Genomic DNA, 72,089 nt, shown 5'->3' with positions numbered 1-72,089 from the left:
GCATTCGGCTACCTGGCTGGGACCCGCTGATGAAGCATGACACCAACCAGGTTGGTGTGTGAGGGTTTTACTAACAAACCTGTAAGGTGCCGACACTTCTTACACGTCAGACAGCAAAAGCTCCTGGCCGTCTTCTTTTGGTTATAAGTACTTGTTATAGGTGTCAGACCCTGAAGCAGAGGTCAGACCCGGGACCAGGGTTCAATTCCCGACGCGGCAGAGTCTTGAGCCCAAATGTCCACGGACTCGATAATTCTCGCTTCGGTGCCTACTCGAATCACGGGTTCACACTCTGCAACTCTGGGCAATAGCTTGCTTAATCTCCACTACGGCCCCCCCGCGGCGGGATGCCTGGCTTTCACCTTGGGGATGCCCAGTACGGGTATCTCAGAGGGAAAAAGCCAGGACGGGTTCCCAAAGCAAGCGCCTTGAGACCTTGCGGTGATAAGGCGCTATATAAGAACCTTTGACATTTTGACATAACTGGGGGCCCTGTTGCACTCAACATAGTAACAATGGATATTTGGGAAAGGTATTTCAATGCTCTTAACCAGTTTAATGCGGAGATCGAGATGTTCACGTCCTCTGCATTACCTTCCAGTGCGGTTGATGTGAGCGCATTGTCCTGGGCACTAACCGAGAAAATCCTTTTGGTACAAGCTAATGGTTCCACCACCAATGCATACAGCAAGGGAGACAAGGGGAAACCCTGATTGGTGGCTATAGGAGCAGACACAGCACCATTAACCGGTATTCGGGCAGTTGGCAAAGTATAGAGCATCATTACCAGATGCAGAAACACCTCCCCTACCCCAAAGCGGCGCAGCACAACTAGCATAAATCCCCACTCATTGAAGTCAAATGCTCCGCAGCAAGAAAATCAGAGGCAGCCCCAACCTCCAGATCAATGCGCTGGATAGTGCCAAACACTGTTCTAAGATTGAAGGCGAGACTGCATCCTGGAACAAAATCAGACTGTCTGGGCCCCACTACCCCAAGAAGTAACAGAGCCAATCTATTGGCCAATTCCTTGGCGTATAGTTTAGTGTCTACATTCAATAGGGACAGCGGTCTATAGGACGAGCAGTGATCTGACGGTTTGCCAGGTTTCAGGAGTGTAACTATTAATGCCTTGTGGGGGCGCTAGAGGGCGCACTGCGGGATGGCTGCTCTCTGAGACAGCTTCGCCGGGCAGGTGATAATTATCTGTAAATCATCGTCTAGCGGACATGTGAACATCAACTAACAATGGATATGGCAATCGGAAGGTGTTAGGCACAGGGTGAGAGCATCAGAACTGTGAAAGAACGCATAGATTGCTGTTGAACGGGGAAAAATTCACAAGCCAGGTGGTGCTCAGGGTTGCGACAAGATGGCGGCGCCCTAACGGGATACAGCCTAACATGTGTTCGGGGAGGAAGCAGGACTGTGATCAGACACAGGACGCGAGGCTGTGAATACCCGGGATATATCCTGTCTTTTTAAACAAAAAATCCGGTAATCCCCGCATGACCAAACAGACCTTGGTGCACGGACTGGGAGGCACGAGTGTAGTGTGGTCAGTTGCAGCATAACGCATGGAGCTTGTAATGGCGGGCGGACAAACAACAAGAAACTGAGGTGCACTGCATGGTGTGTTTCCGGAATACGCTACTGCCGGCTGCTGTAACACTGCTTAGCAGCTTGGCATATGGGCATAAGGATCTGACAAAATTGTGCCACAAACGCGTGGATGTTTAGTGACAGGCAAAACTGAGGTCCAGAAAATGCTAATAAGCGCAACCAAGATTGCGGCGCCCTTACTGGGGGAAGTTTACATCGCGCCTTATAAGAAGAGCACGGAGTGTCGTTCAGACATAGAAAACAAGTCAGTAGCTGCTCGCAATGTTTCCTGTGTTTTGGAAGTTAGGAGGCTTTGTACATCACAGACCATTTCCCGATATCTCACCTGTGTGGCATACATATAGCGCGGACATTTGGGGCAAAGCACATGTAGCTCAAAATGGAGGGCGGACAAGAATAAATAAACTGTTGGGCACCTCATAGCTCGTCTACTAGACACAAAGCGGCTGCCTCTGACATCAATGCCTGGAAACTAAACTGATGGGCATACACAGCGCGATTTAACCCTGTAAAAGAAAGGCGCCCCGATGCAGTCATTGACATTATCATTGCCAGCCAAGAGGAATTTAAAGTGTCGATGCCCTGGCGCTAACGCTAAACAACTGCATATATATTGTTCATTAAGCGGAAAGTGTGGAAGCTGCAGGGGAAACAAGAAGGAGGACCTTGTGTGTTCAGGCCACGCTGCAGAGCGAACATATATGTTTGGAATCAGACCCTGAACTACGTCAATGCATCTGATGGGCTACCTTATGGGCGATTGGGCGAGACTATACACCCAAGATTTTAATGCACCCTATATTTGATGCGCTCGTCGCAACGGAGGAGTCTGGTGTGTAGCTGTGCTTCCCCTCCTCTGATCGTGCTGAAGCTGTGGAGCGTAACAGAGTGTTGATGCCCACTGTGTTGTTATAATAACGTGCGAGGTACTCTTCAGGGAACCACCTGAGGAGTTCTGTCATTGTGCTTTTCCGAAACACGATGTACATTGATGGCCTAGCAGAGCGATTGGGCGCAAGACGGAGTGCAGAGCCGGGTTGTCAGCAGCCTTAACAGTGAAGAATTTGTGCTGAAAATCATCAACGCCAAGTGCCAGGGCGGTGTCCTCACTCTCTCTCTTCAGAATAGTGATAAGCCACCATGGGTAAACCAGACAAGCAGCAATCTAAATTGACCTTTGAATCTAAAAAATCAGCGAAAACCTCAACAGCTGCATCAGACGCAGAGCTGGATGCTGATGAGGGATCCAATGCTGGCATGGAAGGAGTGCTACAAGCTATCCAGCGAAGTCTACAAGACATTAACGGTAAGCTGGACACCATCACTTTACGGGTTGATAATATGGCTGCGAAGCTGGACAAACATGGAGTGTGATTAGTTGAAGCTAAAACGCGCATATCTGCAGTAGAGGAGGAATCACATGGCACGGCCACGAAATGCAAAGAAATGGAAAAAGTGTTGGAAACTATAAAGAACAAGGCGGAAGATTTAGAAGCGCGCTCTCGCAGAAATAACGTTCGGATAGCGGGAATTCCGGAGTCCACCAACACGGGCAAAATGGAAACATATATAGAGGAAATGATTCGCAGCGTGTTTGGCACGGAACAACTCTCGTCTGTTTTCCTAATTGAACGTGCGCACAGATCCCTGGCCCCACGGCACAAGCCAGGTGCAATTCCACGACCTATAATAGCTCGAGTTCTTAACTATAGAGATCGGGTTGCAATACTCAGAATGGCTCGTGAAAAACAGAAGATAAACTATCAAGGTAATAATTTAGAGTTTTATCTCGACTTCACAATGATGGTCCAGCTGGCGAGAAAGGAGTTCAACCCCAGTGAAAAGAAACTGCGAGACATGGGAATAGAATATGCCATGCTATACCCGGCCAAACTGAGGGTTACCCATGATGGTCGAGCCACAATTTTACAAACACCAAGGGCCATGCAGGACTATCTTAAGAAACTGAGCACCAGGCGGAAAGAATGGCACAGAGAAGAACAACATCAAGATTCAGAGTAAACAGATTGTATGCTGTCAGAACTATTTTGACATGGACGGGTCTATAATTGTGTACGCCAAGGCTGCACAAGAGCAACGATCTCTGCTAAGGATCCTCCTGTACGCCACTGTTGCTCTGTGGAGCAGGGGCGTAACACAGGCCCCCGCAGCCCACGCGGTGCGGGGGGGGCCCGAAGGTCCAGAGGGCCCCCTCGGCACTGCACTCTGTCCGGAGAGCTCCTAATTGAGCCCGGAGGGGGGCACTCTACATACCTTGCAGGGAGGCCCCCTCAATTTTCGTTACGCCAGTGCTGTGGAGGCTAGCGACACATAGAATGTCTGCGGAGATAACACCGACTGCAGGGCATCGCTGCCTGGCCGCCACATGCCGGGATCACAGAAATGTAGTCGCACCGGAGGGTTATTTATACCTTCCAAACTGAGGATTTGGTGGCGTCTACATTTCAAGGACGGCTAAGTGACTGTTTGCTGAACTTTCATATGGCTGTGCGATTTCAGTTCTTTCCATGTTGTATATCGGATGCCTACACTGGACGATATGACTGTGTTGTTACCACATATTTGGGTTGTGTAATAGGGCAATCTCCGCAGTTATATAGTATACCTGGCCACATCCATTAAGTTGGATGGAGTTGTGTGACCTCGGTGGACCCCCCAGGCGGGTGTACCCCACCTAAAGTTAAGTTATGTTACCAATGTTCAGGGGATCGCGACTTTGGCATAGTTGGGTTGCTGAAGTGGGCGGGGGGTGCGGGGTGGGGTGTTGGGCGAGTTTTTTTTAGACCAAAGCACTTGAGAGGCATCGCTGTGTTACAGACTTATGCTATGCAATGCTATATCAATAGATTTACTCTGGAGATTGTATATTTAGTGTACTATATACGTCATGCTCGGTCATGTATAATTGAAAGGTGTGTAAGTGTCTACTGAATCACTACGTTCAAAGAAATTGTCTTTGTAAATTGGAATGTAAGGGGACTGAACAATCCGAAAAGATACGTCAAATATTTGCATATCTAGACCGTCATCAGATAGATATTGCTCTCCTACAGGAGACACATCTGATGCCAACAGGTACCAGCAATGTGGGACGACGCTGGGCGGAATCAATACACATGTCATCATATTCCTCTTATGCTAGGGGGGGTATCATATTGGTGAAAAAAAGGTATACAATTCCATATAGATAATACTGATTCTGATGCAATGGGGCGCTACGTAATAATAACGGGCACATTAAGAGGCCATAAACTAGCTATAATTAATACGCATGGACCGAACATTGATGATCCTGATTTCTATAGTGCTCTAGAGAGAAAAATATGTGCCTTACCTGACATTCCGCTAATTTGGGGAGGTGACTTTAACATTGCATTGCAGGATGCCACAGACCGCTCAGGGACGACGACTGAACCACATAGGCGAATTGAAAGATATTATGTCTATAAACCAACTATCTGATATCTGGAGATCTCGTCATCCTGAGGCACAAGAAGCCACGCATGTATCGGTGGCAAATAATAGTTGGTCGCGTATTGACTATTGGTTGGTTTCTGATGATGTCATGTTGTGGGCAAACGCTGTGCAACACTTAGCTCGGACATTGTCTGATCCCAATCCGGTCATGTTGAACATCACAATACCACACTATACGCCGCCACCATACAGTTGGCGGTTTAACGCGAAGGCACTGCTAGACCCAGTATACACAGACACGATCAGTCAGGCTATAACAGACTATTTTGAATTCCATCAGCCAAGCACGGAGGACCCGGGGCTTTTATGGGAAGCATTTAAGGCCACAATTAGAGGTACATGTATAAGCACTGCTGCAGGTATACTAAGAGATATCAGGAGACAACTAGCACAACGAGAAGAAAAAACAGCATGCGTTGAAACTAGACTATGGGCGTACATGCTCCACTAAGATACTGGGAGACATAAGAGTTCTTCTGACGGAATACCAAACACATGCTGCTGACAAGCTTAAATATATAACTAAACGACAGATAGCACGATCCTATGGGGAAGGTTGGAGGCCAGGTAAAGCGCTGGCTGACAAAATCTGTTCTGGACATGCACCTCAGATAGTGAAATCGATCAGGGACGTGAACGGTAACCTAAAACAGTACACACAGGAAATACTGCAGGAATTTATGACTACATACGGCAACTTGTACACCACACAGCACTCCGTTACTACAGAGGAAATTTTAGCATATCTGGTGGATGTAACCATAGCGAGGTTATCTAACGCGCAGAGAGACTACTTGGCATTACCAATTACTGTAGAAGAAGTAACTGAAGTCATAAAGCAGTTGCCCAATGGTAAGGCGTCGGGCCCCGACGGATTCACATGTGAATTTTACAAAACATTTGCGGATAAATTGGCACCTCACTTAGTGGAACTATATGGGGATGCACATGAAAAGCAGTTATTACCCTTGACACTGAGGGAGGCTATGTTGATAACACTTTTAAAACCCAACAAAGATCCGTAATATTGTGATTCGTATAGACCACTGTCATTAATCAATGTGGATACTAACATTTTAGCCAAAATATTAGCCACCAGACTTCAGCTCCTGTTGACTGGCCTAATTCTGCCAGACCAATCCAGATTTATCCCCGCCCGCTCTACAGCCCATAACACTAGAATGCTGTTCGCACTGTCCTACTATCTGCGCCCGTCTACTAAAGCAGCAGCAATTCTTTTAGATGCTGCTAAAGCATTTGATTCAATAGAATGGGGTTATCTACATGCGGTATTGATCAGGATGGGCTTCCCCCCAATATTCCTACAATGGGTGAAATTGCTGTACACAGCTCCGTTAGCTCGTATTAAAGTCAACAAATATATATCAGATCCCATATCAATCACTAGAGGGACAAGGCAAAGATGTCCACTATCACCCTTATTATTCGCAATAGTGCTCGAGCCGCTAGCTTGCAAAATCAGACAAAATCGCCACTACTCAGCATTACAGTTCCCGCAGAGACCCCTGCATATTTCACTTTATGCTGACGACATGATATTGTATGTCCGGTATCCGGATATCCATTTAAACCCTGTTTTCCGAGAATATATCAGATTTGGACAGTATTCAGGTCTGAAAATAAATTGGGCTAAGTCAGTAATTATACCCTTAACGGATACCACATCCCCACATGCCACAGATTATCCACTAGAATGGCAGGAGGAACCGGTTAGATATTTGGGGGTCTGGTTCCATCGAGACCCAGAGGTGGTGATCCGGACAAATTACGGTAGAGCTATTGATGCACTAGAGGGGAAAATAGAGAGATGGATTCAATTACCTTTGTCGTTGGCAGATAGATTAGCCATCATAAAAATGGTGCTCCTACCAAAACTGCTATATTTATTTAACAACGTCCCGATCAAGCCTCCAACAGAAGTCTTTCGTAGAATCTCATCAATGGTACTCAAACTTATATGGGCAGGTAAACAAGCCCGAATCAAATTGGGTAATATGACATTACCGTACTCACAAGGAGGATTTAGGGTGCCGGATTTTGTGCGCTATTATGTAGGTGTGTAAGCGCAGTATGCACATTTCTGGTATCATAGAACTCCCTATATAACACATGTCGCGATTGAGGAAGGTGATGCGGCACCAATCGCACTGGATGCCATAATAACGCATAAAAGACCTCCGTTACACCACAAGGACATAAACACAATAGATACCACGAATACAGCATGGCAAATAATAGGTCGTAAAGCAAACAAGTTACCCCTACACGCCCCATCTCTACCACTACATAATCATCCTGAACTGTCCGTCACTCAAGAAGAGGTGGGTATGAAAATATTGCACCAGCAGGTGGGCATAGATAAAATGGGTGATCTATATTGTGATGGTATGTTTAAAAAGATCGAGGATTTATCATAAATCAGTAATCAAACATTGCTGTTTAGGTTCACCTACTATCAATTACAGGGTGCGATTAAAAAGCTGTACCCCTCATACCCTGCAGAACCACCACAACTGGATACACTGCAGTTACTTATTACAACTCCAGTAGTCCATCACATGGTGTCTACACTTTACACTAAATTGCAGGAAAAACTAGTGGGTACTGTGTGTGAGGCGCTGGGTAGGTGGAATGAATGTTTGAATGTACCACTAACAGAGGGGGAATGGTTTATCACATGTTCAATGACAGGCCTGCTGACACCTAATAGGAACTTAAGAATGCTGCATTACAAATATTTGCACCAAACTTATTACACTCCGGTAAGACTATGCAGGTACGGGTTGAGAACTGAGTCCAAATGCCAGAGAAGTAGAGCAGACAATGCAGATTTCTTGCATTTAGCATGGTCATGCGCAGCTGTGGCCACTATTGGGCAGAAGTGACCCAAATACTGGGGGAAATGTTGGGTGCTGAAGTTGATTGCTCGGTACGTACCTGTTTGCTGGGTCTGGTTTCAAATGTACCCTCTGTAAAGAGAACATTTTGTGTAATAGCATTGTTGATGGCCAAATGCCAAGTATCGCTCTGTTGGGGTAGTAAACAGACCCCAAGGGTTAAACAGTGAGTAACAGGCCTGACATACTGTAAAGACACCTTGAAAACCTATGAAGAAGAGCTACCATCAGGGTCGAAACCCAAAGACTGCTGGAACTTCCTAGTTACATATTTGCAAACGCATCAAGTGGACTAATGATGACTAATAGCCTTGTTGTAGAATGTATATCTCAAAAAATTCAGATATGTAACAGTTTGGACACGGGATGTTGTTGTGCAACGGTCTATATGTTTGTACTTTCATATGTTAGACATTGTATGTCTTTGAAATGCCAATAAACAAAAAAAAACTATTAATGCCTTGGCATGGTGGCAAGCATTTTGCCCATTTCCACCATCTCCTCATGTGGTGTAACCAGGTGAGGGACCAGTAGATCTTAGAAGCTCTTATAAAAGGCTACAGTAAGCCCATGTGTGCCTGCCGCTTTATCCGACTGCATGCCCTTAAGTGCCTCGCATATCTTAGATGGTTGCACCGGTGCCATCCAATGTTACCTATGCTCTGTGAGCCAGGTTATAGCTATATGTGCTAAACAATCAGTGGCAGTGGCATTGTCATGTGGGAATCGCAACAGGTACAAGTCCATGTAATATTTGCAAAATCTGTCCGCAGTCTGGTCAGTATCATTCACGGGTAAGCCCTGCTCATCTTTTACCTGTAGGACAACATCAGATTCCATTTTGCAATGCAGCTAATGTGGCACCAGGACTGTCCCTATCCCCATAAGTGCGCACTATAGCATATTTCCCCAAGTGATGAACTTCATTCTGAGCTGTCGTGTGGAACTGTTCCATCTTTGCTTTGATATCGCCCGGGAGGCAGCCTTCCGCAGAGCTCTAATGTCCCCGCTCCAACTCCGCAATTTCCCCCTCAAGAAGCATCAATCGTCCCCACAGCGACTTAAGGACCCCTGTATGCTTAGATAGTGTGACCCCTCTAATATAGACATGGAAGGCCTCCAACACAGACTTATCGACCAACCCCACATTTTTGCAAAAAAAAATCCTCAATGGCTTGGGCTAGTTCAATCCTGAATACTGAATCCAATAAAGAGTGAGGGGGGAAGCGCCAAGTGAACACTGTAGTCCCCCAGGCCCGAATCTCCATTTCTAATAACACAGGCGAATAATCAGTTCGCAGCAACAGCTAATAGTGCTGGACCTAAGATACCAACCCTCTCGATATAAGACAAAAATCGATAAATGTGTGAATGTCATGGACTGTAGAGTAATGAGTTTATCCCATCCATGTGGGAGATACATAGTGCCAGACGTCTAGGAGGCCTCCCTATTCGCAATGTCTATGAGCGCTTGTGCTGCCACTGAGGATTTTCGAGGGTAACCCTTGGATCAATCACAGTGAGGATTCAAAACACAATTAAAATCCCCACCTCAAAGCTGTGGCAGATCTCCCCACTGGAGCAGGCACGCGAAAAGAGAGTAGTAAAACGATGGGTCATAATGATTGGGCCCATACACCCCAGATAGCAGGACCATCAAGTCCTGTTTGTAGCAACGGGATACAACAAACTGCCCCCCAGGGACAATGCACGTCTCTTTTAATCAAACCCCATAACCTCAACTCACACAGATTAGTACTTCCCGAGCATAGGTGGTAAAGCCTGCTGCATAGGATATGCCTTGCATTCTTCGCTGTATCAACACACTGCACCCCTGGGCTTAGTGAGTTCCGGCAATATCACTACCTCAATTCTATGCCTCTTAAGGTACACCACCACCTTATGTATCTTCCTGCATCATTGAGACCCCCGGTGTTCCATGTGAGAAATCAGAGTAGTGGAGACTGACTAGAAGGGTTGGTCTCCACGTGCCCTGTGTTAGCCATCGACCAGGTCAAGTCCCACGTCCCCTGCCAGGCCCGGCCATTCATCGAATGCGACGCTCTTCCACAAAGAACACCTAGAATACTGTTGCAATGAATACAATCCTACCCTCCCATGCTATGCTGATCCCCAACTTACACAGCAGGAGTGTATTCTACCCCAGCCCACCCTTGCACCCAAACAAGGAATTCAAGACAATACAGGTGTTATAGAAATGGGGTCAAATGTTGCCGGCCCCAATACCCTTGCCGTATACATTCACAAGGGGCCCCTGGTCAGATATCACGGGTGCCTAAAGAAGAGAAAAAATTAGTGCAACAGATTGCTCCAGTGTTAACAATTTCTTGCATATTGACAGGATGCCTGTATAATAAAATAGTTGGAGCAATGTCTATAGCATAAACCACAGTAAACCATCATAACTGTACTGTAATGCTCTTACCAACATTGAAGGTATGCAGAATTATCAAAATGTCTCAGATATGGGCACAGAGGCAGTGCAAGTGTCTCCAAGACAGGAGCGTACCGCCACTCCACTCACACCACCTCCTGGATGCCACATTCCAGTCACCAAATATCCGAAAGGGGCAAAATGGGCTCAGACTCCTATCTCTTGCGAATCCTCACTGTCATCAGCTGTTCGGCTCTGTGAGTCACGCTTACCCCAGTAGTATCTCTGTGCTTAAGAAGTTGCTGAAGTTGTTTAGGATCTGTGAAGAACAGTGCCTTGCTATCAGCCATGACTCTCAACTCTGTGGGGTAGGACATGCTATATTCCAGTTGGAGCTCGTGGCGCCTTCTCTTGGCAGGAAGGAAGAGCTGTCATGCCTCTTGTACTTGTTGGGTAAAATCGGGGTACAAAGAAATGTCGGACCCTCATGTCTTAAGGTCTACAATTCATGTGACTTTCTCAGGTCCGCATCGCAATCCCTGTTATTCAAGAGTCTTGCTATCACATGTTTAGGCCTGGCCCCCAGGACACGGGGCAAGGCAAGGATGGGCACATTCTACCACAAATATCTCAGAAAAGATATCATGTCTCAGTAATTCTATGTAGAGTTTCATGTTATCAATGTTCGTGGACTCAGCTATTCCCACAATACATGAATTGTTTCTCTGTGAGCAGGCCTCTAAATCTTCCATCTTTGCCTGTAGTGTGAGGAGCAGTGTATCCATCTTCTTATGTGCAGCCCAAACCATTGCTTGTTCATCCTCTGCTTCTGATACTTGACGCTCCACAGTATCCAAACATTTCACATTCTTCTTTGACGTTTCTGACATTCTATCTATTCTGAAAGAAAGTGCCCCAATTTTACCATCAATCTTCGTGAGGCTATGCTGCATGGCAGTTATTATATGCTTCAGATCTGCATCAACCTCCAGCTCCAATTCATCTGTCACATGCCCCCATCCAGCTGTGTCTCCATTGCAGGTCTTGGGGGTCCTGTGGAGATCAAATTGCAGTTTTGTATTGGATTTGTCCATCTTGCTCATCTTGACAGAACAAAAGGGTGTGGAGTTAGCCGGTTTAATACTCCTGGTGTGTCTATCTCCAGCAGTGTCCACATGCACAGTCAATTAGATGTGCTTCCAGCTAGCTGCTGCATGAGTTACTCCCAGTTTTTGCTGGTGAGTTGAGGAGAAAACCAAAGCAGGTAGACCTTTGGCGACACACAGGCGGGATTCCTGTCCCCAGCAAGGTATGGTGCACCACAATTAGCGTTCACTGTCCAGTCGTGGTAATGGCCAGAGCAGCTAGGTGTGCGCAGTGAGCGACACGTGTGTATCCAACATGGTGCACGCTAAGGGGTAAGGGTGCCTTGTCTCATCTAGATAATGTGTCTATGGTGATCAACCATGTATACCACGTCGAAACAACAGGCCTCTGCAGCCTGATGAGAAAGTAGGCTCCGTGAGGATAAAGAAGTCCAGCAAGTGTTACTCATACATTAAGGCACATTATAGGGCCAGATCAGTGACAGTCTATTTGAGGACTAATGTAAGCAAACTCTTATCTGTGCTGGAGGGAAGTCCCTTGTTAGTTACCGATGTCAGATGGCAATATTAGTCAGTGAAGCTGGTAAGCCTGTACCAGCCCAACTTTATTGTGTTCCAGGTCCGGCGAGGAGTCTCTGCAAATAGACCTCTCAGCCTCGGTGGGGGCAGGCCCATACATCCAATGCACTCTGGGTGCAATGTCACACAGGGGCTGGAAGTGCACCACAGGTGATCCGCTCGCCCCGGGGCTGGCCCAGTCACAGTCCCTGCAGAGTCGGCGTGTTTGCCGGCGTAAGCCCTCGCCCTCGGCTCCTCAGGCCCCGCAGGCGTCGGCCTCCCGAGGTCCCCTCTCACCTGACATGTGTCCGCAGCCTGCACGTCCCACCAGAGTCTCAGTTCAGTACCTCGTTTCGGCCTCAGTCAGGCAGCCCCCTCTCTGCCACAAGGAAGGGCGAGGGCCCCATGGATCTGCTCTGCCACTCGCCATGGCAGCTCCCACTGATCGGAGCTGGTCACGCCTCCACCCTGTTTAGGGCCGCAGGCCCAGCGCAGGCCGCTGCTTACCGCAGCTCTGCACCCAGCCATCTCCAGGACTCCTACACCAAATTGCAGTGAGGAAAGATATTAAGCGATCGGTGTGCAAATTAGGGTCAGACTGATTTTCATATGGCCATGTCTGAACTGGGGTGGCAGAGTGGGCTAAAGAACGGTGATGGATTAATCCCAGATCTGTTGACTGGGTGTGAGTGTTTGATTGGTTTGGATGCTCCGTCCATCACCACCCCCTTTTGTACCACTTTGTTTGCCATAAGTTGGCAGGGTATGCTCAGACGTGAGTCCCTTGCTCACTTTGCCACTGGATTCAAGCAAGCCTGGCTGAAGATGGCTGAAATGCCAGAAACCAGTCCTAGGAAGCTTGTTTCCGGTCCAGGGAAGGCATGGCTTGGCAGTTCGGGCTGGACTGTTCCCGTGAGGCACAGGGTCAGACTGATTTGCATATGGCCATGTCTGAACTGGGGTTGCAGAGTGGGCTAAAGAACGGTGATGGATTAAACCCAGATATGTTGACTGGGTGTGAGTGTTTGATTGGTTTGGATGCTCCGTCCATCACCACCCCCTTTTGTACCGCTTTGTTTGCCATAAGTTGGCAGGGTATGCTCAGACGTGAGTCCCTTGCTCACTTTGCCACTGGATTCAAGCAGGCCTGGCTGAAGACGGCTGAAATGCCAGAAACCGGTCCTAGGAAACTTGTTTCCGGTCCAGGGAAGGCATGGCTTGGCAGTTCGGGCTGGACTGTTCCCATGTGGCCCAGGGTCAGACTGATTTGCATATGGCCTTGTCTGAACTGGGGTGGCAGAGTGGGCTAAAGAACGGTGATGGATTAAACCCAGATCTGTTGACTGGGTGTAAGTGTTTGATTGGTTTGGATGCTCCGTCCATCACCACTTCCCTTTTCTACCGCTTTGTTCGCCATAAGCTGGCAGGGTATGCTCAGACATGAGTCCCTTGTCACTTTGCCACTGGATTCAAGCAAGCCTGGCTGAAGACGGCTGAAATGCCAGAAACCGGTCCTAGGAAGCTTGTTTCCGGTCTAGGGAAGGCATGGCTTGGCAGTTTGGGCTGGACTGTTCCCATGAGGCACAGGGTCAGACTGATTTGCATATGGCCATGTCTGAACTGGGGTGGCAGAGTGGGCTAAAGAACGGTGATGGATTAAACCCAGATCTGTTGACTGGGTGTGAGTGTTTGATTGGTTCGGATGCTCCGTCCATCACCACCCCCTTTTGTACCGTAAGTACTAAAGGGGCAGAAGTGCTGAGCAACTGGTGTTTGCAAAATCATGTCCTGCTACAAGAGTGAAGTGAAGCACATATGGAGTGTTGTGGCAATTTGCAAAAGTATGCTGGAGGAGAACAAAATCAGTAAAATGTGTGAAAAAGTATGAGGAATCTGAGGGTGAAACTAGTAGTAATGATGAAGGCAACTCAGAATGTTGTTCCAAATTCAGAACAAAACTAGTTTTGAATGTTTCGGGTGGATGTCTGGTTGTGCAGAAAAAGCAAAATGCTGAATGAAGATTTGGGGGGTCGGCATCAAAATTTAGGCAGATTCGGGCCTGACTTATATGATAATAAAAGAAAATATTTGGAAAAAGTACTTTGTGGATAAGATGGGTACGAAGCTTTTTCTCCTGAAATTGAATCAAAGGGTGAAGGAGGAGAAAACATTTAAATAACAGGATGCAGCTTGTTCAAATTTGAGTTAAAAAACCGTAGTGCTTATGGGAAACTGTATGTTTCTAAGAAGGGTCCATTGGTACATGGTTGGAAGTATCAGAAGGAGTTGCACATTATCTTGGATCCAAATGGTAAGGAACAAGTATTGATCATGGACGAAGGTGTAAAAGTTAGGGAGAAAATATTTTACACATTTCCCTCTGTGTTTAAGAAAAAGATCGGAAAACTGGGGGGCTTCAAACATAAACTCAGACTCAGAGAATGGACTATATCGAAAATACACAAAGTCAGAAATGTTCTAATATCACTGAGAGAAGATGTAGAGAAAGAGTTGGATAAACTGGTGGATGTAGGAATATTAGAACCTACTGACGCACCTGCTTGGGTTTCATTCTTGGTAGTGGCATGCAAGAGTAAGGGGCAATTGAGATTATGCATTGGCTTATACCATGTGATTAATTATATTATAGTTGACCAGTTTCCATTACCAAAGATCAACGAAATGCTGTTATTACTAAAAGAGGCCAAGTGGTTCTGAACGATTGATTTATCTGCAGCGGATCACCGGGTACCATTGTCGAGTGACAACAAACTATATACTGCATTCATCACACTGCAGGCCTGTTACCAATTCAGGAGGATGCCATTTGGTTTGGTATCAGCATCAGCCATGTTTCAATGGTTAATGTGCTAGTTATTTGGTAAGATCAAGGGTGCAAAGTTTATGCAAGATGACATACTGGTATACGGAAAAATCAGATTAGAGCACAATAGAATACTGGTGGAAGTTTTGAGAATTTGTGGAGGTTACAAGGTTTGACTATTGAATATTCAAACTGTACATTTGCAGAGAACAGAGTTACCAAACTAGGATATGTAATTAATAGTGATGGAATTAAACCCAAGCTGTCTTTGATTGATGCTATTCAGAATGCAGCTGCCCCTGGCTGCAAAAACAAAGTCAAGTTGTTCAGAGGTTTAGCAGAATTCTGCTTGAAGTATATTCCAAACTTTGCGGCAAGCACATACAAAAAAAAAAACAATTGTCAAAGAATAACCGTGAGGTTGAGTGGTCCCCTGAGTGTAAGTCAGATGTTTGCAATATAAAAGAGTTTATTACAAATGTAGCTTCATTGAAAAGTTTTGACCTGGAGGCCCACAGTGTAATTAATATAGATGTAAGCAGTAAGGGGTTGGGGGCTCTTCTATCCCCAGTGGGGAGCGATGGGAAGGAAAATGTGATCGCTTATGCCTCCAGATCACTTTCGCCTATGGAAGAAACATATTCCTTGTTAGAAAAAGGAAACATTGGTTTGTGTTTGGGCGACTGATCATTTTAGAGTGTTTGTGTAGGAAAATGTTTCACATTGAGATGGGACCACAAACCATTGGTGAAAGTATGCTTTTTAAAAAAATTATTTTTATTGAATCATAGTATAACATACATTCACCGCCAACAACAGCAGTGCACTTTCTTCGGACAGAAGCATATTAACATGTACATTTGCAATGAGCAGAGTATGCTGAATTGTTTAGCACATGACCTTTGCAGATCTATCACAGTGGGTACGACTACACATTAGTACCACAAGTCACTCAACCATTAAGGTGCTATCAACCTCACTTTCAGGTGTCGTAGTAGCAAGAAATTGTTCAAGTGGGCTCCAGATGTCCTTCGGCCTGGACGTTACAGGCAGCTCCTCAGCATATGTTGCCAATTTCTCTTTGCAATGAACCATGTCTGCCATCCAACCCTCTCTTTTTGGGCTAAACGCACTGTCCCACGTGTACAAGACGCGGCGCTTTGCTAGCAGGAGGGCAACTCTGACAAATCCACCCTGGGTACCTTTAAGATGTGGGACGTGGTGTAACAAGCATATTAGAGGCGTACAGGGTAGTAATGTGCCTGTCATGGTGTGTAATCGGGCTAGCACTTCCTCCCAGTATCTAAACACCGAGCTACAGCTCCAGGCTAAATGTAGAAAGTCCGCATTTGGTTGCCTGCATCGCTTACAGCGATCCGAGTCTCTGAGGCCCATTCTACACAGCTTTGAGGGGGTGTGATATATCTGGTGTATGAATTTAAAATGGATAATGCGTAAATTCCCGTTCGGGGTGAGACGACCTGTCAACTGGCATATTCATTCCCAGTCTTCCCCACTTATCTGTGGGTCTAAGATTTAATTCCATTTATGCAGACTTTTGTCAGGCTCTCTACTTGTCTCCTCTTGAACCGCTTTGTATAGTCTGGTAATTAATTTCTTCCTTGTAGGAATCACTAACAGTAGCTGTAAAGACTGCAGTGTCGGAGGCTCCATTGGAAAGTCTGGATAGTGGTCTCATATGGCCCACTTAAGGCGTTAGCAGGTATATTGAAATAAGGAGGTAGGGTTTTGTATATATTCCAGGTCGCTGTTTGTGAGATACTGCCCATTAGGGTACAGGTCCCCCATCTGAGCAAAGCCCGCCTCTGTGAGAGATTTCAAAGAGCCCGTCTCTTGAGTGACTGTAGGGCGGCATGATGGGCCAGGGGAAGCGCCGGCGCATATAGTGGCAGTTTACACGCTCGTTTGTCCAACGCCTGCCATGGAGCCACAGTCATGTCGATCGTATTATTTCTGCCTTTGGCGTGTGTCTGTTCACGTGTGTCAGTATACTGTCAAGTGGGGTTGGATAGGCATCCCCATCTTCTACCGCCACATGTGGTGTATAGGAGTGGGGCCTTACCCAGTAATATGCATACTGTGCTTGAGCGCAGAGATAGTATACATAAAAATCTGGTGCAGTGAAACCGCCTTTGTCATAAGGGAGCGTCAATGTTTGCCAGCTGATTCTTGGCTGCCCCGCACCCCAGATCAGTCTTAGAAGAAGGGTCCTCAGTGTTTAAAAAAATTGTTGAGTTAGTTTAATTGGTATGGTTCTAAAGAGATATAAAAAGCGGGGTAGTACAACCATCTTAATCACAGCGATGCGGTCAGCCAGAGACAATGGAAGGCCCATCCATCTATTCACTTGTTGCTCCAGCACGTCATGTGCTCGACCATAATTCTCCCTGACTACTACTTCGGGATCGCAATGTACCCGTACCCCTAGGTATTTAACAGGATCCGTTGTCCATTCTAGGGGATAATCTAGGGAGGGCTGAAATGTTATCATAGTTAGAAGTATTATGACTGACTTTTCCCAATTGATCATGAGACCAGAAAACAGACCAAACTTTATGTATTCATGAAGAACGAGGGACAGGTGTTGTCGATGTTGAGGTTCTCTAATAAACAGGACCATGTCGTCGGCATAAATTGAGATGCCAACTGGTCGATGCCTGAAATTGAGGGCAGACTCTCTGTGCCGTTGTCTGATCTTACATGCAAGTGGTTCGAGCACTAGGGCGAACAGGAGAGGGGATAAGGGACAACCCTGTCCATTGCCACACTGTATCCGTAGTGGCATGGAGGTGCAACCACCCACACGCACCCTGGCCGTCATGTCTGTATATAAGATCTTGATCCACTGTAGGATGACATTTGGGAATCCCATCTTGCGTAATATATGAAACATTTACCCCCACTCTATAGAATCAAATGCCTTGGCCACATCAAGCATGATAGCGGCTGCAGGCAAAGTTGGATTCAGGATATGGAACATGGAGAAAATAGTGCGCAAATTGTGGGACGTGGATCTCTCCGGGATAAAACCAGACTGATCCGGGAGTACGAGGAGGGGCATTAAAGGTTGAATCTTTGTAGCTAGTATTTTTGCCAATATTTTTGCATCTAAATTGATTAATGATAGGGTACGGTAAGAGTCAACTGAGGCAGGGGGTTTATCTTTCTTGAGAAGCGTGATGATAATGGCTTGTCGAAGTGAGGGGGGTAAGCATCCGGATTCATGTGCTTCTGCATACATTTCCAGCAGATGGGGCACCAGAAGATCCACGTATGCTTTATAAAATCCTGCCGTTAAACCATCAGGCCCAGGGGCCTTGCCATTAGGAAGGGAGAGGATGGCATCTCTGACATCCGTGTCATCTATGGGAATGGATAAATACTTGCGATGGACATCCGATAGCCACACATAGGCAATATCTGATAGGTATTCTGCCATGTCATCCTCGTCTGCACAACCTTGCGTGGTATAAAGTGTCTTGTAGTATTCCCTGAACTGTTCTACAATAGCTTGTGGAGTGAAATGTTCTGAGACACCACCATCCACAATCTTATCAATCTGATTATGATGTTCACGAAACATAATTTTGGCGGTTAGTACCCTGCCGGCCTGCCTCCTTCCCCAAATGCTCTGGCTATGTGTCTCCTCCCCCCATAACGCGCTTCTGTCTCTGCCAACTTGTCGTATTTGTGCAGCAGTTCCCTGATGCGAGCGAGTAACACATTAGATGGCGCCGCCCAGTACTCTTTTTGCAGCTCTTTCAGTGCCGTCTCTGTCTTGGAGAGTTGCCCCCTAATGTCCTTCAAAATGCCAGATGAAGTGCCTAAACAGACACCTCGTTTCGTCACCTTGAATGCTTCCCAGAGGGAAGCTTGACTGTCCACAGCGCCAGTGTTTTTGTCGAAATAATGAACTATGGCATACCTAATAGCTTCGCTAAAGACAGGATGAAGTAATGCTTCTGCACAGAAGCGCCAGGTAAATGGGCGATGGGGATTAGTGGAGATGCGTAATTGCAATAATACAGGATTATGATCTGACAGGGTGCGGGGAAGTGTATGTATGTGAGTAACCCAATTGTTAGCATTTTCATTGATCAACCAGTAGTCTAATCTCAACCAACTGTTATGGGCACGGGTAATATGTGTGCCTTCCTGAACTTGCCCATTCCGCAACCTCCAGACATCAATCAGACCGAACTCTGACATGGTCTCTCGCACACACTGGGCAACCTTAAGTGTGCGGGCCCCCGACGGATTAGATTTGTCTACTTGTGGGTCTAGGTGCGTGTTAAGGTCCCCACCCCATAGTACTGCTGTCTCGGGCCATGATCGCAGCACGGTGAGCATGCGTAAGAAAGGTGCAGGATCATCCACCACTGGCCCGTACATATTGATAATGGTGAGATTGGTCATCCCCAGATTGCCCTGTACCATAGCGCATCTGCCCTCTGTATCCGTATGAGTGTGCATGGGGTAGAATGAGATTCCCTTTTTAATCAAAATAAGCACGCCACGTGCGTAAGAAGAATAGGACAAAGCCAGTCTAAACCCTGACCATCTATGTGCGACTTTGGAGTCTGTACGGTAAGTCAGGTGGGTTTCCTGTAATAATGCAATCTGTACAGTATGCCTGTCTAGGTATGATAGTACCTGCGTGTCTTTTTCGGGAATTGAGGCCACAGATATTCCATGTCATGCATCGGTAATCCTCACCCATTATCTATTTTGAAAAATCCTAATACATAGTCTGTGTGCAGCCACCAACACCCACTTAGCAACATCTCCACATTAAACACTGATCACATTAATGACCGTCTCTTGAACCCAGATCCAACTTCCTCCCACTTCAGCAACCCAATCTAGCCAAAGGCAAATTCCGATACCTTAACAAAACTTACGAACAAAGCAGTAGTATTGGGAACACCCAACGGGGGACGTAGAGGCTACAACCACTCCCTAGTAAAATCAAGGAGGGGCCGCCTTAGGAGTGTGATCGCTCCTGTCCACTAGCCCAACATACTAGCATAAGGGGAACATCATGGTCATCTTCTACAAACCTCTTGACTCGGGATGTAAAAGAGAATCACGACTAGCTGATAAGAACAATGCAGAGCAACTACTGTAACCCTGTAACCTCTGATCTCCAGGACCCCGTGCACAGTGTTATACCTGAATGTCAACAACATAAAACGAAATGGTATTCAATAAACACATCCCGGCTGTAGTCGCGGGTCATAATCAGGGAAAACATTGCCACATGTCAATAGTGTCACTGACCCTATGGTTTTTATGCACTTAGTGTAATAACAGGATATAGAGTGGGGATTAGTGATTGCATCAGTCATTCAACAATGTCAGATGTCTGCGTGGGGGATTTCTGGTTTATTCGCAGTTGTTTGGCGTGGCCCATGGCAAGCTTCAGATTCGAAGATATCTTGGCATCCCGATCTGCACCTATGCGAAGCCGAGCTGGGTGCAGCATAGCATACAGGATCTGTTCTTTCATGAGGAGTTTTTTAACGCCTTGAAATTCCTTTCGGGCTGCTTGCACTGTGGCTGTAAAATCCGGGGATAAGGACAGGACATTGCCCTGGTGATTGATGGTGCCTATTTGCCGGGTAATGCGTAGAATAGTGTCTTAGTCCCTAAAGTTTAAGTGTCTAGCAATAATGGGTTGAGGTGGAGCTCCAGGCTTCGGGCGGGGCGCCAGAGACCTGTGCGCCCGCTCAATAGCGAACATGGGTGAAAGGCTCTCAGCTCCGCAGATTTCTCTGATCATTGATTCCACAAAATCTTCCAACCGCCCTACGTTTGTGGATTCCAGCAATCCTAAAATGCGCACATTATTGCGCCACGAATACGCTTCAATGTCATTGTTTTTAGCCTGGATCACTGCCAGTAGTTGCGTGATGTCGTTGTTTTTTGCTGAAACTTGTTGTAGGCCATCCGAGATCCGTTGTTCCGCCTCGCCGAGTCGTATTGCTTGTTTGTCCAACTTCTCAGACATGTGGTCCATCGGTCCGTTGAGGGCTTCTATCTTCCCATCGATAGATTGTAGGCTTGCCTGAATGGCGGAGAGTGTTTTCTCTATGGCGGACGGGGCCTGTGCAGCGGAGTCCAGCTCAGAGTCAGAAGCCGCATTTTGCGATGATTTTCCCCCTTTTCGCAGTTCAAAAGTCAGCCTCGGTTGGTTTTTCTCTGGTTTGCCCATGGCTGCAGGAGGCGCCTATGCGGGAGAATGACTAGAGGCAAGTTTCAGGGGCCCACAGGGCAGTGAAAGTTTTCACCAGGTCCCTATTATATAGGTAGGGTGTCTGCCTGTGACAATATAGTGCCCCCACTCCACGTGATTGTTAAACAGGCAGCTAGCGATGAGCGCGCCTCCAGATCACCTAAACGGTGCAAGCCCTCAGACAGCGGCAATCAAGAAGCACGGTACTACCGCAGAGGCCCCTCAAAATGGTGGCGATCATGAAATGAATGTCACAGAAAGAAGATGTCAGCCACATGAGTAGGCCCCGCAAATCGCAAGCTGTGGCATAGGGTAGGTCGGGCATGCGAGGTCTCCACACTGTGATGCAAACTGTGTGTGCGTACTTTTCAATGTTGTACCAATGCACTGGCAGCCACAAGCCGAGTTCTAGCAGTGACGAAGCGCTCCGAGCAGAGATCGGGCCCCCGTGCCCCTCCTCACCTTGTTGTGGCGCCAACTGTGTTCAGGATCACCGGGCAGTAGTTATTTTAACAGGAGGCGGGTGTCGCCGCTCCCTAGAGGCGTCCCACTCCGGGTATGGATGTCCGCCGGTCGGGGCGCTCAGTGCAGTCCAGGCCCCAGCCCGCCAGGGCCTATCCCGCCAGAGCAGACCGTTGGCTCGTGTAGTTGTAGCACCCCGCCAGGACTCACCCCAGGGTCAGCGACCCCCACGACCGGAATGCAGGGACCCACCACGTCAGTCCGGCAAGCAGAACATCCACCTTAAGCGTCTCCCCACAAAGCGCTCTTCGAGCGATGCTCCAGGGCCTCCACGGGCAGCTCGCACCAGGCCCGTCCCGCAATCAGCAGCAGCTTGGGACGCGACCTCCGCTCCCGTTTCTGAGTCCAGGAGTCCCCTCTGTTACCCAACGACGGCAGATTTCAGCAGCCCGTCGCGCGGGCTACAATATCCGCAGTGTGATCAAGGGCAGTGAACTTTTAGGGAGCAGGATGTTGAAGGATAGTATAGGCGGCCGGCGGAGCTGCACTACAATGCGGCCATCGTGCGTGCGCCAGGCCACGCCCCATTGGTGAAAGTACTTACCACTGAGGGCACCATTAATACATCTGCTAGAGTAGAATTTGTTCCTGGCAAGGAAAATTTGATTGCGAATTTCTTATCAAGGAGGCCCACACAACTGGAAAAGTTGTAAAGATTAATTGTGGAATTCAGATCAAATTGCATATGCACTTGACCTAGGAGATATGTGTATTAAAAAAGATTCATGGAATATTGAGTATATTATAAATTATGGGCCAGATGTAGGAAGGCCTTTACCGGTCGGTAACGGCCGAAAATCGGTATTTTCGGCCGTTACCGACCGGTATTTAGCTTTCGGCATGTAGGAGACCGAAAATCATCCGAATCGGTAAATTTACCAAATCGGTAAAGTTACCGAATCGGTAAAATACCGAATCGGAAATATTACCGAATCGGTAAATTTACCAAATCGCAAAGGTTTGCAAATCGGTAAATTTACCGAATCGGTAATATTTACTGAATCGGTAAATTTACCGATTCGGTAAAATACCGATTCGGTAAATAAGAAGTGGTAAAAATGGATACTGAGATGTAGGGAAGCTCTGAAATACCGAATTTGCTTGAAATTCGGTATTTAAGAGTCGGTATTTACCATGGATTGGAATCAGGTGGTAAACAGGTGCAACCTATAAAAAAGGACCCAAAATGCAATTCGTCTTGCACAATGGCGGCATTTTATGTGATTGCAAGACGGCTAAGGCTACAGGAGGAAGGGGAGAGGGAATGGCAGAGAGAGGAGCAGGTCTACAGACAGAGGATAACCCTGTTCATGCTCACAGAGGCAGAGATACTGCAGAGGTACAGGTTGGCCCCAGACACCATCACTGACCTCATCAGGAACCTCCACCCACTGTTGGGGCACACTACCCCAAGGGCACATGCTATTCCTCCCCATGTGCAGGTGCTGTGCAGCCTACACCTGCTTGCCTCTGGGAGCTACCAGAGTGTGGTTGCTGCGGTAGGTGGGGTGACCCAGAGCAGCCTGTCAAGGTTTTTCCACAAATTCCTTGATGCAATGTTACAGAGGATGGAGCATTACATATCATTTCCTGCAACCCATGCTGAACTGGTCCAAACAAAATCAGACTTCTACCAGATGGCACGTTTCCCCAATATCATTGGCTGCATTGATGGCACGCACATTCCCATTTGTCCCCCTGCTGCCACAGAATATATCTACAGGAATAGGAAGTCCACCCACACCATCAATGTGCAGGTGATCTGCAATGCAAAGTTCGCCATTACTGACCTTGTGGCAAAATTCCCTGGGAGTACCCATGACTCCTATATATTTCAAAACATTGGCATCTATGCACTGCTGACTGCAGGTGAATTTGGTGAAGGATACCTCCTAGGTAAGACACAGTGTGCGACCCCTATAACACCTATTGCAGTAAGCAGTACAAGTATGCATGTGATTAAATCATACCCATTTTCTTTTAGGAGACAGTGCATATGCCCTCCGCTCCTTCATACTCACCCCCTACCTCAACTCCTCAACACCCAGCCAAAGGAGATATAACCGGGCACACAAGAGCACACGCAATGTTGTTGAGAGAACATTTGGCATCTGGAAAACCAGGTTCAGATGCTTGCACAAGAGCGGAGGTGCAAGGCAGTATACCCCCATCACCTGCTGTAAGATCATTGCTGCCTATGCCATGTTGCACAATCTTGCTGTTAAGAGGGGGACTGAGGTGGAGTTGTCAGACTATGAGGATCATGACGACGACATTGCTGTGCCTGAAACACAACCTGCTGGAGTGTCAACACCAAGTGATGGCAGATACAGACGTGAGGAAATAACACGCAACTATTTCTGAGTGAGTGATGACACTGAAACCTATATTGAAAGCACAAGTTTTTGTTTAATTTAGTATATTTCCAGGTATGTTAAAGAACAAAAGTGCAACAGGTGCTTCTACCTCCAGGGATGCTGGCATTTCGGGTGATGAAAGCAATAGTGGGGACTGTGTTGGTATTAGGGAGGCCTGCATTTCCTCACTGACGTCAGTTTCTTGGGAAGGTGCCTGCCCACTCGGAACACCTGTGTCCTGTGATGCACTGGGACCTGGCTCATGACTGTCATCCCTCTCGGGTGCCGTGCCTTCTGCCTCCTCAGACTGCCTTCTGGATGTGTGACCTGTGGACATATACTGACATATCAGCTAGGTGCAAATGTCTCACAGCCACTACAATTAAACATATGTAATTGCACTTAGTACATGCTGCCTGCCCTTCACTATGTATGCATTCAGTTGAATAACTTGGTGGTTACAGTGCTGTGTGACATGCTCTTTCATTAACTGACTACGTGTACCATGATGCATTGCTACAGGTTGGCACAGACACCCTGGGACTGGGGTAACTTAGCTGCAAGGGGTGAGGGATGGATGAGGGTGTGAGGGGGATTGCTGTGCATGCATCTTACCTTTTTTTGATGCAGCTTTCGCCGAACTGTCCACTTCTCCCAGTCCATGGACACTTTCATGCTCCAGGGTTGCGGCTACCATCTCCTCCAGGTCGGTGAGGGGGGGTGCAGTGTTCTTTCCACCACCTGATTGGGAGGCCTGTTTGTGGTGGTCAGCCAATTAATTTTTTGTGAGGCTCCTTAGGTCACAGAACCTCTTTTTTAAATCTTCAGTGACTCTGGTGGTCACTCTCACTGCATTTACTTTCGCCAGGATTTCCAGCCAAAGCTTCCTTTTTGCTGATTCTGGCACAGTAAGGGACTGCTTGCCAAAAAGTCTGTGGTGAAACTTAACCACCTCCTCAACAAGGACCTGTAGCTCCATGCTGCTGAATTTGAGCTTTCTTTTCCTTTCTGCCTGCTCTGTGTCCTTGCTGCTTGCCATGTTTTAATTTGAAAAGAGCACAATCTCTGTCTGCTGCTGCTCCCAGTCTCTCTGCTCCAACTGCCTCTCCAGAACCTTCTAATTACTTGCAGCTGCCTGTGTAGCCACTTCCTGGTAGGAAGGGGGAGGGTGGTTGCACCTGATTGGCTGTTGTGTTAAGTTTCACTTTTGCTTGCTGTCCGATTCGGTATTTACCGATTCGGTATTTACCGAATCGGTATTCCCAATGCATTCCTATGGGCCAAAAGGCCCATAGGAATGCATTGGGAATACCGATTCGGTAATACCGATTCGGAAAATACCGAATCGGTAATTTCCGATGGTTCCGATACCGAATTTTACCGATTCGGTAAAAAATACCGATTTCTTCCCTACATCTCATTTACAGATTTTTGAATACCGAATCGGTAAAATTCGGTATTTAAGAATCGGTAAAATCAGATTACCTACATCTAGCCCTATGTGTTTACCAAGATTATGGAACATCTTGACATTGGATCGCCAGGAAAAGTAGGAATGGGAAATTTGATAAACCCATGTTGGGAAGTAAGATGTGGACTGGGTGTGCAGGGAGAGTATGTATGAAGAGGGGAGAGAGTAATTCCTCCAACAAGCTTGAGGAAATCAATAGTGAACTTATGTCATGAAGCACATTTTAGCATTGTTAAGAATAAACAAACCGTTAAGGCAGTGGTTCCCAAAGTGTGCGCCGCAGCACCCTGGTGCGCCGTGATGAGAAGCCAGGGACGCCGCCGCCCAGGATGTATGTCGTGGAAATTGCAGCCGCAGCTCAACACGCGGGGGGGGTTTGAAATGCCACCTTAAAAATGGTTTGGCCCAAGAGCAAGCTGCCGCCATACGCATACGTGCATACGTACGCACGCGTCGTATGTGCTTTAAGATGCATAATCTCAGCATTACTGGCATACTCAGCTCAGAGAGTTTGAGGATCGTTGTTGCTGAACGCCGTGTTGTGCATGTCTCGTGGGACCCTCTTCACCAGGAAATTGGTAAGTAAGGGCTTGTAGTGCCGCACCCTCAAAGCGCACTTTCTTGTAAATGTGGGATTTGTGATCATGGGCATTCAGTGCCCAACCCGAATTCCTGGGTGGAATCTCCCTGAGAAAAGTTCCATCCCTTCCCCTGTGAAGTGTGGGGTACGGTGCACCCCGAGTGTCTTGATTAGGCCATAGTACACGATGAATGCGAGGCAAAACGGCCTGATTCTTTTGTATATACATTGGTTCCAGATACAAGAAGTCTTGGTGTCGTGCACTAGCCCTGAAAACTTGTTGCAGTGTGCTTGAGATCACGACATCTTAAAGTCGATGTGCCTGGCAATGAAAGTTACTGGACCCACCAGAATTACAGTCGGCTGGCTGACCCATTATTAATCTTGCGGAGACTATGGCGTTGTAATCAGCTGCAGACTTCTGGTGAACGATTGGTGAGAATGAGGAATAACCGCGAGACTGGGTCCTACATTTCCGATCCTGCTGATTTTTCCCTACTGCTGAAGAGATCCTGATGACTTGCCGGGTAATCCCATTATATTTTAATAGTTTTTGGTGGCTGACAAAGCAAAGCAGATGAATCATGGTAGAAATAGCAAGGGACACAGGCAGGCCCCAGAGAACCTGCTTGGGTTAGGTCTATATTTTAATATCAGAGAAGCTCAGGCATGGTGTGCAGATGTATTTAAAGTTCCGTAAGCAAAAATATTTTGGAAAGTAAAACGAATCACCGAAGCTCGGAAGTGCTAAAACATAAAAGCAAATAATCACTTATTCTTGTACAAAATGTGCAGACATGATTTCCTGACTTTTCTCATCTGTACCAGTGCATAGAAATCATGAAATGCTATTGTTGCAAAGAGATGTGCCAGAAATCTCCCTACTAAAGCAAAGAACTGCAGGTAGCCGGTATCAGACAGGACCTGCCCATTAAAAAAGCTTCAATTAGAACATCTGTTTGCTTTTACCTCAAAACATGATAAACATTGTGGCATGCCAGTTGATTGCCAGGACGTAGCCTTCAGTCCATCATTAGAGCAGTTGCCTTTGTATATATGGGATGATATAGACCAGTGGTTCCCAAAGTGTGCGACGCTCCCCGGTGATTCCCCCCCACCCGCCCACAGGTAAAGAAATGGTGGGGAGCCACGGGCAACTGCCAATTAGGTCAAGGGAGTCACGGGTCGAAAAAGTTAGGGAACCACTGCGTTAAGGTATCATTGTGGTGGCCTGGTATACACAGAAATAGAGAGATGTGTTCGTGATTAGTAGCACAAGAGGGGTACAAAGTTCCCCGGTGAGAGTGTAAGAGACCCAGAGTGCGTGCAGTGTAGAGGAAGGAAGAAAGGGGAAAAGGGCATTTCCCTCTTTGGAACTAAAACCCTCACACACCTAGCAAGCTAGATGTCATGCTTCATCATATGGGTTCTGCTCCTCGTCAGACTGGCGCTGCAATGTCTGACGGGCACCCGTGAAGGGGCTCTTTATCGGAGATCTTTTGTTCCGGCCATATGGTGCATGTGGGTGAGGGGGCAAGTGAAGGTGTAGTCGTGAAGTGGTGATGAATAAAAAAGGTGGGTCAGTCCACAAGGAATTTTATTGGCGTGGCTGACGCCCTTGGATAAAAAGAGTGGGAGGGGAGATATGTGCTGAGGAGGTACTCAGCAGGACATCTGCGACCCTTTAGTCAAGTCAACATGTTTCTTGCTCCAATGGCAATTCGTCAGGACCTAAGTGTTCAGTACTACACAGTGAAAAAAGTGATTTACAACCTTATTCCAGGAGGTTCAATAGGAAGGCAGGCCGACAGGTCCTGCTATTGAAAGACAACCTAAGGAAAATATATAAATATGGACAAGGATCAATACAATGTTCCATTCATTCTTAGGTCACATCTACATTGCTGAAAGTAGCACTCTAGTGGGAAAAAACACGTTCACTAATTAAAACCATTACATGAATGGGAACAACAGATCCTACACATGTGGGTAAGTCTGATCTAAAAGCAGGGGTCAAATGTGCTCAGTAAAACACAAACAATTGAAGAAGGGTCTGAGGGAAATTTAAAGACCTGCCCAGTTCGTATCCCCCTAACTGTAATCCTAACAACAAAAGAACCGGGGGTCTATAACGGAGCTTCAAGTACTCCGAGCTGCTGCAAAACTCCTACATAAGTGAGTTAGGCGCTAATAGAGCTACATAAGTCTCTATATCTGAATGTGTGCCAGGACAAACATGTCGAAGGACCTACTGAGATTGTTGGTAAGACCCGTACAGAGATGTGTTGGATTCCCATCAAATAGGTATGTAGATCAAATGTTCTCATTTGGTCATCCAAAAATGGGGTGGTATGTCTCTTGATCAATGAGACCCATCCATCGCCCTTACTCAATTGGGTCGCACCATCAATCGCTAAGGTACCCATGAACAAATGATAAAGATGGGATCGAGTGCAGTGCAAAAATCAAAAGATGTGTGAGTTTAAAACAAGGGGTAAAAGGATCAATAGGCGAAAAACTCTAATGTAATTTGTCCTTTCCCTCAAACAAACAAGAACAATGCAGAGGAAGCAGTCTAAACATATAACTGCATTTACAAGGCCAACATGTTTCAGCCGGTAGGGACAAGATCCCATGGCTTTCTTCAGGGCCAGAGTTCTAAGCATTAGCTACTGCATACATAAAGTGAACGTAACGACAATCTGTAAAGGATATACATAAATAGTCCAAAATCGTGTTCCTCTGTACCAAACGGTGTCTCTTACATCTGTTAACAAGAAACAAGAAATAAATTGTAGTAAGTCCTATCAAAACAGGAAAGACCTGGCACTGGCTTCTACTAATTAAGCCAATTTATTTTACTAATGTTACTCACCTGAATAGTACAGGGAGTGTACCTCACCTCTCCTGGAACCCAGCTCAGGAAGAAGGAGGCCCCGCTCTGTGAAGGCAAGGAAGGGGTAATGAACGGAAGGGTGGACAGTACTACTCTATCTCTCCCTCCAATACATAATGTAGCCCCTATAACAGTCAAGCTTCACAGAGCCACAAAAAATCCTAAGGGTGGAATAAGTCACAGAGCCCATAAAAATCCCAGGTTCCCAAGATCCATCACTTAATGTAAAAAGCTTTCCTCTAAATAGGTGCACAGACATAATATCGACTCCAAAATATCGTTTGGACAGAATATCGAGTTTTAAATATCGTTTGGACAAAATATCGACAGGACAGAATATCGATAGTCAAAATATCGTTTTTAAGGTAAGTGAAGTAATATCGACTGTAAATAATATAGAAAGTGAAAATATCCAAGTATATAATCTAGATAGTAAAAAATATCGTTTTTAAATAATATTTAATTATTTATAGTGTTTTTATGTTATAATATGTGTGAAAAGTGTCGTTTTATGTTATAATTATTTTTAATTAATGATTTTTTAAAAATTGTTGTGTAATTTTATTCTGTAGCGGGTTGTGGGTTTATAGGGAAATAGGGTGGGAAGTAATTTAATTATAATTAATTAAATATGTAAATTTATTAATTGGTAGTAATAATTAATTAATTGGTAATTAAATAATATTTGTTAATTATTTAAAATGTAATTGGTAATTAATTTAATTTAATTGATTAATTGCTAATTATGTAAATTAAAATAATTTATTTCCTGTAGCGGGTTGTGGGTTTATAGGGGAATAGGGTGGGAAGTAATTTAATTATAATTAATTAAATATGTAAATGTATTAATTGGTAGTAATATTTAATTAATTGGTAATTAAATAATATTTGTTAATTATTTAAAATTTAATTGGTAATTAATTTAATTTAATTGATCAATTGCAAATTGTGTAAATTTAAATATTTCATTTCCTGTAGCGGGTTGTGGGTTTATAGGGGAATAGGGTGGGAAGTAATTTAATTATAATTAATTAAATATGTAAATTTAATAATTGGTAGTAATATTTAATTAATTGTTAATTAAAAAATATTTGTTAATTAATTAAAATGTAATTGGTAATTAATTTAATTTAATTGATTAATTGCTAATTATGTTAAATTAAAGGGGTATTTTTAGGGTTCAGGGTCAGTTTTTGGTTTTTGGGTAAAGGGGTATTTTTAGGGTTCAGGGTCAGTTTTTAGTTTTTGGGTAAAGGGGTATTTTTTGGGTTCAGGGTCAGTTTTTAGTTTTTGGGTAAAGGGGTATTTTTAGGGTTCAGGGTCAGTTTTTAGTTTTTGGGTAAAGGGGTATTTTTAGGGTTCAGGGTCAGTTTTGGGTTTTTGGGTAAAGGGGTATTTTTAGGGTTCAGGGTCAGTTTTTAGTTTTTGGGTAAAGGGGTATTTTTAGGGTTCAGGGTCAGTTTTTAGTTTTTGGGTAAAGGGGTATTTTTAGGGTTCAGGGTCAGTTTTGGGTTTTTGGGTAAAGGGGTATTTTTAGGGTTCAGGGTCAGTTTTTAGTTTTTGGGTAAAGGGGTATTTTTAGGGTTCAGGGTCAGTTTTGGGGTTTTGGGTAAAGGGTTTTTTTAGAGTTCAGGGTCAGTTTTGGGTTTTTGGGGTACGGGGGTACAGTGTAAAAATAAAGTAAAATTAAATTTACATTAATTTAATTTAATGAAATGAAATTAAATTAAATTATATTAAATTAATTTTAAATAATTTAAATTATAAAAATTATTATATACTTACCAATACTTACGTTGTAATGGTAGTGCGTTGTAAAAGTTGCGTTGTAACGTCATATATCCACTGTTGCACTCCTTGGAGTGGGAATAGTAATTTTAACCCCTACGCTATCCAACGCTTTCCCTACTGTTGCACCCACTGGAGTGGGAATAGTAATTTTTACTCTTTTGTATTTGTACGTTAATAATATTGGCTAATATTTAATTAAATTTTGTTACTATATATATATATGTTTTAAGAAATATGATTAAAAAAATATTATTTTTTTACTTTCATTAATTATTTAATTATTAAAAGTTATTTTAAGTATTGTTAAGTATATTTTAGTAATTAATTTTTTATATTAATGTAATTAAACATTGTTTTTAATTTTGTCGATATTTTTTACAACTATATTTTTGTAAACGATATTTTTAACTCGATATTTTTGTACTTACCTGTTTGTAGATAGAAACTCGATATTTTGTCTCTCGATATTTTGTCAACGATATTTTTGTTGGTCGATATTCTGTCCCTCGATATTATTTCAGTGATCCCTCTAAATATGAGTGTCCTAAATAGGATGGAGCTAAACTGTAGCAGGTTTAGATCTAGGCTAGCAAAAGTTTGACAGACCAAGCCTGGTCTCATATCCCAGAAACATAGGTGAACCAGTCTATGCCACCCCAAAAGAAAAAAGGCCAAGAATAAATCCTAATGAGCCACTAACCTGTCCGGCGTTGTCTCATCGCAGGACCCGAGCTTGGTGGAAGGCAAAAAATGGCTGCCCACAGGAAGCTTATAAAGGAGATAGGGGCGGAGTATCACGTACTCTCGCGGGATTCGATTGAACTACAGAGTGATGTCACAATCCACTGTGTTGTAGTTCACCCAAGAACTACAAGATGACATCATTACGGCCATCTTTGTAGTTTGAACTAGTTCAAAAATAAAGGTGCTTTATTTAACCATAGCGCAAGTGTTTGCAAGCGCGAAATAGTCGACCGAGCTGATGTCTATTTATAAAGATCCATCAAAGTGGTCTCTGATAATGATCCCAAAATGAACCCAAAGAAAGGTAGCCAATGGTGGGAAGGGGGGAGGAGGAAGAGGGGGGCTGAATCATCCGCCCCTCACTTCAAAAACTGAAGTGGTAGAGGGCTGTCAAAACAGTACAATATCGTGCTGTGCCTGCCATATCAGAATAATGATGTTGCTTGTTAGTTCAAACTCACATATAGGCAAACAGTGTGCCAAGGGTACATCTGTAGAGAGCCCTAAAGGACCAAAGTGAAGGTGGGTGACCCTAGACTCAAAGGAAACTGAACCTAATACCTCCCCAGGAGATTCAGTGGTGCAGACTAGAGCACACAGTGTCCCTAGCGAAAGAACTACCTCCATAAAGTGTAGTCTAAGAGAAAGACCCGCAGCTGGCAGCTGCTCTAAACAGTAAAACACAAACAATTGAAGAAGGGTCTGAGGGAAATTTAAAGACCTGCCCAGTTCGTATCCCCCTAACTGTAATCCTAACAACAAAAGAACCGGGGGTCTATAACGGAGCTTCAAGTACTCCGAGCTGCTGCAAAACTCCTACATAAGTGAGTTAGGCGCTAATAGAGCTACATAAGTCTCTATATCTGAATGTGTGCCAGGACAAACATGTCGAAGGACCTACTGAGATTGTTGGTAAGACCCGTACAGAGATGTGTTGGATTCCCATCAAATAGGTATGTAGATCAAATGTTCTCATTTGGTCATCCAAAAATGGGGTGGTATGTCTCTTGATCAATGAGACCCATCCATCGCCCATACTCAATTGGGTCGCACCATCAATCGCTAAGGTACCCATGAACAAATGATAAACATGGGATCGAGTGCAGTGCAAAAATCAAAAGATGTGTGAGTTTAAAACAAGGGGTAAAAGGATCAATAGCCGAAAAACTCTAATGTAATTTGTCCTTTCCCTCAAACAAACAAGAACAATGCAGAGGAAGCAGTCTAAACATATAACTGCATTTACAAGGCCAACATGTTTCAGCCGGTAGGGACAAGATCCCATGGCTTTCTTCAGGGCCAGAGTTCTAAGCATTAGCTACTGCATACATAAAGTGAACGTAACGACAATCTGTAAAGGATATACATAATTAGTCCAAAATCGTGTTCCTCTGTACCAAACGGTGTCTCTTACATCTGTTAACAAGAAACAAGAAATAAATTGTAGTAAGTCCTATCAAAACAGGAAAGACCTGGCACTGGCTTCTACTAATAAAGCCAATTTATTTTACTAATGTTACTCACCTGAATAGTACAGGGAGTGTACCTCACCTCTCCTGGAACCCAGCTCAGGAAGAAGGAGGCCCCGCTCTGTGAAGGCAAGGAAGGGGTCATGAACGGAAGGGTGGACAGTACTACTCTATCTCTCCCTCCAATACATAATATAGCCCCTATAACAGTCAAGCTTCACAGAGCCACAAAAAATCCTAAGGGTGGAATAAGTCACAGAGCCCATAAAAGTCCCAGGTTCCCAAGATCCATCACTTAATGTAAAAAGCTTTCCTCTAAATATGAGTGTCCTAAATAGGATGGAGCTAAACTGTAGCAGGTTTAGATCTAGGCTAGCAAAAGTTTGACAGACCAAGCCTGGTCTCATATCCCAGAAACATAGGTGAACCAGTCTATGCCACCCCAAAAGAAAAAAGGCCAAGAATAAATCCTAATGAGCCACTAACCTGTCCGGCGTTGTCTCATCGCCGGACCCGAGCTTGGTGGAAGGCAAAAAATGGCTGCCCACAGGAAGCTTATAAAGGAGATAGGGGCGGAGTATCACGTACTCTCGCGGGATTCGATTGAACTACAGAGTGATGTCACAATCCACTGTGTTGTAGTTCACCCAAGAACTACAAGATGACATCATTACGGCCATCTTTGTAGTTTGAACTAGTTCAAAAATAAAGGTGCTTTATTTAACCATAGCGCAAGTGTTTGCAAGCGCGAAATAGTCGACCGAGCTGATGTCTATTTATAAAGATCCATCAAAGTGGTCTCTGATAATGATCCCAAAATGAACCCAAAGAAAGGTAGCCAATGGTGGGAAGGGGGGAGGAGGAAGAGGGGGGCTGAATCATCCGCCCCTCACTTCAAAAACTGAAGTGGTAGAGGGCTGTCAAAACAGTACAATATCGTGCTGTGCCTGCCATATCAGAATAATGATGTTGCTTGTTAGTTCAAACTCACATATAGGCAAACAGTGTGCCAAGGGTACATCTGTAGAGAGCCCTAAAGGACCAAAGTGAAGGTGGGTGACCCTAGACTCAAAGGAAACTGAACCTAATACCTCCCCAGGAGATTCAGTGGTGCAGACTAGAGCACACAGTGTCCCTAGCGAAAGAACTACCTCCATAAAGTGTAGTCTAAGAGAAAGACCCGCAGCTGGCAGCTGCTCTAAACAGTAAAACACAAACAATTGAAGAAGGGTCTGAGGGAAATTTAAAGACCTGCCCAGTTCGTATCCCCCTAACTGTAATCCTAACAACAAAAGAACCGGGGGTCTATAACGGAGCTTCAAGTACTCCGAGCTGCTGCAAAACTCCTACATAAGTGAGTTAGGCGCTAATAGAGCTACATAAGTCTCTATATCTGAATGTGTGCCAGGACAAACATGTCGAAGGACCTACTGAGATTGTTGGTAAGACCCGTACAGAGATGTGTTGGATTCCCATCAAATAGGTATGTAGATCAAATGTTCTCATTTGGTCATCCAAAAATGGGGTGGTATGTCTCTTGATCAATGAGACCCATCCATCGCCCATACTCAATTGGGTCGCACCATCAATCGCTAAGGTACCCATGAACAAATGATAAACATGGGATCGAGTGCAGTGCAAAAATCAAAAGATGTGTGAGTTTAAAACAAGGGGTAAAAGGATCAATAGCCGAAAAACTCTAATGTAATTTGTCCTTTCCCTCAAACAAACAAGAACAATGCAGAGGAAGCAGTCTAAACATATAACTGCATTTACAAGGCCAACATGTTTCAGCCGGTAGGGACAAGATCCCATGGCTTTCTTCAGGGCCAGAGTTCTAAGCATTAGCTACTGCATACATAAAGTGAACGTAACGACAATCTGTAAAGGATATACATAATTAGTCCAAAATCGTGTTCCTCTGTACCAAACGGTGTCTCTTACATCTGTTAACAAGAAACAAGAAATAAATTGTAGTAAGTCCTATCAAAACAGGAAAGACCTGGCACTGGCTTCTACTAATAAAGCCAATTTATTTTACTAATGTTACTCACCTGAATAGTACAGGGAGTGTACCTCACCTCTCCTGGAACCCAGCTCAGGAAGAAGGAGGCCCCGCTCTGTGAAGGCAAGGAAGGGGTCATGAACGGAAGGGTGGACAGTACTACTCTATCTCTCCCTCCAATACATAATATAGCCCCTATAACAGTCAAGCTTCACAGAGCCACAAAAAATCCTAAGGGTGGAATAAGTCACAGAGCCCATAAAAGTCCCAGGTTCCCAAGATCCATCACTTAATGTAAAAAGCTTTCCTCTAAATATGAGTGTCCTAAATAGGATGGAGCTAAACTGTAGCAGGTTTAGATCTAGGCTAGCAAAAGTTTGACAGACCAAGCCTGGTCTCATATCCCAGAAACATAGGTGAACCAGTCTATGCCACCCCAAAAGAAAAAAGGCCAAGAATAAATCCTAATGAGCCACTAACCTGTCCGGCGTTGTCTCATCGCCGGACCCGAGCTTGGTGGAAGGCAAAAAATGGCTGCCCACAGGAAGCTTATAAAGGAGATAGGGGCGGAGTATCACGTACTCTCGCGGGATTCGATTGAACTACAGAGGGATGTCACAATCCACTGTGTTGTAGTTCACCCAAGAACTACAAGATGACATCATTACGGCCATCTTTGTAGTTTGAACTAGTTCAAAAATAAAGGTGCTTTATTTAACCATAGCGCAAGTGTTTGCAAGCGCGAAATAGTCGACCGAGCTGATGTCTATTTATAAAGATCCATCAAAGTGGTCTCTGATAATGATCCCAAAATGAACCCAAAGAAAGGTAGCCAATGGTGGGAAGGGGGGAGGAGGAAGAGGGGGGCTGAATCATCCGCCCCTCACTTCAAAAACTGAAGTGGTAGAGGGCTGTCAAAACAGTACAATATCGTGCTGTGCCTGCCATATCAGAATAATGATGTTGCTTGTTAGTTCAAACTCACATATAGGCAAACAGTGTGCCAAGGGTACATCTGTAGAGAGCCCTAAAGGACCAAAGTGAAGGTGGGTGACCCTAGACTCAAAGGAAACTGAACCTAATACCTCCCCAGGAGATTCAGTGGTGCAGACTAGAGCACACAGTGTCCCTAGCGAAAGAACTACCTCCATAAAGTGTAGTCTAAGAGAAAGACCCGCAGCTGGCAGCTGCTCTAAACAGTAAAACACAAACAATTGAAGAAGGGTCTGAGGGAAATTTAAAGACCTGCCCAGTTCGTATCCCCCTAACTGTAATCCTAACAACAAAAGAACCGGGGGTCTATAACGGAGCTTCAAGTACTCCGAGCTGCTGCAAAACTCCAACATAAGTGAGTTAGGCGCTAATAGAGCTACATAAGTCTCTATATCTGAATGTGTGCCAGGACAAACATGTCGAAGGACCTACTGAGATTGTTGGTAAGACCCGTACAGAGATGTGTTGGATTCCCATCAAATAGGTATGTAGATCAAATGTTCTCATTTGGTCATCCAAAAATGGGGTGGTATGTCTCTTGATCAATGAGACCCATCCATCGCCCTTACTCAATTGGGTCGCACCATCAATCGCTAAGGTACCCATGAACAAATGATAAAGATGGGATCGAGTGCAGTGCAAAAATCAAAAGATGTGTGAGTTTAAAACAAGGGGTAAAAGGATCACTTTATGTATGCAGTAGCTAATGCTTAGAACTCTGGCCCTGAAGAAAGCCATGGGATCTTGTCCCTACCGGCTGAAACATGTTGGCCTTGTAAATGCAGTTATATGTTTAGACTGCTTCCTCTGCATTGTTCTTGTTTGTTTGAGGGAAAGGACAAATTACATTAGAGTTTTTCGCCTATTGATCCTTTTACCCCTTGTTTTAAACCCACACATCTTTTGATTTTTGCACTGCACTCGATCCCATCTTTATCATTTGTTCATGGGTACCTTAGCGATTGATGGTGCGACCCAATTGAGTAAGGGCGATGGATGGGTCTCATTGATCAAGAGACATACCACCCCATTTTTGGATGACCAAATGAGAACATTTGATCTACATACCTATTTGATGGGAATCCAACACATCTCTGTACAGGTCTTACCAACAATCTCAGTAGGTCCTTCGACATGTTTGTCCTGGCACTCATTCAGATATAGAGACTTATGTAGCTCTATTAGCGCCTAACTCACTTATGTCGGAGTTTTGCAGCAGCTCGGAGTACTTGAAGCTCCGTTATAGACCCCCGGTTCTTTTGTTGTTAGGGTCAAATGTGCTCACACAGCTAAATAGTGGGACGACGATAATGTAGACAGAAGCTTACCCTAGGTATTTCCCTAAGGCGCCTCGTAGTCTGCTCTCGTGGGACCTGCGCCAATGGTCAGATACCTGCAGGGAAAAATGATATAAATAGCGGAGGCGCTGTTTTAGGCTTGGCTCGTAAGGAGGTGTAGTAGTGAGTCAATAACAACAGCCCTCATTTGTGATGCTGACCGTGTGACCGGTAACTACATCATGAGCGGCGAGATTCCTTTGCCAAGTGGTCAGGGAGAAGGGGTCAAGGAGTTGTACAACAAGAGCCGGAGCGTCGCGCGCACTGAGCTCTCCCGATCGACCCTGGCCCACTCCGGCCAGGAACCTGGCGGGAGTGGCCTCAGGCACGAACGGGGCCCCGCTCGCAGCGCCACCAGTCCATACAGTACAACAGTCCAGATGTAAACCCTCCACTGAGGGTTATGGTTCTCGCCAACAATCAATGTGTTAGCGATCTCAAGGCGGAACACAGAGCGCTCCCCGCCCGGTAACATCCCAGACGGAAACCGGGCTCAAAATCAATCGTAAGGCACTTACCGGATACGTGCGCGTCACAGCCGTCACAACCTACCCCCACGCGCCAGGTCAGGGCATTAGAGCGACTAGTGGTTTCCATCTTGCTAGATCGCCGTATTAGTAATCACTGCGTTTCTGCCTCGACAGGCTCGCGGTGGGCGGGGCTGTAGACGGAAGCGTCCGCGCATGCGTTAGGCACCTGCCAGAGGGAAAAGAGAGAGAAAACCTGACCGGATCTGGTCACAGTGACCTGCGGCAGGCTGTGGCGGCCATGTTGGTTATGGGGCCCCAGTGAGCCGGTCAAGGTGATTTATAACACATAGATTGATGAAGTTTTCAAAAGGCCAATTGGCGAGGTGGAAAAACTTATGACCATAGTGGGGCAATGGGAGGTCTGATGTCGCATATGTCTGGGAAGCGCTACAAATAAGCTAAATATCAGTAACCCAACAATTAGTGTCGCACTTAGTATAATCTCCACCAGACTGTAACAAAGGGCAGTTTGTGATGGCTATGGGGTTAGTAAGGGCTCAATGGACCACTAGAGTTGATGGATATTCAGGTGTCAGAAATAGTCAGCTGTTTTTCTATATCGGCCTAGCAACCAGGAATAGCTGTGCTGCAGTGGATGGTTGAAGGGAGCCATATGTATACATGTAAGATGTGTGTTAATCAGATCAACTCAGATTCACGGCTAGTGTGCCAATGAAACCCATGGTACCGAGTCATTCAGGCCTAGTGTGTCCAGTTTCAGCCGGTGCACCCATCTTTGTTCCATTCGGAAGAGGGCCTGTTGTGTGATAGCGGGATGAGATTCCAACACAATCCAGCGGACACTGTCTGCATGATGGCCCTGTAGTGTATAGTGTTCATAGAGCCTGGTATGTGTTTTAGAACATCTAATGTTGCTCTTATGCTCCATTATTCTTAGTTTAACCTGTCTCATAGTCATCCTGATATAATACGTGTTGCAGGGGCAAGACAGCAAATATATGCATTTAGTACTATTGCAATTAGTATGCGTCTTGAAATGCCACGTGAATGTCTCAGTGAGCATAATCTCTTTGCATGGATGAATTTGTGGACAGACAGCGCACCCACCACAGGGGAAATGACCCTTCACAGGGGGTAGGTCCCATAATGTGCCCTGGTTGCTAGTGTGTTGTTTCATAGGCCGAGTGTGAATAAGGGCATCTTTCAGATTGGGTGTCCATTTGAATGCAAAGCGAGGGTGAGGAATATCCAGACCTCCTGCATTAATGATACTCCAATGTTTTTTGATGCAACCTTTGATGTAAGTCGAGTTTTTCGTGAAACTGGTGACACAGGTTATCATTTCTGATTGTTCTTTAGGGCGTGTTTCCAATAGTGATTCTCTGGGTTTGTTTAAAGCTCGTTTGTACGAGTTGTGAATAAGCCTAGTGGGGTACCCTCTGTCCTGCAACTTATGTTGTAAAAGGCTCGCTTCTTGCTTGAAGTCAACTTTGTTGGTGCAGTTTCTGCGAACCCTGAGGAACTGTCCAACAGGGATATTGTCCCTCAGGGCTTTAGGATGATGGCTCCCATACAGTAAAAGGCTATTCCTATCAGTGTTCTTACGGTAGAGTGTTGTACTTAACCCAGTCGGGGTCAAACTGATGTTTAAGTCCAGGAAGGGGATAGCCGTGTCTGAGATAGTGCCAGAGAATTTGAGGAAGGGGTTCTGCTGGTTAATCCAGGTACAAAAGGCCTCACAAGTGACCCTGTCCCCTTTCCATAGTACGAGGATGTCATCTATAAACCTACGCCAGAGTGTTATGTTGTCACTGAAGGGGTTGTGTGCTGCCCTGATGACACTCTCTTCAAATGTAGCCATATAGATGCAGGCCAGGCTAGGGGCGAAGGTTGAACCCATCGAGGTCCCCCGGATCTGATGGTATAATTGTGTACCGTACTGGAAGAAATTCTCAGTCAAGGCTAGGTTTTCACAGGCTATGATGAAGGAGATTGGTGTAGGTGACAGCCACTCCTCCTGTAGGAGAGTGGTCTCAACGGCTTCTAGGGTAGCCTGTTGTGGGATGTTAGTGTATAATGCTTCAACGTCTAGTGTGAGGAGGAGATCAACACCCTCCCTCCCCTCGATGTTACCCAGTAGACGGAGCACATCCCTGGTATCTTGTAGAAAAGATGGTATTTTCCTCACCACTGGTTGGAGAAAAGAGTCACAGAATTTAGAGAGAGGCTCAAGTAATGAGCCAATCCCTGACACAATCGACCTCCCTGGGACTGGTGTCTGTCCCTTGTGAATCTTGGGGAGGGTGTAGAAATATGGTATCACTGGATCAGTAGTAAGCAGGAATGCTGCTTCATTCCTGGTGATCCATTCATTGGTCTCACCCTCCACAAGGAGGCTGGTGATGGCAGTAGTAAGTCTTTTAGTGGGGTCCGTGGCCAAAGGTCTATAATGGGTGGTGTTTGCTAGCTGGCGTTTGCACTCTGTGTCGTAGTCAACACTATTCTGGATCACCGTGGCACCCCCTTTGTCCGCCTGCTTGATGACAATGGTTGTGTCATTAGACAGTGATAGTACCGCCTGTTTTTCTGCTTTACTCATGTTGTTAAAGTTCCTCGTATTGGGTCTGGTGTCCAGACTCCTAAGGACTGCCCTTTCAAAAGCTAAAACCTCCGGGGGTACCATGTTGTTTGAAGGTGTAAAGGTAGATGGTTTTCGTAGTCCGGTATCGGTTTTCTCAGTCTCAGATTCAGGTTTATCATGAAAGAACGCCCGCAACCGTACCTTCCTAAATAGCTGCTTAACTTCACACATTTCAGTGAAGCTATCCGGTATCGGTGTCGGGACAAAGCCCAGGCCTTTATCCAAGATCTTGGTTTCTAGAGGGGTAAGTGTCCTGTCTGAGAGATTGATAATCAAACTCTCCTTCCTCTCGTCGTGCTCCTGGTCTCCACCGGAGACGATGTGGTTGGCTGGTCTTGCCATTGTACTGTTTTTTGCGGTCCTCGCTTGCGCCCTCTTCCTCTGCCCCAACCTCTGTCGTGAAAAGGGGGGTTCATAGGGTAGAATTGCGGTGGTCCCTGCGGGTAGAAGGGGTATTGCCTGATTGTCATCAGGGCTGGATATTCCTCACCCTCGCTTTGCATTCAAACGGACACCCAATCTGAAAGATGCCCTTATTCACACTCGGCCTAAGAAACAACACACTAGCAACCAGGACACATTATGGGACCTACCCCCTGTGAAGGGTCATTTCCCCTGTGGTGGGTGCGCTGTCTGTCCACAAACTCATCCATGCAAAGAGATTATGCTCACTGAGACATTCACATGGCATTTCAAGACACATACTAATTGCAATAGTACTAAATGCATATATTTGCTGTCTTGCCCCTGCAACAAGTATTATATCGGGATGACTATGAGACAGGTTAAACTAAGAATAATGGAGCATAAGAGCATCATTAGATGTTCTAAAACACATACCAGGCTCTATGAACACTATACACTACAGGGCCATCATGCAGACAGTGTCCGCTGGTTTGTGTTGGAATCACATCCCGCTATCACACAACAGGCCCTCTTCCGAATGGAACAAAGATGGGTGCACCGGCTGAAACTGGACACACTAGGCCTGAATGACTCGGTACCATGGGTTTCATTGGCACACTAGCCGTGAATCTGAGTCGATCTGATTAACACACATCTTACATGTATACATATGACTCCCTTCAACCATCCACTGCAGCACCGCTATTCCTGGTTGCTAGGCCGATATAGAAAAACAGCTGACTATTTCTGACACCTGAATACCCATCAACTCTAGTGGTCCATTGAGCCCTTACCAACCCCATAGCCTTCACAAACTGCCCTTTGTTACAGTCTGGTGGAGATTATACTAAGCGTGACACTAATTGTTGGGTTACTGATATTTAGCTTATTTGTAGCGCTTCCCAGACATATGCGACATCAGACCTCCCATTGCCCCACTATGGTCATAAGTTTTTCCACCTCGCCAATTGGCCTTTTGACAACTTCATCAATCTATTTGTTATAAATCACCTTTACCAGCTCACTGGGGCCCCACAACCAACATGGCCGCCACAGCCTGCCGCAGGTCACTGTAACCAGATCCGGTCGGGTTTTCTCTCTCTTTTCCCTCTGGCAGGTGCCTAACGCATGCGCGGACGCTTCCGTCTACAGCCCCGCCCACCGCGAGCCTGTCGAGGCGGAAACGCAGTGATTACTAATACGGCGATCCAGCAAGATGGAAACCACTAGTCGCTCTAATGCCCTGACCAGGCGCGTGGGGGTAGGTTGTGACGGCTGTGACCGCGCACGTATCCGGTAAGTGCCTTACGATTGATTTTGAGCCCGGTTTCTGTCTGGGATGTTACCGGGCGGGGAGCGCTGTGTGTTCCGCCTTGGGATCGCTAACACATTGATTGTCGGCGAGAACCATAACCCTCAGTGGAGGGTTTACATCTGGACTGTTGTACTGTATGGACTGGTGGCGCTGTGCGCGCGGGGCCCCGTTCGTGCCTGAGGCCACTCCCGCCAGGTTTCTGGCCGGGGTGGGCGAGGGTCGATCGGGAGAGCTCAGTGCGCGCGACGCTCCGGCTCTTGTTGTACAACCCCTTGATCCCTTCTCCCTGACCACTTGGCAAAGGAATCTCGCCGCTCATGATGTAGTTACCGGTCACACGGTCAGCATCACAAATGAGGGCTGTTGTTATTGACTCACTACTACACCTCCTTACGAGCCAAGCCTAAAACAGCGCCTCCGCTGTTTATATAATTTTTCCCTGCAGGTATCTGACCATTGGCGCAGGTCCCACGAGAGCAGACTACGAGGCGCCTTAGGGAAATACCTAGGGTAAGCTTCTGTCTCCATTATCGTCGTCCCACTATTTAGCTGTGTGAGCACATTTGACCCCTGCTTTTAGATCAGACTTACCCACATGTGTAGGGTCTGTTGTTCCCATTCATGTAATGGTTTTAATTAGTGAACGTGTTTTTTTCCCACTAGAGTGCTACTTTCAGCAATGTAGATGTGACCTAGAAATGAATGGAACATTGTATTGATCCTTGTCCATATTTATATATTTTCCTTAGGTTGTCTTTCACTAGCAGTCGGCCTGCCTTCCTCTTGAACCTCCTGGAATAAGGTTGTAAATCACTTTTTTCACTGTGTAGTACTGAACACTTAGGTCCTGACGAATTGCCATTGGAGCAAGAAACATGTTGACCTGACTAGAGGGTCGCAGATGTCCTGCTGAGTACCTCCTCAGCACATATCTCCCCTCCCACTCTTTTTATCCAAGGGCGTCAGCCACGCCAATAAATTTCCTTGTGGACTGACCCACCTTTTTTATTCATCACCACTTCACGACTACACCTTCACTTGCCCCCCACCCACATGCACCATATGGCCGGAACAAAAGATCTCCGATAAAGAGCCCCTTCACGGGTGCCCGTCAGACATTACAGCGCCAGTCTGACGAGGAGCAGAGCCCATATGATGAATCATGACATCTAGCTTGCTAGGTGTGTGAGGGTTTTAGTTCCAAAGAGGGAAATGCCCTTTTCCCTTTCTTCCTTCCTCTACACTGCACGCACTCTGGGTCTCTTACACTCTCACCGGGGAACTTTGTACCCCTCTTGTGCTACTAGTCATCTGGACATGTACACTGGACCCTGTTAAAATATTGTCCGCACACGGTTCCCCTTATTGTTGAAATGTGTTCGTTATTGTTAAGTTTATAAAACAGCGGCTAAGTTATTGGTCACATTGAGACCTCCAATGAGAGTAAGTCAAGTAACTAATTTTTCATGGGACTGCGTAGCTATAGATATATTGGGACCAAACAGCACAGAACACAGTACTCATTGATATGTATTCCAGATGGCCTATTTTTAAGATTGTGGAGAAAGTGGACACCAATGAAGTGTTGCAATCTTTGGAGCAAGTATTTCTACCAGAAGGTATTCCAGCAAATTTACTTTGTGATAATGGGGTGCAGTTTACATGTGCTAAGACCTGGGAATACTTTGAAAGGTTAGGTCTTAAATACAGGACAACTGCATTGTACAACTTCAACAGTAATGGCATGGTTAAGGGCTTCAACCGTGTTATAAAGAACACCACTCAGTGGGCTGTAAAAAAAAAAGGAAAAAGAATGGGGGATGCAGCTCGAGAAAATGGTTTATGCATACAGAGTATCGGTGTGTGAAGCTACAGAGTATTCGCCTTTTGTTTTAATAATAGGGAGAAACCGAAGAACCAAGTACACAGCGGAATGACTATTCAAATCCAGCATTGTACAGTGGTCAGAGGAATCAGTAAAAGGGAGGTTGGAATCGATGCAATGTAAAAGAACAGATTGGTATGATAATAAGCATGCAACATAACAATGTAAAATTGTTGTGGGACAATGGGTAAGAGTAAAGACACCTGAAAAGGTCCAAAAAGAGGAAAGTATGTTCTATGAGCCTATGAAGTTGTAGAAGTACTGAACAATGCAGTGCGACTATAAGATGGGAAGGTATGGAATTTGAAGAGGATTGCTAAATGTTCTGTTCCTTCAGTCCACGAGAAATAATATTCCGGATTAGGGGGTTGTAATGGATGGAGTATTTGATAAGAACAGCGCTGACAAAAATGTTCATGAAGATACTGTGCCTGTACATAGAGATGCTGATGGGTTTGATACACCAAATATTGCAGATAGATAAGTTACAGTCAATTAGTTTTTTACTCAAGGGTGCAATGGCAAAGATCATTCATCTCAAACATGTAACTAGTTTAAAGGGAAAAAATCTCAGCGAGAGAAGAGACCACCGGTGTGGTTGGAAGATTATATTTCAGATAACAATCCTTTGTAGTTATGTGTGTTTGATTACAAAATCTTTATGTGGGAAAAAATGCAGAGATACTTATTTGCATGATTGTCATATTTTTATGTTTTATATATTTTTTTATCTTTGGGGGTAAGTTCTGAGGGTTAAATAAACCTGGTTACAAAAAAAATGAAAGGGGAATGTGTTATGTCATGTCTAGATTGTATTATAAGGAATGGAATGTCGGACGAGGTAGAAGAGAAAGGATGATGAGGAAGTGGAATATAGGGGGACAGCTTGGACACACTGACACGGGACCTGCTTGAGGTTGTACCTGTTTGTACCTGCTTGCTCTAATGTATAAATAACCTGCGTTGAACCTCTGAGGTCGGATTCCTCGTAACACACTGTCATTCCCGGTTACATAGCATTCTAGTGTACTGATGACATAGACAAAATACACCATTTCCTCTAGACCATAAAATAGCACCATGAGATTTTATTGTCAGAGTCATTCATGCATTTATTTGTTTTTATAGCACATGCATTACCTGGGCAACCTTGAAAGGGTTGATTTTAGATTCACAAGCTTTGACCGCCTGCTTCAAGGTGTTGTTGAGTTGCCAAAGTGGGGGAATCGCACTTAAGTTGCAGCTTTAAGTACCTGGCCAGTGACAATGGAGAGTGGACCAACACTGGCATGCTTCCTGGAATATAACATTCTAGGACTTCAAAGGAGAGGTCTAGACTTCCAGTTTATTTCAGGATAAAGCCTGATATAAAAATAATGCTCCCTTTCTGTAATGGTGTGAAACAAGTTACAAAATAATGGCATAGAATGCTATACAGATGAATTCCCAGTGGTTATGAATGATTCATCCATTCCCATCCATCATTTTTTTTTATTGTAAATAGAGCTGAGTCCCAATATTAGAAGTCACTGTACATCTGTGCAAGTCCACAATGGAGAAATCAGAGCTTCACAAGAGAACATCTATTGAGCGAGGGACCTGTTTATGGCTCTGGCTAAAATTTGAAGCTTGAACTTCGCAAATGCGAATACAGAAATGATCTGACTAGTAAGAATTTATCTCTAATGGACTTGGGAGGAGTGAACAGAAGATCATGTTCAGGGTGGGAGTTTGCAAGATCTTACTGGCCACAGGTTTGTCAGTAAGAAATGAGTAAGAATGTCTCTAGGAAGTGACTGGATCGTCTCTTAGCGTCAGCACGACCGGATTGAGAATGCAAACCAGCCCTGGCAATTAAGTCGGACCGGCAGATGCTGGTGGGAAACACTTCTGGGGACAATCTAGCTCCTTCCACATGTTTGCATGCAAATCATCAACCTTTGGCAGCACATACTCTGTTGAAAGAAGGAACTCTTTAACTTGTGGACAACACAAGGCATGGCTCGCCACAGCCAGGAGTTCAACAGTGGGCGGTAAGCTGCAGCCCGTAGTTTAAAAAAACACAGAATAGAAATCCTCAGATTTGGACATGAAATTCCTTTACTACGACACATGCAGCTGGCGACACCCCACACCCAGATCTACACTGATTCTAGGCTAATACTGTCAGCTGACATGGGTGTGGTGGCATTTTCTAGAATATACCGCATCTAGTGGATTGAAAGTATGTGGCTGAAAGGTACCTGTTAGGATTCACCCATTTTGCTGGCAAGGCCAGTTCAATTTAATAGTTTAGAACTAGGAAACTACTTTCCAGTGATGATATGTGTATTATATTAAAAAGATAAAAAGTTAATATTTCAATTAACTTTTTGAGAATGCGTGTTTGTTTTTCTTGATAGCGCAATGCTGCAAACTGCAGTCAGAAAAGACACTTCTCAAATTTCCGAGGACTTTGTTGAAATTCAATCTGGGTCTCTTTCGGCCTTCCATATCTGCAAATGTCAGATGTCTCAAATGCAGAAACTACACCTTCAAAGTTTCTAAGCCCAGGCAAAATTCTACTAGGACCAAGGGTGCATATTGGTCTACCTGTTGATAGATCATTCAATTAAACAGATAGAAACAAAATTACTGATCCATCTTCATTTTCTATAATTTTGTGTTTTTCAGATTACTGAAAATTGTTGGATTATAAATCTAAATTAATTTTCATGATGCCCTCATATTAAACAATGCCTATGGATTTTATGCCATTAATATACATAAACCATGACAATTCTTGCACCGCTCTGCCTGTGAAGAAATGTGTCCATTTATGTTTAATTTCAATAATAATACTAAGAGTAGGTTGTTATCAATAAATGTAAAACACTAATGCTTTATCATCACTTTATCTAAAGCATAGACATCACCAGGACTCGTCATTGTGTGTGTTAATAATATATTACTCAGTAATCCTTGTAAATGTAATATTCCATTATTTTATACTGTCGATGTGTGATGAAAATGTTTTGCAAGTGTGATGACCAGGGTTTAATTTGTAGTAAAAAATAATGCAGGGGCCTACCACAAATGCTGCTGAAGGCCAGAATTGTAAAAATCAAGGCTACCTGGTCTTGATTCCACCTCATGCCTCATTCTTCCATAATACTACACCTCCCGTATCTTTAACTCACTCTTGCAGTTTTTTAATTCCTGATTTTTAAGTTTGACGTTAGCCAAGGCCTTTTGATTTTACTAAAATTATATACATAATATACATATAGGGATTTCAGCCAGCCCTCTTCACTTATTGATCTGTTGTTGTGTTATTTACATTTTTCTTTAGCCCCCTACAGCACAGAGCATATGGCAATGGATCAGCCTTCTTCAGCTATAGGCTCATTTCACTGTGAGTGACAATGATGGGCTCTTTCACAGGGAGCATATCCACGCAAAAAGTATTTGCCTTCTGTTCCATGGACTAATATGACAATGTGTGCTCTGTGAGACTAAAACTGTTTTTGCATTTAGACATGTTTTGTATATTTCTGAGGACCTGCCAACTCCCCCCCAAAAAACCCTTTTTAAAAAAAAAACAACTTTATTTATATCATTTTTCAAATAACATCAAACGTGCATATTCATACAGCATGGCATACACTTCGTAAGTGATCATAGGCATTGGCATCATATTCAGTTCATGTCTGTAGGTAAAGCATCTGTGGCAGCTCGTCCCAATAGTATTCCCCTCCTGTGCCAGCAGTTCTTTGTAGATATTATAGCATCTCTCAGATCAGGTTCATGGCAACATAGCAATATTACAATACAGCATATCAGTAAGCATGACAGCGATGTTCAAACTGTCAGCACCTTGTGCCACAGTTTCGAAGACGAGATGTTTGTAGACATTATTCACAGAAACAATGGCATGAGTATGTGAGGCACACATGATTCCAGGATGATTCAACCCAACCCTCTGTCAATGACTCCTCCTGCAGTATAGACGAGTCAGATTCTCCATCCTCTACTCGGAAGAGATATGTTTGTAAAGGACCCCATACATCCCTCGGTCGAGAGCCATCGGTAATGTCTCTGCATATACAGAAGGTTGCTCCTGACAATCAATAACATCTCGTATCCATTTTTTAAATTTCGGAACCCTCCCCCTACCCCAGCGGCAAGCCACCCTACGTTTGGCCAGTAGTAAAGCAATGTCCAAAAACGTTCTGCTTTGTTTGGGTACTTGTGCTGTATAGCCCAGTATCATCATCAAGGGATCTCTCTCCAGCGTAGTGCCCAGCATTTGCTCCAAGGCCTCATGTACCTGTGACCAGTACTCTCATATCGCCGGACATTCCCATGCCAGATGCATGAATCCTACCCCAGCTCTCTGACACCTGTCACATCTGTCATTATCCGAGAGACAAAATGTATATTTTTTGGCGGGGATGTAATATACACGTTGCAAAAATTTGTAATGTATGACCTTAAATCTGCAACTAGACGAAACCCATTCCGTGACTCTACAATAGTATTTCCATTGATCATCAGTTATCACTTGTTCTAAATCTTCACTCCAGTGGGTGCGAGCTGAGCTAGCAACACCAGGCTTGTGTGCCCTTATTGTACAGTATAGCCCTGATACCAGGTGTTTCCCATCTGGAGAACTCAGTATAAAGTGCAAGGGAGCAAAGATTTCCGGTTCACAGGAAAAATCCGGGAGAAGCGCCCTCATTCCCTATTGTAACCTCACATATAGAAAAATCTCCAGTGGTGTGGGGTGTGTATCCTGGAACAAGTGTTCCACCGTCCGCAACCTCCCCTCATGAAACAGATCTCCCCACAATAGGCATAGTGAGCCTGCGCACTAACATAATAAGTCTCTAAGTCAGGGATATCAAATCCACCCCTATCATACGGTTGCGTGAGGACATACCACTTAAGTCGAGGCTGTTTACCGCCCCACACTAATCGTATCAATTCAGTGAGAAGGGTCTTGAAGAAAAATTCTCTGGGCTAATGTGGAATATTAAGAAATAAATATAGGAATTGGGGGAGCACCACAATCTTAACAAGAGAGGCTCTGCCTGCCAGCAATAAGGGCAGAGATATCCATCGGGTGACATTATTCGCCAGCTTCGTTATTTCTGTGCCATAGTTCAAACGGGGTGTTTCCTCCCTTTCCCTAGATATTTGTATACTTAAGTATCTAAGGTCAGATTCGCACCATTCAATCGGATAGTCTAATGGGAATTTAGAGACCGCCGGCGTCAGTGGGAAAAATTGCGATTTTCCCCAAATAATTTTAACACCAGAGAGTTGCCCAAACACCAAAAATTCCCTCAACAGGGGGTTAATATTTTGCTCAGGCTCCCTAATATATAATGTGAGATCGTCAGCATAAAGCGATATCAAAATATGTTGCTGAAAACAGTGAAACGCCCTATCTCTGTGAATCTGACGTAACCTGGACGCTAACAGCTCAATCGCTATAGCAAAAAGTAATGGGGATAGCGGGCACCCCTATCGGGTGCCCCGCGATATGGATAGGGCAGTAGAGAGATGTCCATTTATTAGTACTCTAGCAGACGGCCGACAATACAGCAGCTGCATCCAGGATATAAATATTGAAGGGAAACCCATTCTCTGCAAGACTTTGAACAAATAGCTCTATTCTACAGAGTCAAATGCCTTGGAGGCATCTAGAAATACAGCAGCAACCGGAAAGTCCGGTGCCACCGACTGTGTCATAGAAAACAGGGTACGTAGATTGTGGGTTGTGGCCCTACCTGAGACAAACCCTGATTGATCAGGGAGAATTATCTTATCCATGAGTAGTGTCAGTCGTGGGGCCAAGACCGTTGACAATATTTTTGTGTCACAATTAATTAGCGACAAAGGCCTGTAAGAGTCACACATCCTAGGAGGTTTACCCGGTTTTAAAAAGGATGTGATAATCACTTCCCACATTGAGGGAGGAAGTATCCCTATTTCCAAGGACTCTTCAAATATTTCACGTAGAACTGGCGCCATAATGTCAATGTAACACTTATAAAATTCGGCAGATAAGCCATCCAGGCCCGGTGCCTTCTCGCTCTTTAATGACATGATGGCGTCCCTGATCTCATCAGTCTCTAGCGGAGCACTAAGGAATTGCCTATGAACATCGCTGAGCCAGAATATCGCCACGTCCCCCAGAAAGTCATTAAGATCCACTTCGTCATGTCTTTGAGTGGTGTACAAAGTAGTGTAATGGGTCTTGAAGGTTTCTAAAATGCCTACCGTATCTTGACAGACCACTCCCCCCTGTGTTTCTATCTCCAATATAGTATTGTTAAATCGTGGGCAACGGGTGATCTCAGCCAAGGTCCTCCCCGGGCACTCTCCCTCACCATACCTCTGCGCCACCCAGTGTCGACCCCTAAACTTCGCTTCCCTGGCCGCTTCTTCCTCATAGGCAGACAATTTGACCCTAAAATCCTTCTGAACCTGCCCAATTTCTCCATCCACCATTCGGTCCTCAAGTCCCTTCAGATCCTGCTCTAGAGTCCTCAACGTCTGCTGTATACCCCTCAAGACCCCGAAGCTCTTGGAAACACAGTACCCTCATATTGTGCCCTTAAATGCCTCCCATATAGTCTCCACACTATCCATGGAGCCTTTATTCCGTATGAAGAAATCATTTATGTCATCCTCCAGTTCAGTTCGAAAAACTAAGTCAAGCAATGCAGTCGGCTGCAGCCGCCATGCCGGCCTTGGCCTATCGTAACCAGGTACGCTGATAATGACACCCACGGGACAATGATCGGAATATGTTCCAGCGAGATGTGCAGCATGTCTAAGATCCACACTTAATCCTCTGGATAGGAAGCAGTAGTCTAATCGTGCCCATGTCCTCATGTGTGAAGTAAAATGGGTCCCCTCCCACCTCATCGGATGCAATCGACGCCAACTATCCACCAACCCCCATCTTCCATTATGCCAGTCATCGCCTCACGAGATGTGTTATGATACTGTACTGTAGCATCATCCCTATCTAGTGCAGGAAACAAAGCAACATTAAAATCACCCCCCATAGGACATGCATAGACCCTATGTCTATTATTTTACCCCATAGAGTTGTGAAAAATGCAGGTGTATCTACATTGGAGGCATAACAATTCGCAATCATCACAGAATCCCTACCTATTCTCCCCACACAATGACATACCTCCCCTGAGGGTCCGATATTGTACCTGCTAGTGCAAAGGGGACTCGATGCTTGATTAAAAATGGCAGTGCCCCGTGCATATGAGGAGTAAGAAGAGAACGCCCGGACGGTAGCCCATTTATTGGCAAACGTGTTGCTAGATTGTGGGTGAATATGCGTCTCCTGCAGCAATGCTACCTGTGTCTGCTGCCTATTGAGATACGCCAGAACTTGCCTACATTTCCGCGTATTATTCAACCACCTGACATTCCAGGACAAGACCCTCAAATCTGAGTCATTCCTCTCCCCTGCCATGCTGTCCTGAGCCGCTATACTAATAATCCATTGACATGAGATAAAACACCAATAGTCATAATTGTACGCCCCATGCCTTTGCTGCATAATACAATATACTGCCATCAACGCTGTAACCCTCCCTTCCCCAACCTCCCCCAGCCACTGAAGCATCCCAATTATGCCAGTATCCACCCCTCCCCCCTCCCCACCAACAGCAAAAGAACACAACATAGTGCAGGTACTCCCATTGGGGGAAACCCTCCAGGTGACTCACGTGCACCACATCCCTTTATAGGAGACCTATGGCAGTTGGTCTGTCTCCCTTTAGGTAGCGGGGGTGTCCAGTTCTTCTTATCGTCAGTGTCCCGCTCGCCTTGAGCACTTCCATACAGCCACGTCGATCACAGAACACTTTGTGTGATGAATAGTGTCAGTCCGTGCAGCGCTCACGTTGATCTCCCCCTGTGTATCGAGCAGCTGCCCCGTAATCCTTGAACAGTGTCATTCCACATCAGATAGGTGCGTCTCAGGACATCATCTTGCCCTGAAACCGTGTCCTTCTTCCTCTTTATTTTCTTTAAGAATTCCTCTACTTGGTGTGGTTTGATGTAGATCGTCTGAGTGCCTTGGTATGTGATCCGTAGGCGCGCCGGATACAGCAGGGCATACTCCACCTGCGCTTGTCGCAACTTCTGTTTCACTGCATCGAAGTTCAGCTGTCTTTTCTCTCTAGCCACTCTCAACACAGTGTCCCTGTTTCTATAATTAAGGAGGTGCGCTATGATGGGCCGAGGTGTGCTTCCAGGAGGTGGTCTAGGGCCGAGGGATTGATGTGCCCTTTCCACAACGAATTGTTGGGATAATGCGTCTGTGCCAATCACCGTAGTCAGCATCTTCTCTACATAGCCTTCTAATCTGCCAGTGTTCGTGCTTTCTGGCACGCCCAAAATTCGGATATTGTTACGTCTGTTTCAGGCTTCAATATCCTCATTCTTAGCATTTATGATTTTCAGCAGTTTGTCCATCTGGGATACCGCGGTTTTCAATTGCGACGTGACATCCTGCGTATCCGAAATCCTTTGCTCTGCTTCCTTGAGGCGCGTGTCATGCCCTTCCAACATGTGAGCAATGGCGTCCATGCAGGTGGTGAGAGTGTCCATTTTATCCGCCATTGTTGCGAAGCCCTGACGCACCTCAGACAGGATTGTTTGCATGTCATTGCTCGCTGTAGCACCATTCTCCCGGGGCGATTCCACTTCCCCCTTCTTTGCCTCCGAAGGCGGTTGGCCGCCATTCTTTTTGGTTTCAAACGTGAGGCGTGGTTGGCACGCATCCATCCTCCCCATCATGCAGAGCTCAGGCATACGTCTTTTGGTGTCTCCGGTTGGGTTGGGAATCGGATGTATCAATTGCAGCTATAGATTCTTGACTGGATGGAGGCCCAGACTAACTATGAACCCCAAAGTTCACTGCCACAAAACACAGCACACATATCACACACCCCTCCAATGTAGGCATCAACGTCCAGCGTCGCAAATCATACCCGTGTGCCCCCTGTCCGAGACAATGGCTGGCCAAACTTCCCTGTGAAAGAAATTAATACAGGCGGGGCCCACTTTCCAACAGCGATCGTGTGTATTGCCTGCAGTTTGTCCCAGTCGCGAGACCAATCACAGTTCCCTCCAGTAGTATAGATAAAGAGTGGCACCCTGCCCCTTGACACTAGTGGTGCTTATGAAAATATCCAATGTAATCCATGCACCCCCTGCACCCAGCAAAGCAAGGATAGCCAGGGCCCAGACAGCGCGTATATTTTGGTGTATTTCTCCCGACTCATAAAGTATAGATACGCCCTCATTGCTTCACAATGTCATTGGCGCCTTCTGGCTGAAAAAATTTCAGTTCTCTGTGCTCGCAGTTTCTCTCTGTGTGCTCTCACTGCGGCTGGCAGTAGGATCACCTCCCATTACCAGCCCCCCGGGACTCGCCGGCACCGCCCGCCATGTTATAATCTTCGGGACGTCGGGGCATTCAGCACTCACCCAGTCTGCCAGCCCTCCTCCACGATTGCTTCCCCTGGGAGGGCACCGTCTCAGAAGTGGTGATAATCACGTCCAACAGGCATTATTGGCAGCCCGCTGCTACATACAAATATCGCAGCAAGGGCGTCCCGTCTGTCAGAGCCGCGCGGCCCACTCACCACGTGGCTGCCGCGGCTCTTGCGTCGCTGCACCCTCCCGGGCTCAGTTCCAGGGCGTCCCAGGGGTCTCGCCGCTTAAGAAGTGTCGGCAGGAGGCGTTCGTTGGTTGTTCGCTCGCGAGCTGCAGGATTCTCACCGCATTCAGTACCAGCGTCTTCCGATCCTAGTTTAGGTCTTTTTATTCCCCAATATACGCAGGAACACAGGATAAATAAAGAATAAACGTCCAGACTAAATGAGCCTCACAGAGGCCATTCCGTTCGTGCGCCAACTAGCGCCCCCCCACCCCCAAAAAATAAACCTTTACAAAAACATTTACAACGGCAAAAGGCTGACAGCTAATGCCTAGTGCGAATAGGCCCATGATGATGGCATTTGCAAAGACTGGTACATTTTGTACATTTTGTACAGTCGTCTCTAACTGAATTCCTTAATTATATGACTAATTATTTATGGCAATTTGGGAAAATGTAAAGGTGCGGCGGCTTGCATTGTGCCACCATCAACTTTTATAGGCCTTTGATGTAGTAACAGAGTACGGCTGAGGGCTAAATTGCTTGGCCCAGAAGCACTGCAGGATTTGGTTTAGCTTTTAGTCCAATTACATTTTATTACGTTGAGGTCAATTACAAAAAACAAGCATCACTGTACAAATAAAACAATAAAACAAAATCCGTAGGCAGACAGGCAAGGTTGCAATTTAGCTCCTAATTTATTTAGCATTTTTATTACTGACTTGTTTCCAAATTGAAGTCTCTGTTTTTTTTATCAATCTGCTAAGGATGGGATATTGCAAAATGCAGTCATTGCTTTCTGCAGACGATCTGTTTGTTGTTTTAGGGCATGTGGTGAGAGGGCTCAAAAGGGCATTCAGTTTGCTTATTAGTTATTTGAAAGGGAACCAATTAGAAACTGGGAAGAAGTCCATCCAGTACTGGCTTTAAAACTTCGAAATAGAAAATATCATGCTATGTCGATGATCATAAATTAGAGTCTGTGACCCAATATTCATAAGTGGGCATTGTAATATTCTACCATAAGCCAACAAGGAGACAGTTTAAAATAAGATGTAAAAGTATGACTGGTGGCCCATTAAGATCTAGTTCAGCAGCAACTTGTGAAGTTACTGTAACCCTAATAAAAGGGCGCGCGTCACAACCATTCCCAACGAAACCTACGGCTCTTAAGTATGGCTCCCTACATTTATCAGGATGACTGAAATGTTGCTAGTCATGACATGGCGGCGCCTGCTAGGACAATTCTCCACTCAGAAATAAAGGTGGTTTCTAGTAAATCCGGAATTATGCAAACTAACACAACGTGGTACTCTTCCCAGAACCGGTTTTCTGCGGAATTCCTTGCTGGTTGGTGTTGTAACTACAGTTAACGTTTACCTCATTCCCTGTTCCCCTCTTTTTCCCCCCTCCTCCTTATCACTTGTTGGTACATTCCCCTGGACAGCCTGGCGCTCGCTATGGAATGTTGACAGAGCGAGCCGGCGTCCAGGTTGACAAGCTGACGGCTTTCTGTTGTGATTTACCTAAAGAATAAAGAAACTGAAATAATACTCTTGTGTCCCTCATCACTACATTTCTTGGCGACGAGGACAAGGAAACTGGGCCAGGGACAGTCATTGCCGTTTCCCTGGGATGAATTTACTGCTTGTCGACGGAGGAACAAAAGATAAAACGGAGCCGGTGAATCAAAGAATAGGAGGAAGCGAGTGACCGATGCTGGCTGTCACCAACAGCTGCCTAAGCTTCACAAGTAAGGAGATTGGGAGAGATAAGGCAAACCAAGTCAGAGACTATTTGCAAGAAAATACGTTGAGAGGGCTGTTAATTTAATCGGTTGCCAGGTCGGGCATCGCGTTGCCTGTATTGACGTGAAATTACAATGAAAAGGCAGGAGCGGAATTGAAGCGTTGGGGCGGCGTGTCATCGCTCACACTTGTGTGTCGGGTCGGGCACAGGCTGCGAACTGAGGGGAAGAGTGCGCTGTAATCTAGTCGTTTGGCAGCGTGACTGAAATCAACCTATCTTCACATAGATTGGTGGGCTGTCAGCGGAACCTATTACCCCGTTTTCCTGCTGTGAGGCGCCCTGAGTTTATCACCCCGCATGATGCCTCGGCGCGTTTAGGCTACAGACGCGCTGAGTGAATGTAGAGACTTCGCGGCTTTACCTGAAGCTTTCTGCGCGCATGAACCAACGGCGCTGACTGAAATATCGAGCAAGGCAGAGCGCTTACCGGTAATCTCTCCCAGAGATACGTGGTGACTCCGGGGTTCTTGCTCGTTTCTCGCTCTTGTGGGGGAACTTGGAAGAGCAGTGTTGAGGGGTTGAAAGAGGCAGCAGTTCTGTGGAGTGCACGCTCGAAGACCTCAGCTCCATTCGAAGATCGGCTTCTTCCTGACAGGAACTATTTTGAGAGGAAGTCTCTCCACAGGAAGTTCCCGCCAGTCGGAGGGAAAGCAGGCAGTTACATTGGACTTGATTTCTCGACCGTGGAAGCAGAAAGAGGACTGCATAAACCTCTGTGTTAATGATATTCTCTCAAGTGTACAAGTATTACGTGGCAAAATAGGAAAGTGTTGTTTTTTTTTTTTTTGTGGTGAATACAAGTGCGTATTACTCAGCTTAGAACCACAGCAACTAGTGGCATAGAGTCATTTTCACGTCTTTAGGGTATTGTTGCTCTTATTTGAGAAAATATAGACCTACAAGAATTTTGGGAACTTTATGGCAATGGCAGGTGCAGGAATGAGCCAACCCCCACCTTTTCTCAATGAATTAGGAGAACCAGTTATCCCTTGGAGAAGGTGGGAAGGTATCTTCAAATCCTATTTAATAGCAATTGGGGGCAGCAACTACACTAATATACGCAAACAACATATATTGCTACATAATTTGGGCACACATGGGAGGAAAATATATGAAGATATAACAGGGAGATTGATTGAGGATGAGCAAGAGGAGGTGGAGGAAGGTGTCAATGTTTATGAAAGCACGCTGAGGGAATTAGCGGCTCATTTTAAGGAGAAAATAAATGTGGTGATGGAAAGACATAAGTTCTTTAAGAGAGTACAGAAGAGGGAGGAGAAAGTGAGCAATTATATAGCTGTGTTGAGAGGCTTGTCAGCCACATGTGAGTTTGGTCAACTCACAGACTCGTTAATAAGAGACCAGTTGGTGAGGTGCACCAATGAAACCAAGATACAAGAGGAATTACTGACCAAGAACCCCAATCTTGAGGAAGCAATAAACATAGCTAAGGGTTTAGAGCACACAGCACGATGCATGAAGGAAATGAAAGCTACAGATGGTACAAACAGAGAGAGGTCTGAAAGCAAAATTAGTACAGAGAGTGAAACAGTTTGTAAAGTAGGGGACAAGAGTAAAGAGGTTAATCGCAGCAAGCCCAGTTCCGCAGTGTGTTATAAATGTGGTAGTCCAAATCATTTGGCAAATAACTGGAAGTGTCCTGCAAGGAATGTACAGTGCAGAAAATGCAACAGGTGGGGGCATTATTCCAAAGTATGTAAAGCACCAGGCAGAGCAGTGCATGTCATTGAGGAGTCACCCCAGGAAGAGGGAAGGGAAAAATCGTACATTTTTCAAGTGGGGGATGAGGAAGATAACAGTGATGATGTTTACCCCAAATGTGATGTCTTACTTGACGGAGTGATGTTTAGTATGTATGCTGATTCGTGCTCCCCTTATACTTTAGTAGATAAGAAAGTGTTTGAAGATAAGTTTGCCAACCATCCTGTAAAATTGTTGCCACCTGACATTAGTCCCAAGGGTTACAACAAAGGGAAGATCTCCCTAGAGGGAATGGTGACCATGAGAATCTCATTTAAGGATAGACCCACAGTAGGAAAGGTGTATGTATCCACGAGAGGCTCGACCCTACTGAGCTGGAAACATCAGAGGCAGTTGGGAATCATACTTGATCCAAACAACAAAGAGCAGGTGTTGTTAATTGACCAAGAAGGTATATCAGAGAATTTCACCAATGAGTTCAAAGAAGTGTTCAGTGACGGATTGGGGGTATTTAAGAACTACATGCACAAGATTGTGCTAAAGGAGGGGGCGGTGCCAGTGGTGCACAAGACCAGGTCTATACCTTTGCGCATGAGAGAGCCCCTCCAGCAGGAACTTCAGAGGCTGGTCAAGGAGGGAGTCATCACAGAAATTGAGAGTTCAGCCTGGTTGGCCCCGATTGTCATCATGGCCAAAGATAAAGGGAACAGCATAAGACTCTGTGTGGACCTGAGGGACCTTAATGCGAATATCCTTGTGGACAGGTTCCCTCTTCCCAGGATAGGGGAAATGCTAAGCACGATCAGGGGTGCCAAGTATTTTAGCGTGCTGGACCTATCCTCTGCCTATTACCAAATCAAGCTTCACCCGGATTCCCAAATACTGACAGCGTTCACCACCCCATTTGGAAATTTCAAGTTTCAGAGAATGCCATTTGGATTGGCATCGGCAGCTGCTGCTTTCCAAAGAGTCATGCAACATGTGTTAAAAGACTGTAGGAACACTATCTGTTTCCAAGATGACATCCTGATTTTTGGAGGTTGCGAAGAAGAACACAATGAAATGGCTAGAAGAGTGTTGGAAAAGTTGAAAGAAGTGGGCTTCACCACGAAGCCTTCAAAATGCAAACTAGGAGTAAGTTCGGTGGATTACCTGGGACACACCCTATCTGAAGATGGCATCAAACCTAAACATGACTTAGTGAAGGCAGTGGAGGATGCTCCCATTCCCAAGAGTAAAGAGGACATACTGTCTTTCCTAGGTCTTGCGGAATACATGGCCAAATTCATTAAGGATTTTGCAATGGTGTTGCAACCGTTAACAGACTTGATAAAGAAGGACAGTGTTTTTGAATGGGGAAAAGAACAGGATGCGTCCATGAAGTGCATAAAGAAGGCTATTATTGAAGCCCCGTATATAGGGAAGTTTGATCCTAATGGTGCAACCATTATCTCTACGGACGCCAGCAACAGAGGCATAGGGGCAACGCTGGCACAGAGAGCAGGCAACCAGATAAACGTGATAGCCTTCGCATCAAGAACCCTCACAGTATCTGAGAAGAATTACTCCACCATAGAGAAAGAGGCCCTAGCTGTCTATTGGGCCATCTGTCACTACAAGTTTTTCATTTGGGGTATTCCATTTGAAGTACAGACCGACCATAAACCTCTGGTCTCACTGTTCACCAAGAAGGACATGGAAAGCATGACGCCTAGGATAGCCAAATGGGCAGTGGGTCTACAAGCTTACAACTTCAGAGTATCCTATATACCTGGACAACAAAATAGAGTTGCTGACTTCCTATCAAGAGCACCTGCAGACGGAGAAGAGGTAGAGGAAATGAAGAGTAGCTCAATCCTGGAAGTGCGTCTAGCAGCAGTGGAAAAGGTGTCATGGGAAACCCAGATGGAACGAGATGATGTTATGAAGAAGGTGAAGAGGTATATACTATCTGGATGGCCCAAGAAATGCAAAGACATGGAGACAGAGATCCAGCCATATTGGAACGTGAGGGAGGATCTATCTGTGGAAGGTGACCTAATACTGAAATCAGGGAAAGTGGTCCCACCAGAAGCATTAAGAAGTAAAGTAGTGGAGCTGGCTCACGAGGGACATCTAGGCAGAAGTTTGTGCAAAGCCAGACTTCGTGCAGATTACTGGTTTCCTACCATGGACAGAGAAATGGAGGACAAGGTGCGTGATTGCTATGCGTGCGCCCTGAGTGACAAATCCAAGATCACGAGGAGAGCACCTTTGTCCCCAGTTGAAGTTCCGGAGGTGCCGTGGAGCAAGTTAGGCTTCGACATAGCGGGTCCCATCCATGGCAAAGGGCCCCAAGACAGGTACTTATTGGTCCTAGTAGACTACTTTTCAAGCTGGATAACCTGCAAAACCGTTCACAATGTGAGCACCAAAGTCATAGTTGATTTCTTGAAAGAGGTGTTCACACTAGAAGGCATACCCTCAACACTGGTGACAGACAATGGCGTACAACTGATCTCAGAAGAGATGAAGGATTTCCTCAAAGACTGTTCGGTGACCCATGTTCGCACGCCGCTGTATTGTCCCAAAGCAAACGGGAAGGTGGAAAGAGTGAACCGTATGTTGAAGGAGTGCATACAATTGGCCAACCAAGCGGGGGAGAACATTGAGGAAGCCATAAGGGACATGTTGTGGGCATACCACACCACGCCGAAGTCCACTACAGGATGCACACCCTTTGAGTTGCTGAGGGGAAGAAAAGCTGGCACGAAACTCACACCCAGTTAGATGGGGAGAAAACAAATAAAGGAGACCGATCACAAAGAGATCAAGAGGAGAATTGAAGACAGTCAGCAGAAATACAAGGAATGGTATGATAAGAAGTGGGGAGTGAAGGAGAGAGAATTTCAGGAAGGACAAGGAGTTTATGTAAAGAAACCAGAGAGACTGTGGAGTGGAGGCAACAAGTTCTATGCCCCCAAGACCATCCAGCAGCAAAACAGAAACTCTGTGGTTGTGGATGATGGTAGACTATGGAGTCATGATCGAGTGGTTCCTGCAGAAGGGGGAGAGCTCAGGACAGTAATGAGAAGAGCGGGAGGTAAAGACATCAGTGAAAACATCAGACTAGACAGAAGGAGTGACAGATTTAGGACCTCTCCTCAGTGGCACAAACAGTACATAATGAGATAGACACACATACTAAAGCCATAGGAGCATAGGAGCACACACCATTAGATATCCTGTCCCTTTCTGTTAGTTCCCTTAAGGAGGATGATGTGTTGTAACTACAGTTAACGTTTACCTCATTCCCTGTTCCCCCCTTTTCCCCCCCTCCTCCTTATCACTTGTTGGTACATTCCCCTGGACAGCCTGGCGCTCGCTATGGAATGTTGACAGAGCGAGCCGGCGTCCAGGTTGACAAGCTGACGGCTTTCTGTTGTGATTTACCTAAAGAATAAAGAAACTGAAATAATACTCTTGTGTCCCTCATCACTACAGTTGGTATTGTAAGGAATTGAACATTAGGAATGCCCCAGGACATGTGCGTTACACTTTGACCTGGGAAGAGAGGATTGACAGAGAGGCCCACAACGATCCATCACTCACCAAGGGAAGGTTCAAGTAACTTGTCAAATGAAATCTGGTCAAAGCTTGGATCAGCATTGAAAGACTTTAAAGGAATCCCACTCTACCATGAGTATTGGAAACTGCCCTTGACTTCATTTAGGGGTCACCGGGTGTTGCAGCCGCGACCCCTGGGCTGCACCTTGGGATCCCTGGCACTGTCTTAGCAACCCCTGGCCTCATAGGTGGCAAAATCAGTGGCAGGAACACAGAGGCAGCTCTGCGTACTTTATTTTCTGCCTATTTTTATTACACTAATAGTGAATAATGATAATATTATTCACTATTAGAGTAATAAAAAATGGAGTACGATTACTTGGGGTGGGATTTTCGCTGGCAGATGTGGTTTGTAAAAATGATTTAAAATATTTATCGTGTGTGTGCGCTAAGTGCTTGTGGGTGAGTTTGTGTTTATGTGAGAGAGACTGTGTATGTGTGGGCATGTATGTCTGCATGTCTAAGCATGTGTGAGTGAAAGTCAGTGAGAGTTAGTGAAAGGTAGTGAGTGAGACTCTGTGAGTTTGACGTAATAGATTAAAAAAACCTTACAGCATTCATCACACCTCAAGGTCTTTACCAATACACAAGAATGCCTTTCGGGTTGGCATCAGCTTTGTCTGTTTTTCAAAGAGTAATGTTTCAGATTTTCAGAGACATTGATCAATATGTAAAATGTTTTCAAGATGATATATTGATTTTCTCAAAAGATGAAACAGAACATGAAAGACATTTAAATGAGGTTTGTAAGAGGTTGGATAAACATGGTCTCACCCTTAAAGCACATAAATGCAAATTGTACAGAAAATCTGTTGAATATTTAGGCCACACATTTTTTCTGGTGATGGAGTTATTCCAAAAAAATCTAATGTGGATGCTATACTTAATGCTCCAGCTCCATCCAATAAGGATCAATTATTATCTTTTGCAGGTATGTGCGAATATTACAGAAAATTTGTTGAGAATATTACAACAAAGATGGAGCCTTTGAGAAAATTATTAAGACAAAATATTCCTAATGAGTGGTCTAGTGAACAACAGAAAGCTTTTGATGATATCAAATGAGAGATTGGGAGTGCACCAACTGTTTTGTATGAGGAAAGAATGTATTATTACTGTTGATGCCAGTTTGTACGTTATAGGAGGTGTGCTGGTGCAGAAAAGTGGTAAAGAGGAGTGGAATGTAGCATTTGCATCAAGAACACTTAATGAAACAGAACACAAGTATGAGATTATTGAGAGAGAGTTACTTGCGTCTGTATGGGCTATTGAACATTAGCGCATTTATGTGTGGGGCAGCAAATTCATTTTGAGGACAGATCACAAGCCTTTAGTTAATATTCTGTCTTCTGGTGGAGGTTGGAATTCTAGGTCGAGGATTGCCAGGTTAGCATCAAAGCTCCAAGAATACAATTTCAAAACAGTATATGTATCTGGAAAGAAAATGTTTCTATCATGCTTACCATGTTGTCACAGTGAGGTGAGTATAGTCAAAGATGGTGATCTAGTGGTCAATATCAATGATGTTGTACCAGTGCAGTTCAATGAAATTACTGAAAGTATGTGGGAAGAATGTGAATGCAAGGATGATGATTGGGAAGACAAACAAAATTGTGATGGATGGATGGCCAAGATTGAATACAATTAGGTCTGAATTGTTACCACTATTTAATGTGGCAGATGAACTGGAGATAGAAGGTAATGGTGAACAACACTTACAACGCAACTTTTACATCGCAGAGCCTTTACAACGCAACCATTACAACGCAAACTATTACAACGCATTGCTCTGGGGGGCGCTCTAGGATAGGGAATAGGTTAATTTACTATCCAATAACCTTCCCTAGTGTCCACGGGGACTGGAGTTGGAATAGTAAATTAAACTATTCACTATCCAGCGCCCAAAAGCACTATGCGTTGTAATGGACTGCGTTGTAATACTTACGTTGTAAAGGCATGCTATGTAAATGCATGCATTGGAACGTCATACATCTGAAGGTAATCTACTCTTTAAAGGTAGTAAATATATGCAAGATGTGATTCTTAAAATTGCTCACAGAACCCATCCAGAAATTTCAGCCGTGAATCGGTTGATTAGGAATTATTTCTGGTGGCATGGAATGGATAGATTTATTGATCACATAGTCGTGAAGTATGTGTTTCAGGTGAAAAAAAGTTGATGGTGCATATTCCCCCACTAAAAATGGTAGAATGGCCTAAGGAACCTTGGCAAAAAATCGCTTTTGACATCTCAGGGTCTTTTAATATTTTGCCAGAAAATTCTCGCTTTGCATTTGTGTTACTTGTCTATCACTCCAAGTGGCCAGAGGTGAAATTTGTATCGCAGGCAACCACTTGAGCTGTCATAAGTTTTTTAAGAGAAGTGTTTACACATGAAGGACATCCTTCCACTTTAGTCACAGATTATGGCGTGCATTTGACGTCATCAGAGATGAAAATATTTTTGAGCAATTGTGGTATTAAACATATTTTTACATCATTGTATTAACCACATGAAAATGGACAAATTAAGCGCTTTAATTGGGTTTTGAAAGGTTTTGTGGTAGAAGAAATTAAGTAAGGAAGTGGTTGGTTGAGTGCGTTGAGAGAAAGGTTATGGTTATATCGTATCACTCCACATACAACGATGGAAATGAGTCCATTTAAATTGTTGAAAGGAAGAGACCCGGCTTCCACCGTTTGTCCCTGGTGGTTCAAAGAAAAGTGCAGGAAGGATTGTTTTGAGGAAGAGTGCTTAGACGACACTGCTTTGAGAGTAAAAAACAAACGAGACAAAACTAAGATGTGGTTTGATAACAAGTGGAGGACAAAGATACCTTCATTTAAAGTTGGTGATTGTGTCAGGATTTTGAAACCTGGATTGGTCAATAAGGGTACAAGCAAGTTTGGCAAAGCCATACAAATTAAGAATGTTTTTAAAAATAGCGTTATCACTCAAGATGGGAAAGTGGGGAATATAAGAAGGGTTGCTAAATGTCTTATAATTACTTTGAAAAAGTACATAAGATTAACAATGAAGAGAAGAATCTCAGTAATGAGCACCTTGCAGTGCAATCTGATATTGCTCACAGTGAATGTGGAAATAATACTGTGGCTTCAAGAGTAAAAGTTTCTAATCGGTTGAGACAATTTCCCTAAAAATGTGATGTTTTCTTTAGTACTATGCATCCTTATTAAAGTTTCTGAGCGTCTTTCTTCTGCAAAGTTTTGACTTTTGTTCTTTCTTTTTCTTTTTCATTTCTTTATTTATTGAGGGGGATGTGTTACATTCTGTATATTATAGGTGTACTGTCACTTTAACAATAATGATCTTACAGCCTGGGTTTGCATGGCATGCGCTTTGCATATCTTTGTACCATGTTCCATGTTCTTCCTAGAGCTTTGGTTTGTAGCTTCCATTTGTGCTTCAGTTGCATTTGGAGTCACTGAAGGATGAATGTATTTTGCCGTACTGAATTTAAATAAATTGGACTGGAAGATTATTATAATATGGCAAAGCTGCACCAAAGTTGCTGCACTGCCTTGCATCAAAGAGAGAGACAAAAAATGTGCCATATCAACTAAGATATGTCATTTTTTTTTCTCCGTGGAATGGTGTACTTTTGGCAGCCATGCACCAATGCACACACCCTTGGGCCATAGCGCAAGGGTGTGTGCATTCTTTGAAACAGACGTTTTGTACTGGAAGGGGTATGTAATGTTTTTGGCTGCGCAGGGGTGTTTTCCTACACATCCCGGCGCCGCATACCACGTTGGTTGTGTCCATGGTCAAATGACCACGGAGTATAAATAATTACACGGGGATCCAAAGAGGCAGACCCATACCAGACCACAGCCAGTGTGTGCAAGTCTTTATTGCACGTCTGTCGCCGTGCCAAGTGTCAGCACCACACCTAGTCCCAGAGTACTGGGTGAGGCCACTGTCACAACACCTGGCGATGCAGGATGGGATTTACTGGCCTCCATGTGATGATCGGCAGAACCTGCAGCATGCCACTGTCAGCAGCAGAAAGCAGCATCGCCGCATGGTGAGCGTGACTCCACCCATCAGTCTGAATTACTTTTCCAGTAAATGCCACGTGCCGATAGCGAGCACGCAGCATCAAGCTCAATGCCCACGCTGAACTACAGTATTGCTGAACACAATTTTTTGAGGACTCCAGGGCCACAGAAGGTAGCCCAACTACATGCCTCCAATCTGCATAACCCAAAGTGGCTGCAAAACCGACAGGCCCATACAAACAAAAGGGGAGGACAAAAGGAAGACAGCGCAGAATCCCTGTTCGGTATGACACCCTCTAAGGATTACGGTCACAGTGCGCCCATCAGCCACACTGATGCATGTGTCTATACTAGAGGAGAAGCAATCAAGACATCTCCATTCCACCCAAGGCAGCTTACAGTCGACTTGTATCAGCAACTATCAAGTCAGTACCCACCATGAGGTTCTGTAAAGTCTGTCTTGTCCTGTGAGGTTATGGTTCCGTCACGATTTTGGTGATGTTGTACCGTATCTAGTAAGTACGGCTAATATGGAGTGAATTCGTCATGTTAACTAGCGAGTTCATTATGTATTCAGAGACTTTGTCCCGAATATGGGTTCCATTTTGTCCGTGCCTCCATTTTGTGTTGCCATCACGTAGGCCTGTGGAGGTATCCAAACGAATAAAGTTGCATGGGATTCGTTGTTCATGCACTTATTAACTAAGCCTTTTCTTGACTCTAAGGTGCATTGTAAGGAACTGACCCCTTTATCTGAAACTGACCTCGCTAAGCCAATTTCCTTGGTTGATTGTTATCTGAGATTGCCAGTCAAAGTTCAGGACATCGTTAATTTTTAGCTTCTCTACACATGCCTTATCATACTCGTTATCTGTCATTGTTTCCTTTCTTTGTTTCTTCATTACATGCATTGTGCTTTCAATTATGGGTTTGTCCGGCTTGTGGAGATTGGATTTGGAACATTCTTAATAATTTACTTTGGGTTGGGTTATTGCAAACTGAGGTTTCTGTCATGTGATACTTTGTTTGAAAATGTTTTTCTATTGGCTAATATTTGGCAGATCTTGCATGTCCATGTTAGGCATTTTGCATGTTTGCAAAAGCTAGGACTGCCCCTTAATTTTATGCTGAATTTGTAACCCTAAGCATATATAAGGCCTCTGTTTTCTGTACTCCTCAGACTGCCTCATTCAGTTGCAAAGGCTCCTGTGTGACGTAGTCTCACTTAATTAAGTTTAATAAAGATGTCTTTTCATATTTCAGCTTCTGTGCCAAGTTCTTTGTATTAGTGAGACCCCTGAAATTGAAGATTACAGTTCTTCAAATGGCGCCCAACAACGCAGGCCTCATCAGAGAAGTGACTTTCTGAAGGAGTGATCTTGTCAGGAGACTGAAATCTACTGAGGAGGATAGGACGGGACTCTACTACTCTGTGCACAAGGATTCTGGAGATTCTTTGTCTTTGCAGCCCAGTATATTTCTGATCGTCCTGATTTTGATCCTCCACATGATGTCACTCCTGACTGGGAACCTTTTTGGCGTGAGTATTCTAAAAAAGGACCGTTAGGTCATTTAAAACTTGGCAGTTAGAATTTGGACAACTTTTTGATTGGTAAGAGTAAGGTAGTTTAGTAACGCTTACTGTAGCTTTGGAATTTTGGAATTTGTGTTGGCCAACTTTGGATTTGTATAGGTTTGGATATGCAAATTGCAATTTGTGTAGGCAGGTAATGAGGAGATTTTTCTCTATCTGATTTTGTTGAACGGTGCACGTACGAAGAGTACCTTAAGCACTACTTTGATTATAATTTTTGCATAATTCTGCAAACATTTTTGGCATGCCTGTTTTCAAGCTCGCATCAAAGAATGTGTTGCTTTTTTGAAAGGTACCACAGTGTGATGTGAAGTAAATTAGCCAGCTCCCCTTGAGGGAATATCTAAATAGGTTTAGATTTAAAAACATATTTCTTCCTTGGTGATTTTGTATCCCCAGGAATTAAAATATGACATAATACAAAACAAGGATCCTTTGTTCTGCGCAATTTTATAAATGAAGATATGCAGAGCGATTTTTTGGTGTTCTGCCAGCCAAAGCTAGTGAATTGAGTGTGTTTTGGCTTCTTGGATATGTAGCAGTCTGTTTTTGCAGTCTTTTGTAACATTATTGAGAAGCGTATCTTGTAAATATGACTTACAACTAGTATTTACAAATGGTTTGGTTTAAGTACAGTCTGTGGGCTGTCCTTTGTTTCAGTCCTAAGTGTTGATCTGTGGGTTAAATGTGTGTTTAAATGTCTATGTGGTTTTCCCATTAGTGCAACTTCTGTAAGTACATAGCGATGGCGCTATTTATTAAATGCATAGCTAAAACGTGCCGTATTGTGTGTCCTGAGTGTTTGACCCCTTTCTGTTTATGTCTGAAATGAGCTCACATGTGTGTTTGTGTTTCTTTTTGATGTTTTCAGTCTATTAAGCAAAATGACCAAATGCTTAAAAAAAAATAAGATTAAAATTCACATTCACTAGGAATAAAAACGCCCCCAAAAACGAATGGTGTGTTTTGTAGAAAACAAACTTATAGCATTTTTACTTACATACATTGTATTAGAAATTACTAGGCAAACACTTCAGCTGAAGTACGTTTTTGCTGAACTCAAACGCATACTATAGAACACGCATTGATATGTCTTCGTTTGAAAAAGACTGTCATCGTGCTCATGTTACAACCCTGGGAGACAAGCTAAATAAACAGGAGTATTTACTCAGCCAGGACTTTGCCCTCAGTTAAACACGGGTGAATCTTTGCATTTCAGGATAGTGTTTTAAAAAAGGTTACAAACTAAGGTTCATTATTTTGTATTACAGAAAGACATTTCAATTAAGGGTTTCCTCTCTTTAAGCATTTTTTGTAAGCATATTCTTGGTTCTGTTGCTAAATAAATAAAAATTGTCCTTTTTAGAAAGATAAAAATGTGGCGCAAAATGTTTTGTCATGTTATAAGTTAGGCTTCTGTGCTTAGGCTTATAAATGGATGCGTCTTAAAATGATAGGCAAGGGATGCAGCTTGTTTTTATATGTGGTATTATCAAACATGATTGGGTTTATTAAAAATAATGATTGAATATGAAAAATAATTATTAAAAATAAGTGCTACAAAATTCGTTTTTTACTATTTATAAAGCTTAATGCTCATACTGTGACCTCCTAGCATTATAATTTAATTTGAGTTGTGTTGCACTGCATAATGAGGACATTAGCATATGGAATTTCACTTAGCGCAGGCGTAAAAAAACTCATTTTTCTAAAGATTTACATGAGATATGTCTAATGTCCAATCCCTATAATCTGTAAAGAACATTCTGAGGATGATTAATATGTAACACAATTATAGGATATTTATTTTTAAGTGCCCCAAATATCAAAGTAGAATTTGGGTAAAATGGACTATTCAAACAGCATTCTTGCAATTTAAAATAGCTTTAAAGTGCCTTAGGCTTCAGTAAATGCATACATTTAGGTCTAATAGAAATTTGCAGGTTTTTCCCATTTGGGGTTGCTTTTAATGGCTCAGTGAGCCAATGTGCCTGGTGCAAAGGTTTGAGTTTAATATCAGGGTGGAAGGTTTTAACTTTGGCTGGACCTAACTGAGACCTTCATCCATTTAAGGTTGATGAAATGAGTACCATTGCAAGCAAGCATTTGTTCTAAAAACTGGTATGTGTGTTATTATGTTCTGCGAATTATTCACAGTAACTGTTTTAATAATCTAAGTATAGAAATAAATTGTAGCCCCTAACAGGAGTAATATACATATCATGTGTTTTTTAAATAGGGTTGATTATTGCAGGTTAGAAAGAGTTGGGAAGGCTTTTTGTCTTTGTCAACCTCAGAGTGAGGAAGAGGGAGAGGGCTGAGGTGCCCGCAAGGCAGGTTTTGACCTTAAGGTCAGTAAGGTGCGAGTTAGGAGTAAGTGTAAACAGATGGAGAAATCATTGCCTGGAAAAGCAGGGCCTCAAAGGGTGTTGGATATACAGGATCAAAGTGTGTCACCTGCAATTAGTCACAATACTGTCCTCTTCCCTTAAGGAACAGGCAACCCTAAATTTATGTTTCCTTGATTGGACCTCAGGATGAAATTATAGATTTGTGGCTCTTGCTAAAGGTGACCTAAACTTTTCATTTTTTCCCTGAAAAAGGAACTGGAACATTAGCTGAGATTACCGAATATGGTTTAGCGGCCAGCGGTACAGCTAACATTTGTGAACTATTTTAGATTTTTGTTCACCCAAGTAATTCCTTGTTCTTCCTATAGATTTTTCTTTTGTTACTTCTCCCCTGACCGATGTCCAATCGTGCCTAGCTATTGGGGATTTTAGCTGTGTCCTAGTTCCATTTCTCTTTTCCATATTCCTTTCACCAGTTAGCCCTTTTATTATTTTTGTATTGTTCAGGTTCACACTTCCAGATTGCAGTAATGTACCAGAGACACCCATATTATGTATAATTCCCTTTTGTATGACCAGACTGGTTTTCAAGAATTTTCTTTAGGCCTACTTTGATGTTTCCCAGTCTGACTGTCAGGGTAGTGATGGACTGGTTAACTGACTCAATACTATAGTAAGATAAGTTTTCCACCTCAATAGGAGACACCTTACGTGTTTTTGAATATGACAAATTCAATGCCTATTCTAATTTGGTTTTTAGTTCCTTTTTTCTGCTGCTTTAATTTTTGGTGGATTAGATGTGTTCTAAATCATGGAAATACCAGGACTCTCTAGTTCTTGTCTTTTGTTTCCACATTTTGATCATTAGTCTTTGTATTGTATAGTGCACCTGATGCACAGTTATTAAAAGGGAGGTATCTACATGTCCCTGATAATCTGTATTATGCGATTTCCCTTGTTTTAGATAAGGAATTTAGGAACACCTATATGTAATCATTGGGAGAAAAAATGTGTTTACCCCATTAGACGATGCCACTATCTATGAGGACATCCATTTAGATAGAATTCTCATGTAGTTATCTACCCTTAGATGGTAGAGGATATGCTCTCACATGGAAACCCATTTGAAGAGATTAGAGGCACTGTTTTGCTTATTGCCTTTGTCTTTGTATTCTATGAGAATGACAGTGTATTTTAGATCACAATAATCCCATGGCGTATGGCCACTCCTTTGAAGATTGCAGGCCACCTGTTTGCAGTCCCTTTGTTAAATGAACAGTTTTTTAACTAAATTGAAGGAAACTAACAACTGTGTCACATTTTCTACGTCACTAGGATCTGTGGGATCGAGTCATGACCTGCAGAACGATGAATAAAGTCTAATTCTCATCAGTGACAGCTCCAGTCTCAGCACCCAGAAAGTAGCAAGGTTGGATAGTGATTGCCAGCACGCCATCAATGGTATCTTCAAAGTATTGTGCTTGGTTCATCAGAAGGCGTTGAACATCAGAGAAGAAGGAGGATCTGGTTTTGCCACAGAACCAGAATTTCAGTGCAAAAGAGCGAAAGAGTTGAGGCTTGAGTTTTCTACCTGTCATGTGCTGGTAACCTCTGACAGTGTGCAGTCCCTTGAGCCCCTTGCCCTGAGTTTTAGCCACACAACCTCTTTTCCTTTGCTCCAACGGAAGTGCAGTGCACCGGAGGATCCAAGATTGGCAAAAGGCACTACATTATGGTGCCCATGAAAGAGCAGCCTGAGCGTTCTCTGACACTGAGTAATGAGTGTTGGAGCCTGAGAATGTAGACCCGGATCTGCATAAGATGATCTGTGCCCTTGATCAATGAAGAGCAAACTATCTGTAGTGCCTGCCGCAGAGGAGAGATATTGGTGCACTGCTTTGAGACATTGAGACTTTCGAATGAGTTGTGAGTATTTGCCAGGAGGGCACTCCAACGGATACTGAGAAACACTATTTTTCATGGGAGGCCTGAATCAAGAGGCCCATGCAACAATGGGAGCAGATTTGATGGACGATAGAAGCCTGACAGAGAGGCTTGAACGGACTCTGGGCATAGTTGGTTGCACAAGTGGTTTCCATGCGGTTGCATAAAATGGGTGTTAGGAGACTGATTCTTATTGTTTTGCTGGCATTGTTTTAAAGTTGTATTCTGTTTAGTAAAAGCAGAATAAAGTCCATTCTCTGTGGAAGAGTATCCCTTTTCATCTGAGAGCATTGATAAGGATCGCCACTGTTTCACCTGAATATATAATAAGTTACTGAAATACATAGGAGCCCTAAAATGTTACTAGATAATTTTAGGATTTGCTTTTTGCTTAGGGTTGTGAAAAATGATAATTTTTCTTTGTAGAAGTGGTCATTACTTTATGTTATATTTAGAAAGGAAAATGCTCGCCTAGCAATTAATTAGGATTTGCCTACGTAATGGCAAAAGGAGGGCTGAGGTTCTGTAAATTCTGTCTTGTCCTGTGAGGTTATGGTTCCGTCACGATGTTGGTGATGTTGTACCGTATCTAGTAAGTACGGCTAATATGGAGTGAATTCGTCATGTTAACTAGCGAGTTCATTACGTATTCAGAGACTTTGTCCCGAATATGGGTTCCATTTTGTCCGTGCCTCCATTTTGTGTTGCCATCACGTAGGCCTGTGGAGGTAACCAAACGAACAAAGTTGCATGGGCTTCGTTGTTCATGCACTTATTAACTAAGCCTTTTCTTGACTCTAAGGTGCATTGTAAGGAACTGACCCCTTTATCTGAAACTGACCTCGCTAAGCCAATTTCCTTGGTTGATTGTTATCTGAGATTGCCAGTCAAAGTTCAGGACATCGTTCATTTTTAGCTTCTCTACACATGCCTTATCTTGCTCGTTATCTGTCATTGTTTCCTTTCTATCAGATAGATTCATGAAGCCAAATTGCGCTCGCAATGGCTGCGAATTCGCAATTGCGAGCGCAATTTGAAGAAGAGCAATTCTTGAAAGTGAAAACTCAAAATTTGCGAATTCGCTAAATAAATTTAGCGAAATCGCAAATAAATTCACAGAATCCTGGAAGAAGGCCATTAGCGAATCGGAATATGCGAGATCCCATGGATTCTGCGAATCTATTTGCGATTTCGCTAAATATTCGCTATCGCTATTCAAGAAAAATCGCTAAAAGTGAAAAACCCAAAAATCGCTATTTGCGAGGCACAATTTAA

The sequence above is a fragment of the Lissotriton helveticus genome, chromosome 5_1 (genome assembly GCF_964261635.1).
Source record: "Lissotriton helveticus chromosome 5_1, aLisHel1.1, whole genome shotgun sequence".
NCBI classification, from domain to species: domain Eukaryota; kingdom Metazoa; phylum Chordata; class Amphibia; order Caudata; family Salamandridae; genus Lissotriton; species Lissotriton helveticus.
This window is presented reverse-complemented; position numbering follows the sequence as displayed.